This window comes from Telmatherina bonti, assembly GCF_933228915.1.
Source record: "Telmatherina bonti genome assembly, chromosome: 15".
Lineage (NCBI taxonomy): Eukaryota > Metazoa > Chordata > Actinopteri > Atheriniformes > Telmatherinidae > Telmatherina > Telmatherina bonti.
Genome location: NC_136613.1, coordinates 20,693,716 through 20,765,804, shown reverse-complemented (window position 1 = coordinate 20,765,804; position 72,089 = coordinate 20,693,716). Strand labels below are relative to the sequence as shown.

The 72,089-nt window shown below is 37.2% G+C and overlaps 2 protein-coding genes across 2 annotated transcripts; both read right to left on the bottom strand.

The window, feature by feature from the left end:
* Positions 1 to 22,460: 22,460 nt before the first annotated feature.
* grb14 (growth factor receptor-bound protein 14) lies at positions 22,461 to 46,481 on the bottom strand (the record flags this gene model as incomplete). Its single annotated transcript, XM_079254414.1, has 14 exons — positions 22,461 to 23,497; positions 24,407 to 24,500; positions 24,820 to 24,907; positions 24,984 to 25,053; positions 25,454 to 25,570; positions 28,664 to 28,726; positions 29,076 to 29,171; positions 29,314 to 29,424; positions 30,569 to 30,706; positions 30,799 to 30,873; positions 30,984 to 31,105; positions 32,455 to 32,611; positions 45,097 to 45,226; positions 46,303 to 46,481. 14 exons carry the CDS (start codon positions 46,479 to 46,481, stop codon positions 23,351 to 23,353), a joined length of 1,587 nt encoding a protein of 528 aa, XP_079110540.1. The 3' UTR covers positions 22,461 to 23,350.
* Positions 46,482 to 48,430: 1,949 nt separating this feature from the next.
* Positions 48,431 to 71,468, bottom strand: cobll1b (cordon-bleu WH2 repeat protein-like 1b). Its single transcript, XM_079254631.1, has 14 exons — positions 71,287 to 71,468; positions 70,999 to 71,073; positions 57,365 to 57,553; positions 55,635 to 55,839; positions 55,328 to 55,553; positions 54,972 to 55,016; positions 54,789 to 54,883; positions 54,375 to 54,608; positions 54,108 to 54,237; positions 51,610 to 51,835; positions 51,408 to 51,493; positions 49,837 to 51,281; positions 48,884 to 48,991; positions 48,431 to 48,802 (listed from the first exon to the last, which is right to left on the bottom strand). Exons 1-13 carry the CDS (start codon positions 71,325 to 71,327, stop codon positions 48,905 to 48,907), a joined length of 3,084 nt encoding a protein of 1,027 aa, XP_079110757.1. The 5' UTR covers positions 71,328 to 71,468; the 3' UTR covers positions 48,431 to 48,802; positions 48,884 to 48,904.
* Between the last annotated feature and the right edge of the window lie 621 nt (positions 71,469 to 72,089).

Genomic DNA, 72,089 nt, shown 5'->3' with positions numbered 1-72,089 from the left:
TTGCACAAGGAGCAAACCACAAATGACTAATAACAGTGTTTATAAACACAACACAGTTTCATGACAGCTGCCTTTTTAATGGCTTCAGTTGGAGAGGGTAAATCTACAACTGTCATATTTTGGCAAGGGTTGGCTAATATGGTGCCAAATACACTGTAGAGGCACTTGTAATGCAAATATCTTAATTTTAAGAATGCTGGCAAAACTATTGCACAATTCTGCTACCCAATAACTCCCAGTAAAATGGAGAATAAGATACAAATTTCTTATTATCAAATTCAAAGCCACCAAAGGCCAAACTTTACCTTTATCTTAAAAATGTAGAGCACCCAAAAATGTGTTTCTTGCCATGTCCCTACCATGCAGGCATGGCAACCATGCCCATGGATGCATATGTACAGATGATAACTAATCTAACATAGATTCACTAGTTTTAGACTATGGCTGTGTCCGAATGTCCACACTATTCCCTACAGAGTGCTCTATATAGTGATTATGTCATTTTCTAGGGATGTCCAAACGTCCAGAGAGAAAAAAGTAGTAGACTCGAAATTACCCACAATGGATCTTGAAAAGTAGTGAGCATCGATGATCACTACACGGGTCAATTAGACCAAAATGCTTTTGAGGCAGGATCTCAAAGTGGTGTAAGTGATATGAATGTCAAAGCAGGTAAAATAAACAAAAACCAAATAATAGATTTTTCACTTTTTTAAATTCTTATTTGTTGAATAAATATGCAACAAAAAAGGAATGAAATACAACAAAGGGAAATATTTTCCCACGTGTTTAGATTGCAACAACGAGTTGGATTGGAACGTGTTGGTTGCTTTGGTTACAGTCGGTATTCTAGGGATATGTGGCAAAGAGAAAATAGCCAGTTTCATGTCCGATTTGCCACCAGAATGAGTTCACTAAACAGTCTGCTATATAGTGTAGCCCTATATAGTAAATGAGGGGATAAGGAATAGTGTGGACATTCAGACACAGCATCTGTGTCTCTGTTCTAACACAGCTGAATAAAATCAAATCCAACAGCCTATCAAGTTGTGCATGGTGACTCATTAATTTAACTCAGGTGTTAGAGCAGGGACAAATAGAAAGGGGGTTTGGACTTTTGAATAATAAATTTACAAAATATAGTTAGCTCAAACCATTTTTACAGGATCTCCTATTCAACGTACTGGCCAGAGGAGATGAATGCTGATGACACGTTGTCACACTGTCATATAATCCCATCCCATCAAGACACAAAGGTGGTGTCTACAGAAGTGATTTCTGCTTTTTAGCAAGGAGACCAAGTGACTGAAAAACAGGTCACACCCTTGGTTGCAGCATTGGTTTCTACCGCAAGACTGGAAGAGCCAACATCTTGTACAATGCCAGTTTTCAGTTCAGAAGACATCCAAAAAGCACAACAAAGTGACAAAGTCATCAATGAGATCATGACACTGAAGAGAGAAGATTGGTGTCCAAATGACAAGGAAAGGAGGCAGATGTCTTCTGAAACTCAGACTAATTTATGAATGAAGTCAAGTTGAACTAGACCAAGGAGCTTTGTATAGGTGTACTAATCAGATGAAGTACTTAGTCCCCTCTTCTGAGGTAAAACAATTACACCATGCATATTGCACTGTTCCAGCACTTCCAACAGCTGGCTGGCATGTCTCACTCCTGAAACCACACCATGCTACCTACAGCGATCCTGTTGGACAAACAAAGATGAGGTGTAATGAAAGTGAAGGATCAGAGTAATGCTATTATGAATTAGATGGAGAAGAGGATTCTAGTGACTTCAGACCCAAGGAACTTACTTAATACAGTATGGGCAAACTCTGTTAACATCCTATCATGCCGGGGATCAATTTTGTGGTTCCATATACACTATCTGATACCAAGTACTAAGTCTGTTTTTGCCAAACTATTTTCCAGAGCCAGTGACCTGGACTTGTTGGACCACAAAATCCCAAGTAGGACTAGTAGCTAACAAAGAGACATTATTACCTACTAAATTCAGACAATGAAGTGGGCTCATTATGTTGGCACTAGATGTTAGGAAACATCTTTATATATGGGGAAAACAGCTCTCCCTCAAATGTAAATACTGACACCCACACTCAATCTAATTTTTTTTTTTTTTTTTTTTTTTATTTGGTTGACTTAAGAAAAGATCCTGTTTAAATGCCATCTTGTAATTTGGTTCCTGTGAGTGAAGTGTGTGACATTAATGCTGCGGTTGCATTCTTCCACCAGTAAGTGTGACACCAGGTTCAGCCCATCACAGAGGGATGAAAAATAAACAATATGCTTGAGCTGGACACAAAACTACAAACCTGTCTTCTTTTTATTTCTCCGCGGCTTCCATAACCTGTGTCGCTACCTGCTACTGGCCCAAGTACCCCAAGGCTTGCAGTAGGTAACATAACCAGCCTCATTGCTACTTTATTGACTTGATTTCACACAGATTATGGAAAATAGAATGCTTGTATTTCACTTTAAAAGAAACAGCAGACATTAATTTTGCCTCATCAGGAAAGAAAAAGAATATTATGCACAAAATACTTTCAGGCAAAATCAATCGTGTTTTACCAGCATGTAGTGTTTTCAGAATTAAGTTTATGGATGGATGGATGGATGGATAATCACACAGAAAAACACTAATGTTTTTACAACTATTCCATTTTGTCAGTAAAAAACATTTTTTGTTAAATTGATTCATATTTGTAATAAAAATTAAATGAACAAACAGACAGTAAAAAGAGGGACATAGAGTCTTTGATTTCTCTGTAATGACCAAATAAAATGCCAAGTGATCCCTGAGTAGGAGCAAAACAACACAGCTCATGTGCTGTTTCCCATAGCAACTGCACAAGCAAGACTTAGGTATTGTCATATCAATTAACCCCTTTCATCTTATATTTAGAATATTTATTGTCATATAATCAAGTACTATTTTTTGGTTAAAATCACCATGGTCTGCTTTGGTAGATGAAAATACAGGCATGTCTCAAAGTAAACATAGTACATATTAAGTTTAAATCTTTTGACTGAATCTGGGGATTTCAAGTAATTATTCACAAACAGCTTGACTGTCTATCTATCTATCTATCTATCTATCTATCTATCTATCTATCTATCTATCTATCTATCTATCTATCTATCTATCTATCTATCTACTATAATCTATCTATCTATCTATCTATCTATCTATCTATCTATCTATCTATCTATCTATCTATCTACTATAATCTATCTATCTATCTATCTATCTATCTATCTATCTATCTATCTATCTACTATAATCTATCTATCTATCTATCTATCTATCTACTATAATCTATCTATCTATCTATCTATCTATCTATCTACTATAATCTATCTATCTATCTATCTATCTATCTATCTATCTATCTATCTATCTATCTATCTATCTATCTATCTATCTATCTATCAGTCTGTCTGTCTCTCTCTATATATAAAGTCAAATATAAGACTGGTATTACAATAAACAAGTAAAAAAAAAAAATTATCTTTATCACATGACTTTGTTGAACATGGCTTAACATTTTTACTCCCACATCTCTCCGATAAGAATGTTTTGTATATTTGCAATCCACATGTGAAGCAAACTCATCATTTTTTATTTTCTAGAGAACATACAATCCAAAGCCTTCCGATACAAAAAACTCCCAACTCCCCCCTGCTTAAAGAAATTTTACCGTTTTTCCCATCATACGCTACCTATTGACGGCTCATTCAGCATCCCTTTTGCATCCTACCTGACCTATTTGCTCTCTCAAGCCAGCAATAGAAGATATTATAATGACTCTTATTTTGTCCCTTTCTCTTCTTGTGTTTCTTTGCTGAATCAGCAATGTTGCATGTTCAAAACAGCCAGTTCCTTAATATACCGCAAAGTGAAACGTCACATCATGTCCCGGATGTGAAAGTTCTGAGCCTCAGGATGCTGCTGGGTGGCAGCGGCTCTAGAAATGCACCAGATAGATGTCACTGTGTCATCGAACAAGTCCGGGACGTGGAGTTTTAAGGTAAAAAAATTATGTAATGCATCTTTAAATTAGGAGTAGTCTCAGAAGATGTGCCCATGTCTGAAAGATAACAAAGATAACAACATGCCAGTTAGAGCTGTTTTGTCTCACATCTAACAGTTTATGTTTACTACATAAAGTTCACTACACAGTAACTTCCACAGAGAAGAAAAAAAACTTTAATTACAATTAAACAATTAATCATGCTACTCATAAAAAAGCGCTAGACTTGGCCTTGTCTGACCGTTTTCGTATTTTGTTTGATTTACCGATCACACAGAATCTTCTAGCAATCTGCTTGTTGGTAAGAAAAAGGTAGATAAATGAGAGAACAAGTGCTCACTTTATTAATGCCATCATTATTTTACTAGCAACGAGTACAGTGCCAGCTGATTGCCTCCTGGTTCATTTCTATTTAAAACTGTTGAATGTAATTGATGCTGTTGCGCTGAAATGAAGTATGAGCACCTTAAGCAAACACAAGACACCTTGCTCAAACACAAATGTGGACACAAATCTATCAAAAAAATGTAGCAAAGCTGAAAATCAGTGGAGAAAAACAAAACCTCAAAATCACTATGAGCTGTACAAACAAAATAATTATAACAATGAGCTTTGCAAAGCCAGACAGCTGCATTTCAACAATCGATCAACAATTATCTTATTTTGTTTTCTATGACTAACAAACCTTACGAACCCTTCTAAACAGTCATCCCAGAGCTCCTTTCTAGTGAGTAATTCAACAAAGTTGACAACTTTATTTAGCAAAAAAATGTTAACATTTAAGTAAAATGTTAATGCCAAACAGTTATAAAAAAAAACTGGTATGTGTCTACTGTGGTAACACAGCTATTTAATACTGATGTAGAAAAAACTTTTTTTTTTTATTTGGCATCCATCTTGCATCCTCCCTGTGTACTCTCTCCATCCAGTACAATCAAGTCTAATGTTAGCTCTTCTTTTCTCTCATGCTCTGTTTCTTTCTTTGTTTCTTTTCCTCTCTTCTGATAATGTCTTCTTGCATTTCTATCATGACTTAGCTCCGGTGTACATTTACGATATCCAAGTGTAAAGTGAAATTTGACTGCAATGTCACACAGTGTTCAGGAAGTTGAAGTTGTGAAGTGCTATTTTTTTGTTGGACAGCAGAATTGTGGCTCCATTTATGTACATAATATATGTCAGTGTGGCATCAGACAAGCCAGGAACACAGAGTTTTAAGGTCAATAAGGAATGCTGTACAACTTTGAATGTCACATTTTTAATTATGTGTTTTATATGATTTTGGGCCTCAAAAAGACTCTTCATTAGGAAACAACTAATAAATAACTTATAGCATGAATTCTAATAACATACCATATACTAAAATATTCTAACATTAATCTTTTCAAATTACAATATGAAGTTGAGTGTTTGTATGTCGTGACTGATGCTGGTTCTTAAGCACCTGTCCAAATAAAATTATTCTGACAACTATTGTCAGCTGCATATTACGTCAATCTAAAGGTTTTCTTAAAAAAGGTCTAAATGTTTTCTTAAGAAAGGTCAATGTTATTTTCATTTTTTTTCTTCGAAACGTAAAATTTGGGTGGGTATCATAAATTGACAAGTTGTAGGCAAAGTAGTCAAATAAAAATCACGGAGAAGATTATAATGATACAAGTGGCCATGGAGTAAGGCCATCTACAGACAGAGCTTTGATTCTTGACTCAAGCATAAGACTGAGAAAGGCAAGAATTTAAGCTCTTTGATGTCACTATTCATTGCAGGATGACGACACATTAAACACAGTAAAGCCTCAGTGTTCTTGCTAATGATGACAGAGGGGGCCAGAGTGGCAACACGATCCAAGGGAATTTAACAAAATCCTCATTACAAGGTCTAATAATTAAAATATTGATTAATTAGTCTTACATTGATTTACAGTCACACTGTATCAAACCATGAGTCCTTAATTACTGCGCCATTATGCCACGGCCCGACCTATTCATTTTTGTCACGTGTAATGAAAAAGAACATTTTTTTAACTGCCTTTTAAATTTTTGACCTGTAAAATTTTAATGGGGACTACAGTAGTTGTCGAATCTGGATTGGCAGTAAAGTCATGGGTGGCTAATGTCTTTGAGTCTGGTTAAGTGGCTGTACACACCAGAAACTAAAACACCTCTCCAAAGGGATTGGTCGGGGTTACTTTATATTCACCAGGCACAACGAATAATTACAAAAAACTTGACTTTTCTAGTGTTCCAGCGCACTTTCTACAAAGCATTAAAACCTCTGTGAAATACTTGTAGAAACATTTTCAGGAGGCAATGAAATGTAGTTATCAAAGTTCTTTGATGCAAGCTCTTTTTGTGGTTGGCATTTGGTTGGTTAGTTAATGAAGAGGCGTTGAACAAGATTTGAATCCTATTTTCCACTCCAAAGACTCAGGAAATGGTACTTTAAACACTTAGGAATCCCTCTTTTTATACTGAAATTGGAAATGTGTAGACATGAGAGTGAAGTACAAATCATTAATGAAGGTTTTGGCTGACCAGTGGCATGGTGCAGTGTTATTTAACTGTCCACAGCTCCAATTCTACATGAAGGTTTTACAAGTCAAGTTAAATGTACTTTTTTGCAGTGTGTCTTAAGTAAAACTGTTGTATGGTGTGTATATTTTGGTTGTTACCTCTGGTGTATCTGTCTTTTATAACTCTAAAAGTTTTGGTTGGATTTTATGACATAGTCAGGCCATTTTCAAAAATGCAATTAGAGATAAGTGATTACATTTTGGAGATGATCAGGTCATCAGGAATTTTGACAAGTTTTTTTTTTTTTTTTTTTTTTTTTTGTCATTAGAGCTTCTAATTCAAGAATAAATGTCCACATTCATTTGCAAAAACAACAAAAACACAAAAAACAAAGGTTTAGTGGAGGTCTGCCCATTCTGAGCAGCTTCTAGTTTTAAAATGTTTATAAAATTATTGGACTTAAAATAAGTTTTCTTTATTTTTGTTTCTTCCTTTGTAAAACAACACAACAAGCTGTTTTACTCACCACATTATTTTGTTTGGCAAATTCCAACAACTTGACCATTTGCACATTAAAGTGAGAAATCAAGGCTTTTATTTTTACATTCAGCTGCATGTCTCCTGTGTGCTAGTTTCAGTAGTGGGACATTGCCAAGTCCGCCATTTTCCATATGCATTCTTTATTGTCTGCTAAATTAGTTAAGTGTTTTGATATATAATACCTAAGTAAACATAGTGAGGCACTGTTCCTTTATGTGGTAAAATTTTGTTTTCAATTGCATATAAAACCAGTAAAAACTACAGGCAATTGACTTTTTTTCTTATTTTAGTTTGCTGTTAGACTGAAGAAATTGAATCCCAGAACAAACCAAAGATTTAGAACCCTTCATTCTAGTATCAGGATTAGGGGATTATTGTAAAACATAAGGTTGATTTTATTCACCTTAATGTGACCTGTAAATATGTGCTCATGCTTGAAAATGACAAGCAATAACTAATTGATGCACTGCATCAGTCGGGCACTTTTCATTATCTGCCACCTAATTTCAAACAACACAGTTGCACATTTATTTAAATCTACCATAATACAAGCCATGTTTAACTTTAATGTTGTGTATCACAAAGACAAAAACATTAAAACAGAGTGAAACAACATTTTCTAATGTTAACTATTACTTTGAGAAGCTTCTCCAGCTTAATTGATGGAAATTTAAAACCCAAATGTCAAATCTCATCTCAAACCCCTATAAAACAGAGCAACTCGATTTAAAAAAAGGTTGAGGGAACATAGCTGATGTCTTTCATATTTTAATGAGTTATGAACAGTAATACACCTCGATGATTCTGCTGCATCAGAACCTATATTCACCCCACCTTTGTTTGCACCCTGTATTTGCATTTCAAAGAGAGTCCCGGGAAGCTGTTTTGCATATTTATATCTGATTAACAACTTTTAAATGAACATGTCAAAATCTAAAAATTGTTCTTCACTGACATACAAAGGACCATGCTGACTCTGTCTGTACCTGTAATGTATTGTAGCCAAACACTGAACACACACGTTGATTACAATGACATCTATTGGCAAATGCTGTAGAGAGTTATAACAAATTAAAAACAGCATTTTCTCAGTTTTATTCCTTCTGGGTTTTGATTGTTTGTTTGTGGGTTTTTTTTTTTTTCTGTTGAGGTTTTTTTAATTTATTTTTTTATCCATTTATCAGTTACAATTGTATATTTTGACATTGATGAACACATTTACAGAATTATTTAAGCAGCCAGAGAATATATATGAAGCCCAAAGGCTAAATAAAAATACCACCCTTTACTAAACTCTCAATTTTATCTACAAACTAAAATATTCCCTATTTGGAGAGGGCTTAATTGGTCCATAACTGGCAATACTTTCTTTTTTAGCTATGTGTTTTATTTCATGGTACATCCCTCCCCGACTCATTGAAATTTCATGACCATCCCTTAGTGATCCCATTATTATGTATTTTTTACACATCTGTCCATAATGGTGGATTGAAAGGAGGGTGCAAGAATGGTCAAGCTACCACATCATTAAAAATATCCCAAATACTAAATTCTGTGGAAAAGAAAACACAAAGTTCATGGTGTTAAGGTAAAGCTTGGTCACAGTTTGGAAAACAGAGGGTATTAATTTCTGATGGATGCTTTGTTAATCTGAATTCTCTATGAGATATAAAATATGAACTAACTATGTGATTATTAATTGGGCCCATTGTAATTTGAGGATTCTGGGCTGCATATTGTTGGCAGCTCTCCACGGGGTCTGTCTGTGCAGGAACGTGTCGAGGGGGTACCAGCCAGGATGCCTCAGCCATTTAGAGAGCAGCTTGCCACTCGCACATCGGCATACAAATGAGCGGGGTTAAAAAGGCACGGCTCCTCTCAGAGACAGCCCTCCTTCTCCAGCTCAGCTCCAAAGGGTCTCCATGGACTAATTTCCAAAACCACCTCTTAATGTGGGCTTGTGTCAATCACCTGAACAGACAGCTTCATCCCCTGATATGGAGTCGTCACAGAGAAGAACTGAATAGACCAAAGGAAATACAGTGATGCTGTACAGTAGCGAGAAAAAGGTAAAAGTCTTTAACACCAAATTAATGGCGAAAGCTTAGGAACATAGAAATGATATTGGTAGAAATTGTAGATTAAAATTGTTATATATTGATGTAAATTTTATGGTTTCATTACAGAACTGGCTGCTGTAGACAAAATTGGTCTTTTTTTTTTTTTTTTTAATCAGTTTTGCCCTAATGTGGATGCAATAATGTTGACTGGGCTTCACAATGAAAACATTATAAATAATAAATATACACGATAGAAGAAATCAAAGTGAAAAAAAAGTTTTAATCTTCAGCTGTAGTAGGCTTGTGCGGTATACCGCCACCTTAGCTTCACCACCTTAGCCGAAAACATGTTTTAGAGTACCAAGAATTTCTTAAGGTAAGATCTGCACCATCCACATCCACAGCTAAACCTGCAGCTAGCAGTCAGACGTTCATTCAAGACACATTTGCTAAAGCGACTGCATGTGGAAAAAAGCAAGCGATGGTTCGAGACAACTAACGCAGTCACATTCCACATCGTGACGCATATGGTTCCTATAAATACCGTAGAGAAAGACGGCTTCAAGACGATGGAGAAAAACTGCATCCCAGTTATGTCCAGCCAGACCGCAGACATTTCTGCAACACCACCATACCAGCCATGTACTCGGAACACAGGGGAAAATTACAGACCAAGCTGGCTACCGTCCCTGACAGTAATCAAGATCAGTAATTCTTTTCATAATATAATACAAAGAGGGTAAGCACATTCTTGTATGAAAAAAAAAAATACTGTAAAATACCGTAAAACTGATAGGACTTTTAATAAAACCGTGATATGAAAACTTTGCCATACCGCTCAGCCCTAAGCTGTAGTCAACTCAAAAGCAACTTATGTCACACTTTGTCTGAAACCTTTTCACACTTTGACTTCTCTGAGCATTGAACAGCTGAGAGACTGTCTCTCATACAGAGTTTAACTTTGCTGCGTTACAATGCAACACAACATACAACACAAGAAATGATGAGAAAACTATGGGGAGGCTTACAGTAAATTGATTCTCCCTTTGCTTCATTCTTCTAGTTAGCCTTTTATTGGTTACCGAGGTACAGTTGTGAAGCTGAGTGAAAGAGGAGTGAACCATTTTGCCCTGTTTAATCCACAGGGCATTGAAAGAGGGTGATCATTTCTTAAGAGCGTAAAAGCCTACAAGGAAATCAGTGCCGTCTATGAGGTCCCAAAGCTGATTTAAAAGAACGATGTCCCAGCTCCGGCTCCGGGCCTTCAACAGAAATAAGGCCATCCTGTACAATAACAAACCAAAGCTCCAGAGGGAGGCACTACTTATGGTCAAATAAGATCTCAGGTTTGAATAAAAACCCTGTATCCCTTAAAGAAATGAAGATGTTTGCCTTTTGTACAAAAAGTAATGTGTGAATAATGCAGTTATTTGTTACATATTGTAATATATGATCTAGGGAAATTGACTGAATGAATACAGTTAGATGAAATAGATAAACTGTCTATACATTTACAATAAGATTAATGCTCAGGCATGAAGAAAATCCTTGTGAAGTCTTTTGTCTTTATTCTCTAACAGGCAAACAAATCCACCTCTACCCTGAACCTTAATCAAAAGAGAACAGCATCAAAATGAAAACTCATATCTTCAATTTATTTTCAAAGTGGGAACAGATGATAAGGATATCATTATTTCACTGTATTTTTCAGGGAAATACATACGATGTGAAGAGATTAGCAACACAACAGTTTGGCGGACAGCCAGTGGCAACGTAGAGAGATAATGAGGGTTCTAGGTGTTCTTGCAGCTTTGTCACTTTGGTTTGAAATGCTCACTTATGAACAGTAATGTACCAGATACTGTGCATTCATTCACATACTGCTAACAGCATCCCAACCAGGTAGTTTATTAAATCTCATCAAAACAGCGCACATTGACAGAACCAGCTTTAGGGCAGATGTAGCGTTAAGAGCAGAAATTGGGCGACTTGTTTCAAAATTTTTAAAGGGAATTCTAAAATTTTATTCAATTTAAAAATATCATTGTTAGTTTTACTCATCTCTAGTTCACTTTTTATTGAATAGATTTTTCACCCTGAAAGTGTCTATTTCCTCAGGATAAAGGTATCCTGAGTGCTGGTGGAGGTATGCAAGAGATGCTTTTTGTAAAAAAAATAAATAAATAAAAAAAGGCATCTCAAGACATTACCGATTAATTTAACTCTGATGCATCTTAAGTTTGATTTCACTAGTGACATCATTTCCTGTCAAAACAATCCAGATTTATTTACTCTGCAAAGCAAATGCATGGCAGAAGTTTGGTGTAAATTAAATTAGCGTCTAAATGAAAAAACTATGTTTCTTTTACGCCTCAGTCTAGAATACTTAATTTATGAAAAGTAATTGAGATCATTATAATAAAATTTTCATAGTTGTCAATATTGCTTGAAGCTTATTAATGAGCACCAGTATTCAACTTTCATTATGTGAACAACATAAATAAAACATGTAAAACTATGCATGATGTCACATCAAGATCATTTCCACAAAGTTATCAATGTTATATAACTTCCTCTGCCGATGGAACGAGATGACCTCTGCATTGCTGCACTGCTTTGCCCTAATCAGCTTAACTTGATTTAGACTTTCCAACTTTGCACACATTTAAAAGTAAAATTCTTTATGTCATTAGTCAGGTGGCTCTTGCATAACATTCATAACCTGGGGCATTTTGGGTGGGGTAGGCCCCCTCTTCTCCATTTTTCTCTCCGAGTTGAAATACATGTTTGTAGTATATTAGTGTGTTCCTCATTACCTGTCCTGCAATTTACAGTCCGGGATTTGCCTCTTGCCAGTCAATCAGCTGGTACGAGCTACAGTTCACAGGACTGTGCACAGGATAAAGTAGGGAGAATGGATGGATCTAGAAGACACACATTAAAAGAATCAAGAGGAGATGTGGCAGCCTTTCACTGGAATTAAAAACGGATCATCAGAAAAAGTGCAAGGGAGAAAAAAAAAAGTGAGGATCAATATTTATCAAATTGACTAGATTAGAAAAAAAAACAAATATTTTGAACTACTGACAGGATTATTTTCTAGTGGCTGGAAAAAACTAAAATGAATACAAACATACAGTGAACCTTACAAAAACATGAACTGAGTAATATATAACATGTCTGCATTTCAGTTCACATCTCATTATGCAGCTGCTTGTAAATATTTGAAGTACTTATATGTGAATGTGTGAAAATAATTATAACAATACAAACATGGGTCCATGTTGCCAAGTCTGCAGCATGCCAACACAAGACTCTACCAAAGCAGTTATTTATCAAAAGCAACTCGTAAGAACTTGTAAAAACTCAGAAGCACTTGTAAGTGTGGTTATGCAAAAGGCATGTATGCAAGTTTTGAGAATCAAATGAGAAATTATATACTAATATAATAGGTTATACTAAATATTAATTTAATAGGTTAATTAAATTCCATTTGCACCAGGCTAAAAAAAAAAAAAGAGGTAGTAAAATAAATAAATAAAATAAAAAAAACTGCCTTACACTTTTTAACACCTCATTCTTTTGGATGCTATGGTTTTAAAATGACTTATTACCACAAAGAGCAATTGGCCAAAGGTACGACGGAGTTGGATATGCTTTGACTAATTGTGATCAAGGGTGGAAATGAATGTGTACATAAAGGACTGACAAAACCATCACTTAGTAGTTGTATTTGAATCACCGAGGCCTGCACAATCACCTAGCTTTACAACAGCCACAAGTCTGCAATTCCATCACTGGTAGTGAAACACTTCGTTTTACTCTGCAGAAATAACCCTCTGCTGATGCACTGGTGCCACTACCCTTGCCTTAAGTACTGTGTTACTCATCAGACGGAACATGATTTGCAACAGTTGTCTCTCCAAACCAATAAAAAAGGTTTGTTTGTTTAGATTGTAATGCCTTTGTAATAACAGTATTAACCTGTTTTAGGAGTAGGTAAATGCAACAACATCAGTCCTCATTACATATTGTATCCTACTGATACCAGATCATCTGCAAAATAATCTCAATCACAGTGCAATGAAAAGCAAGAAGGTTGAATTTAAGACCACACTGTAGGGTAGTATAGTATACAATAAATATATCAACTGAACAGCCATACATAATTCTCAGCACAACAGCAGAGTATAACTTATTTATTGAGATGAACATCTGTATGAGTAGCACAGTCACAGCAAACAAAAAAAGGGAAGAAGAAAATAGAAGTATTGAATCTACAATTTGTTATTTTTTTTATTATAAGTACATTCTGTTTAATCGCGTAATGCAATGTTTATTAACTACAGGTATATTTGAAGAGCATAGAGGCATGCAGAATAATCATGCAACCTCTCCAAGTGGCAGTTACACATTCACAGATTCCTCCCAATGTTTATCTTTTATTTAGAGTAAAATAATTTTGCTGTGACTTTTTACCGATTGCTTTCTGATCCATTTTCCTCTTTCAGTTAATAGTGACGCATCTTTACTTTGAGGACCAAACACAATAATCATTTTTTTCATTGTTTACAGTGGAACACACAAAAATGTACCCTAAAAGATTGCAGATAGTAAATTCTTATTGCCGTGCTTCAGTGTTTTTTAAGAAATATGACAGCAATTACTCCACCACCATGGTAGCTTGCCACCCCTGCAAACCATTTCACATAACTATGGTGTGATCCCTGTGTTCAACAGCTTGTTGTGCACAGAGATGCTTTCCTCTCCTTATAGTGTAAAGGCATGACTGAGGTCATGGTCATTTTGTCCATATCCCATTTCTTGGTGTATCTTTAGCAAACCAAGTAAAACATGTGCTGCAACTCTTACTGAAGTCTTTCTCTGTTGTTGGTATATGTGGGTCAAAGAGGAATCTTTTGAAAACAGGAAGATAGGAAAACTGCCCAGCAGTAATGAAAGGGGTCTACAAAGCTGGAGCTATTCTCTTAAATGTCTGACCAGAGCGAGCAGATAGTCAGTGGAAACACTCTAAGTACAAATACTGCTACACCTGCTCCATCACTTTTGTGCCTTTATACACACAGAAGCATCTGGAAAGCAGTTCTAGACTGAGATTCAATTAACTTGTGCTATAATAAGGGGCAAAGACTGGGAGTTAACAGTACAGAACCGAGGTCCGGAGGTATGATTGACGTTAGCCTGCATTCAACCTCAGCTTGAAAGGAAGCGTTCAGTAAACAAATAGTATGCTCTCAAAACATTTTCTGTGTATTAAGTTGTCGAAGAAAATCCTCATATTTTTTTTTTTTTTTGGTAACACAGAATGATGTGTGATTATAAGATACAGCTGCTGTCTACAAGATCAATGCTGGAATGTGTGTGCATTGTGGCTTGTTGATGAATTGAATAAGTCTGTGAGCCGCGCTGTAAATCTCTGAGTTGAAGGACGAGCTGTATCTCATGCTGGCCTCTATCTGAGGGAAGAGAAAGCCTTGCGGCAATGATAGAGAGGTAGAGGGGGCAGTGGGGGGACAGCTTGTAATTTCAACAGTTTCTTATTTAGAATATTTTCCTTTTATGAGAATAAACATATTGTCCTTTCCATCCTTTTGTTTGGACTTGTGGTTTCATTTTTGTAAGTAAAATATCTTGCTGAATGTTGGCTGATCCTTCCAGGCTTGCCTGGTTAATCTACTGCACTGCTCCACAATTCCTTAAAACAAAACAGTAAATGTTCTGTGTGTCCAGCTATTTGTCTAGCCAAGCATGTTGTAATTCTAATAAAACCAAACGTCAATAATCAAAAACTTCAGACTTTGCATTGCAGGCTTTTTGCCGAATCTGCTCACGTTGAAGCTGCGGGTACTTACAGTACAATAGATGCCCCTTGCATACATGATTGACAGTGTCAAATCCAGTCTTGAACCTTTTATGTTTCACTTCACTGCACATTTCACAGTTATCTCCTCTGATAGCCACAGAGTATTTTAGTTTTGTTCTGGTACTTGGTCATGTTTGCTAAATGTACTGTAAACTGCACACTTAATTAAAGTGCCAAACCCTGATGTTAAAAAGCATGTCACCTGCAACACTTTCACACATTAATGCAAACTTTTGACACACCAGTTTAAAATCATGTGATTAAAATTGAAATCACTTGTTTATTCTTGTGTTTTAGTAGCAGAGTGTAAATAATAATCAGCACGATACATGTAAACTGGATGACTTCATGATCATAATTGTAACAGCCTATCAGTCTGCGTTGTTGCTGTGTGGGTCTATGAATAACAAATCTGTGGTGTTGTGTAATGTATGTCTGTGCTTATAGTTGAACTCATGGGACAGTATCTGCCCCTACAAGCATCTTTTAGTTTACAGTGACTGATTATTCAGCAGCGTCTCAGCTCTGCACTGTGAAGGCATAATTGTGCATCTCAGTTTGATCACTTTTATATTTTTTTCTTTCTGTTTTAAATGTTGATTTGATTTTTAACACTTTTTATTAGCTCAGTCCTAGATCTGAAGAAAAATTCACTGATTAGTTTTTCTCATTCTCTAAAAATAGATTTATATATACATACATACATATATACATACATATATATATATATATGTATATATACACATATATATATATGTATATATATATATATATATATATATATATATATATATATATACATATATATATATATATATATATATATATATATATATATATATATATATATATATATATATATATATAGATTACAAAAATCACTTACAATATTTTATGGTCTCTGCTAATGCCTTATGATGAATAGGTCATTTTATTTAGTTTTTTTAACAAAGATTTTATCTTTCGATTCCTTATCTAAGTGTAAATCTACATGCAATACAAACACATCTTGTGCATTTTTTTTTTTCAAATAAAATCATATTGTTAACCTTACTTGAAGGTTTAAATTTTTTAGTTAACACTAATTTGAGAAATATAATCTTGTGAGATCTTGTAAATTTGTATTTTTTATACATTTTACATATCATTTATCATTGAATTACTATTAATAAAGATTGAATCCATCTTCTGTATTTTTGCATAAAGATACATATTTTCTACACAATGCTGGAAATGTATTGATTAAAATGACAGAAACATGCTGTAGGCATGTAGTCAGATGGATTGTGCGTGTTTGAACACTTTCTGCCCTCTTGTGGTGCACGTTTGTAACTTAAAAACATTTCAGATTTATTCATTTGTAAGACAAATCCAAAGACAAAAAAAAGATAATAACTGTAATAACTGAAGATATGATACAAAGACATAAGGATTATAAATATTCCAAAACATCATTAAAACCTTGTTTTATACAATATATACCTTATAGATAAAAGAAAACTGATAGCTTTTTATCATATGCCGTATTATTTTCATAATATTTTTTAAATTCTGGAGGCAATTTAGTTTCACAGTATGCAAAATTTCATTCACCAATATCTATGTTCATATTTTGGTAATTATGTAGAGCACCAACCAGACACTTAAATGTACTGTGAAACAAAAGATTTCAATAAAGACATCAAAGTGCAAGTGCAGAATAGATTAACATAATTTAGAATAAACAACATGATACAATAACACCAATTCTTCCTGACTCTGAGCCAGATTAGACGGAGAGTGATTCTGTTCACAAGTGCCCGGCAAAAGGTCAGCGCTGTATTGGATTTTTTTCAAATATTTCTCAAAATACCCCCTGGCATTGCAAATATTTTTGACCACTGCATAATACTTTGGGGAAGGATGAATCCCCACTCCTCCATGCCCCCATCTCTCTCGCTCCTTCTCTTACACACACACACACACAGATACAACTGCACAATGCCTGCCAATCTGCAGAGAAAAACCGCTCTGGGTTATTCATCGATTGACCATTCAAATCCCAACATATGCAGCTCTGCCGCTATTCCACTGTGTTCTCAGAAATGGACCATTTCCTAATTCTTCCACAACGCTTCCTACCCTGTTCAGGAGTCACTCGCACACCATGTAAATGAGGGGGAAAAAAGTAGGAGATAACTCAGATTGATCCTAAAACGTGTGAAACATGTACTTGTGCACGTGCATGCATCTGTGTGTACCGCTGTGAATGTTTTGACCTATTTTGCAGAAAAATGCAAGGACAATATATCATCTTAACTTGTGCTCTGTAACCTTGAAATAAATTACTCCCTGTTACATATCATGCTGCAGTGAAGTTTCTTTGCACAACTACATGTTGAGGAGTGAAATGTAACAAACACTGAACTCGAATGAAACTGGGAGTTTGGGTCTACTTTCGCATAGCATGGAGCGCGCTGTCAAACATCTTGGCTTTACTTTGCTTTTCATGTCTTTCTACCTTTCGTCCAAAATGTTTTCCTCCACAAGACCTCCTCTTACTTCTATACTCCTGTCGCTTTCCTTCTCTTATCCATCCTTTTGATTACCTAAAACATCAGTCCATCACTACCAGAAGCTGTGGTTTATGTCCCCCTGCTGTCCATGACTTGCTTCCTGCCTTCAAGAGAGAGCACTTCCCCGCTGAGCAGCTGCCCGACTGCCAAACTCCAGAGTTTGTGGGAGAAGTGAGCAGGTTTTACATGGAGGGCTGCCTTAATGTTGTTCAGTTGGTGGGCAGCCACACAGGGTGCTGCACTTCAGATTCACTGCGTACTTATTTGCACAAGGCCAAACTCATCGCTCCATCTCTCTCCGTCTCACTCCCTCAGAAAACACACCATCAAAACCTACAGCTGTCACAGAGAAAAATGTGTTGGCTTTAAGTAATCTGAATGAAATGAAATGCTTTATGTCTTATTATATGTGTGGAAGTATCGTCTGCTATCATGTCGAGAGGGTAATATTTTTTCTGGGCTGTAGTGGTATGCCTTTCAGCTAGGGATTAGGAGGGGACACGGCCTCTAAAGAACTCCCTTGGAGCAAAGCAAGTCCTCCCATGTTAATTTCTCAAGGTGAAGAAGAACCTTTGTGGTATTTCAGTTTTTAAAGTGAACTCGAGATACAATAACAGGAGCCCTGCTGTATAGGACACTATGATATAGTAGTGCTACTTGTTTGCAAAGATCAATGATTCAAGAATCTACGATGCTCCTGAGGTGCAAGATATGAGAGCAATAGAATGGAATTTGAGAAAATGCAACCATATCCTAACAATTTTATTCATAATACAAGGGCTGTGCATCAGTAGTAAATAGTGTAAAAAATAAAGGCATAAAACATATCATATAAAAATGTATTACAGCTACAACAGAAGTAAAGAAAGAAGTCTAGATAAGTAAAATGAATGTCTCTTATTGAGTAAAAAACAAATGAGCAACAGCAAAACACCTAAAAAAAAAAAAAAAAGAAGAACATTTTACCACATGCAGTGACAAAACAGAAAACACATTAGATTTAACAAAGCACAATTAAAAACAACAATGTTAATTGTATATTAATACAATACAAATATGTTTTCTATTTCATTGTGACTTTTTGTCCTTGGATTTTCTGAAGATTTGTTTGTTGTTTCTTTGTAAAAGGCTGCAGTGTCATAGCTCTTGTTGTTATGTTTGGTCCTCAGGGCCACCATAAGATATAGAAGTGTTTCAGGATGAAGACAGATGTGTGTGAGTTCATCCAGGTCTTGTTGTTAAATGAAACTTTTAGCTTCACCATAACAAAAAAAAAAAAAAAGTAACTTGTGTAAAATGAAAAAAGGAAAGACACTCCAAATGTAGTCCCAGTTCCTATAGAATAACCTAAAATATGGCCATTCATCAGTCACTGTCTTAAACTCTTGTTGCATGAGTTACTCTAGATGGCAACAAGGCAACATAACACACTGAATTGAAACGTTTCCCCTATGTATTTTAAAAAGGGGCTTAGAAAAAACCGTGTGACCAGCCTGTTGAGATTTAATGACTATGCTGTGACTCCACCGAGGAAAACTGTCAGTAATTGATTATTAAAACTTGAAATTGCAAAGCATATCCATTATTTGACAAGTGCTTGTGTTATCCTTGTAATTAACAAAGCTTGGCACTTACCGTTTGCCACTTCCAAGACCCCCCCTGAAAATACATCAGAGGTTAGGAAGGCAACTTACGGAGCAAGCAGAGTCTGGGCAGTTATCAGAGATGTAATGTGTTCCCCAAGATGCTCGATACATTGAGAAATTCAATATATTCACAACACATTGCAACTAAATCATTTCATGTCGTGTGTAAAAATATACCAAATGATTCCATAAATAGTGCTGTCTATTTAAGAAAGTTTAAATGAGCATTTATGTCTTTTTTTCATACCTTCCGGGGAATTAATGTGTAGAATTTAAGGAAAGTATCCTTATCTGCCTTTTTCAGATCCATCTTTTCTCTCTTTCCCCTTCATGTTTATTCTTTGTTTTATACCATGTGTAATAGACAGACTTTATGATCTTTAGACCAAGATGAGAGCAGTTTGGAACTGACAATTTAAAGCTTTTGTTTCAGAAAAAGAAAATGGGTAAAATTAAGAGTCATTGTTTATCACTTGTGCTGTTTTTAAATGTAAGAAACACAAACCATTTTATATTTACTCAAATAAATTATCTCAATGAAGCATGTGAAATCTATGATCTGTTAAATGTCACTCATTTTGTTCTGCGTTATAAAATGATAATGAAACAAAATGATGTTCTGTCTACAAAATGATAAATGTATGAATTAATCAATTATCTTTGGGCAGTTTGATGTGTAGTCACTTCATGTATTATGTGAACTGTTTTAGATATAATGGAAAACTGAAAACAATTGTTTGTTTTTTTGTTTTTTTTGTTTTTTTTAACTGATCCATGATTATACTAACTCAAGTTCGCTGTGACTTTGTTTTTGTACAGGAACCGTAAAAGCCTCCAACCTTCACTAAACAGATCTATTCTTATTTAGTCATAGACCATAACCAAAAGTCCAGATAATGCCCTTTTGTGATTCAAGAGCAGAGCAAACAGCAAGGTCTTCACTTCATTGAAGATAATCCTTCGATGGCTGAAGACAGCAACGCCAGATAATTGAATACAGAGACGGGGAATGCAACAAGAGGGGCATTTAAGAACAGAGCAAAGTTGACAGCTCTCAAGCACAAAACCTGAAGTCATAAGAGTAAAAGAAGATCAGATGCAGTGTGGTGTAAACTGTTACAAACCGGAGTGATTGTCCATGAGGGCCAACACAGAGCGGAGACAGGCTTTCTTTAGTGGGAGAGATGGTGTATCCACAGGCCGTTTGGGCTGGATGGAGCTGGATGAATTCATTAAAGGAAGCGCAGTCTCTCCCAGCTGCCATCTCTCCCCCTGCAGCCAGACTCCGATCAATGGCAGGAATACATCCAAAACAACATTTAGCACAAAACCTCTCAAGCAGGGGTGCATTTAAGACTTCTCTGTGTGCGCACATCTCCTCTGGATGTGAATAACGTTTTGAAATATGCAGCTGAAGCATAGGGGAGGTATAGGGGGAGTGTATTTGTTTCACACAAGAGTGGATTGGCAAGATATTCTGCTCATTTTCTCTTGTGTAAATAAGTATAACTCTTTTGTTTTTGTTTTTGTTGTTGTTGTTGTTGTTTAATTTAATGGAGCCTTGACTGTCAGTGGTAAAGGACAGTCCTATTTAATTCATTATTATACTCACACCTAGAGCTGTTTTTCTTGTTGTCAATGTTAAAGCTGGCGCAATAAAATAATTTATGTTAAGCAGGTCTATTCATTTCCCTTCATTTCCCTTGCACTTATCAGTGCAATCTTGGGACATAAAATGTTATTTGTCGAGAATAAATAATGCTTAGAACTTGCAGAGTTGCTCAACTTTTCAACCACTTTTTAACTTTCAAGTAACTGAACAGTAAATTCAATTAGTGTTTTATTTAATTTAAACGACAAAATATGCATGATGATTTCCAACTTAAACACTGACAGATTAAAAGAGAAATACTTCAGGTATCATCTGGTGATTATAAAAGCAACATATGTCAGCACATAGCTGTATATGTGCTCACACACTTCCCACATCATTTGGTAAATTACACTTGACAATGTTTGGTGTTCTGCTCACAAGCCTTCTTGGTGAGACTAAATTTAACTCCATGCTTATGTAGCAGCAATGAAAATCTTACCTAACAGAGCGATGCCAAGCTGTGTGCAGATGTGGCTCAGTTGGAAGTTTTATCTTATTTTGTATCATTAATAATCATTAATAATCAAGTCTTATTGTGTATCATTGCATTCATGAGATAACCGTGCTTTAACAAGTGGATAAAGTAATGTAATTTTAATTACTGGTTTTATTTACTGTTTATTCATTTTGATTTAGATTTTTTTTTTATTGTTTCAATTTCTTATTCCTTTTGTGACCTACTGTCTTTTGTGTCATTTAACTGTTTTATGTTGTTATTTTGGCTGTTTGTGTACGGCACTTTGTTCAACTCTGGTTATTTTAAAAGGCTTTATACATAAAGTTGAGTTGAGTCGTCCTGTTCTTTCTTTTCACAGTAAAGGCTGACTGTATTTCTGTGTGATTATTTACTTTTTCCAGCATAAGTAACACCTTAATGGAAGCTTCGAAACATCATTGAAAGCAGTTGTAATGGGGGTTACAGTGTGTTTACCTTGCAGTTTTTTTCTGACAAATTTTTCAGCAAATAATCATGAATCATACATCAGACAAGGTCGTGTATATGTGTAAAGAATATTCATTATTGTTATTCACTATGTAATGCACTTGTCCAGCTTGAGGAAGAAGAAAAACAGGAGCCATGCCATTTACAAACAGATGCATTATTCACTTAGAAAACACACACTCACACGCTCACAAAATAAAAAATAAAAAAAAAACCTCAATAATGGTTTTTATTAAGGTTTTTAAGTTGTGCCATGGTTTTGTGGCACAACAGTGCCACAAAATCATATCCACACTGTGGATAAAACATCAGTGGCAGTAACCAATCAAATGTAACCATGTTACAGCCTACACCGTAACATGGTTACAGTTGCAGTTACATGTTGCAGACTAAACTCCCAAATCTCAGGAAAATACAAAAATTTAATTTTATTATACAAATAATTCCAATATATTTAAAGTGATTTACAAGTTGTTGTTTTTTTTTTCTCACTAATGTACATGTACAGTTTTTGAAAAATACTCCATTGCTCCTGTTGTAGAGCAAACTCGAATGTAATTGCATGGATACAAACGTTTCATTTAATCACATTCACTTTAAACAAATGCACAGTGCTGGCTGGTGAGACTGTGTGTCACTTCTGCAGCTTTCTTTCCCTCTTTTCTTCTTTTCTCAGTTTGGCTACCGGTCATGCAATGACACTCCCTGAGAGGTCATTTGTCTCTCAAATGGAGAGAAAACATTTTCAATACAGATACCTGATCTTTTAAAAAAAAAAAAAAAAAAAAAAAAAGAACATGACTCAAAATAAACAGTAAAATAGCTTACTTGAATGGAAGTCAAACAGAATGGAGGTGTCATGTGTTGCTGTTTCCAGCATGATGCAATTACAACTAAACCAGGGGAGTCCAGCTTCGGTCCTCAAGGGCCGTAATCCTGCAGGTTTGAGTTGGCTCCCTGATCCAACAGACCTGATTAAATGTCTCTCCTCAACTGTTTGTCGTCAAGTTCTGACCGATCATCCTGACCCATCAATCTGATTCAGGTGTGCTGCAGCAGGAAACATCCAAGAGCTGCAAGACAGCAGCCCTTAAGAACACCCCTGGATACCCCTGTACTAAACAGACATGTTCTTGTTGGATTAAACCATCTTTAGCTTTGACAGATCTAAGTGATATTCATTTGTAATGATTTAGACTTATGAAATTCCACCTGAGATACGTACTGATACAACGATTCTTTGGCTGTCAGCTAAACTGTTTTAAGAACATATCCAGCTTCACAAATGCATGATAAAAATTCAGGTTTTCACTTTGCAAACAGACTTACTGCAATCATGTACAGACCCAGCAGTAGTCAATTATCATAAAGTTTATTGCTCCACATAATGAAATCCACTGTCTGTCAGTTGTTCCTCTTCAAGACATGGGAACACAAGGATGTTGTCCACAAGAACCTGGAGTTAAGATGCACGTAATCCCTCTGGGTCTCTTGGGTTCCAGTTCACAGAGTAATCCGAGTACAGTGGTGCTTCAGCTTGCAGGGAAGAATCCCACGATTTAGTTGGTAAAACTCCACCAATTGGATCAAGTCAGTAAACCGTGTGTGGTCATCATCCAAGCTGTAGAACAACTCGCCTTCATCATCCACCTACAGACCATAGAAACATGCACATACATGTATGCAAACCCACACAAAACAAATATAATCAAACTTTTACTTGAATGTGTTTTTGTATTACTTCAGGATCATGTAGCAGTTTTTACAACATGACAATCTATTATTCCAGACTGCCATGTTTACTTCTGAAAACAGCAGGTTACAGTGAAATGTGGCTACTGCCACTTGTCTGTACCATCACTCGGTTAGAAAAGCATCATTACTCTAACTAAAAACATTCTTTTTACAGATGGTCCATCACCGTCATGTGTGCCTTCACATGTCGCTATTCTCACATTGCCTGCAGGTCACATTTTCTTTAATTATAATCCGTATCTGTCTGCTACAGTGCATTTGCATGTTGTCATGAAGAGACAGACTTGAAAAACATATTAAAACTGTTCAGTTTTGTGCAGAAGTTTTAGTTACTTTAGATTTTTGGCTCATTCAAGGAATTTCATCAGGGGATCTGATCTAATCCATCCCAGATTCACTGTACAGTACATTACAATGACTTCAAACATGCAGCCAGATTTATAAAGACCTGTGCTGAGCAGCAAGAACAAGGAGTCCCACTACCGTTGATGTATATGTCACTGAGTCTGCCTGGGATTAAATGAAAAGACAGCCTAAATCCACATTCAATCTCTGGCAAGTTTTCTGCAAAGTTTGGTAGGAGAAAAAAAAAACTACCTGCAGAGAACTTTTAAAATACTGTAACTTTAGATGAATTTAAAGACAAATAATTGTATCATTTAGGTTATTACTCTTAATATTAAGGTAATTGAATTAAAACAAAGTCTTCATGACTTTATTTCTAAAAGCATCTTCACTTAACTATTAGAGCCTAAAATATTTGGACACTACAGTACAGGATATTCAAAAGTTTAATGTACTTACTGGTAAGATCTGAAAGTGTTTGACTTTCTGTAAATGGCACAGGGACAGAACAAACGTCTTGGGATTGCTTTGGCTGTCCCTCAGAAGAAACACTCTAAAACAGAAGAAAAAGTCTTCATTCCTTCTTGCAGTTTAAATATGTGTAAAAACATTTTTTCACAAATATGTAGAGAGTGAAATAATATAATTTCTCTGTTTTATTTGTTTTTTTTGTTTTGTTTTGTTTTGTTTTTTGTTTTTTTTAATTATATCTAGTAAATATCAATTCATTTTAAGGTTTTATTTACCAAAAATGTGCAAAATAAACATCATACAGGTGCTACTAGGTTTGTCTTTCTTATGGAAGACACAGGACCTTCTATAAATGCTTGCAGCCAAGTGGTCCTTATAGTTCAGAAAAGAATAGAACCTACCCATCAATGAGACCCTGCTGAGCAATAAGTCGCTGAGCTTCCTCTCGAGACAGTTTACCGTGAAACCACGACTGGGCCGTGTGAATTGCTAAAGCACACAGACAGTGTGTTATGAATTCTCTTATAGTTGTGACTTATAGAAACCAAAGTAAAATCTCACAAACCTATGTTTTGTATGGAGCTCTGTGCAGATGTTGTACTCCCATGGCCACTCAAACGATGGCAGCTTTTCTTCTGTGGGAGAAATGAGTTATAACCATAGAGTTAATGGATGTAGTGTTAATACTTAGCTGGGTTTATGGTTTCTTTATTGATCTGAATTGTTGATGCTATGTAGACTGTGTAAAGCAGGTTTTTTTTTTTTTTTTTTTTTTTTTTAAATCTATTTAGGTATTTATTAAAAAATATTTTGTTATGCATTTCTCTTCCCCTGGTTATGCCTTGTAGCATGTTAACTTTCAAGATATTTTCCGAAGCAATTTAATGATTTCAAAGGATGGAACAGCAGAGTTGTTGTTACTAAAAGACATGACTTCTTTTAAGCCTTAATTTGATCCTGTTTTGCTTATTTATAGCATATAAATAAGTTTGTAACTGGTAAATAAAATGGTTTGTGAGAAAACCCTTGACTTACTCGCCATGACAGGCCTTCCTCTACAGCCACAGACAGTGCCTCAGACGGGTTCTCAATCACTCGAGTCTTTTGGCCAGAAAAATCCATGGCCACAAGTGAGTTTTCTGAGATGCTTCTCTGAAACGGGAAAATTATCACACACTGTTAACAGAGGCTGGTCTATATGTCAGAAAAAAGCAAAAAAACAAAAATTTTACTCTGAGATGTCCTTGTTTATAGGGGAAAAAAAAAAAGATTAACATATTTATCATCCTGTGAAATGGTTAAGATTCATCTATGTTTTTGTTCACTTTCCTTTGTAGACTGAAAGGGAAGGAGACTGACTTTTGCTGCACTATATTGCCATCTAGTGTCTGCATGATGTGACTCTGTCTTTGTCATTTCTAGACGATTCCAGACAGAAAACTCCATTGAAAAGGGATTAAACTGGCTTTGGAAAGAATGACACACAGGCACATTTTAGCCCGTTAAGCTGTCATAGTGTGAGTGGCGCTGAATAAGTGCACGCACGCTCAAGAAAATTCTTCTTATCAGGATTACCTCAAAGCTTTTAAATGACCACACTCATTGCTCTACCAGCTATCATTCCTACAACTGAAACAAGTGCTTGATTCATTGATATACTTGTTTAATGACAAATCTCATTATATGAAGTTTGTCCATTTCTAATGATTTGAATATTCACATTTTAGTTTAAATACATTGATCAACCTTGATTATGGCCTTTGTTTTTATTGAGATTAATGAGGCAAATTTCCTCTCATATTAGCTTACAGTATTTGGCAAATTATGCCACATTTACCAGAGTATCCAGGCCCTTCATCTGGCTGACTTATGGGCTCTTATATCTTTGCCCCTAAGCCTCCTGGCAAGGCTGTCGGTCACATATGACTCTCTCAGAGTAGAGGTGATGAGCTGTTAAATGTGAGAGCAGCTGATCACTGTGTATTTTTAGAAAGCAAGCAGTTCATGAACATGTCCATAACCCATAAATAGATTGCATTTGCTCCCTCAGTAGAGTCTGAGGCTATTCTGGGACATGAAATCTACATCACCATGCTGAAGGTGTCTCATTTGTCCTATGCAGTGATATCACTTCACCGCTATGTTCTGGCTTGTCTTATTTTAAACAAACAGAAATGGCCTTTTAAAGATACCATGATTCAATTTGTTTTGATGGAAGGCAGTACACATATTACCAGCTCATAAAGGTGTAATGATACATTGAACAAATAACACATTTAGCAAGCATGCACTTAAATTTCCATGTGAAACAAAGCTGCATATACATTTATTATAAAGTTTATTTATGTCCAGTTTGGTCCACTTCACTCTTGTTTTAATTTGATCTGCTCCCTTTTTTAGCTAAATGTTCAATCATGTTTAATAATTAAGTCTTATAACTAATTATCAGTTCATCACTCTTTAGTTTGGTGTATTTTTTTCCTGCTTTTGATTCATCTTTTTCTTTTTTTTTTTTTTTTCTTTTTTTTTTTGCCTAATAGCTGGATTCATCTGAATTCATTAAAAAAAAAAAAAAGTTGATGAATGAAAGAACTGGGGAGAAAGGAAGGGCAAAAAAAGAAAGAAATTTATTCATTTTAAAAAGGCTTCATCATATGCTGTGTTGTTTAAAAATAGAAATAGGCTCTTGCCATTAAAAGTAAGGCCAATGTAAAGCTCCCTTAAAGAGTTATACCACTTATGACTGCAATGGACTTCAATCAGAACTGTCTCTGATTTTAGTACATTGTCATTAAAAAAATTCCGATGTCCCTAGTTAAGGTTTTCTTAAATCAAACTTTCCCCCCCTGTCCTTGTGGTGTCTTTCCCTTGATCATCGCCCCCTTCATTCTGTGTGTTGGGGGTCAATTTTAAAATTCTCCTCAGATCAAACAGATATTTTGCCTCCAAAATACTCATGTATTTCTATGTAATATGTAAATGAAAACAGAATTCTATGATTTATAAATCTTATAAACCAGTATTTTATTTACAACAGAACACAGAAAACATCCAAATGAAGACATATGACAAATGCATTAGCTTCATCTGAATATGATGACAACAAAACGTCTCAAAAAGGTGGGGATAAGTGGATTAAAAGCGGGAAAAGTCTGTGATACTAAAAAGGAACGAATGAAGAAACTAAGACTTTTTGTTTTACAACAAAACTACAAATTGTAAAACTGTTTCAAAAAATGTTTCTCAATGTTAAATTGCTAAGACTGACTATTCTATCCTCTACTACATCATATCATCAAAAGAGTCAAAGAATGAGGAGGTATCTTTGTGCACAAGTGACACAGTTTGAAAAAAAAATGGTATTGAATATCCCTTCTCTTCAGGCCCTTACATGGCACTGCATTTAAAACAGACTGAATTCTGTCGTGGAAATTCCTGCATGGGCTTAGGAACACTTCCAGAAATTAATGTCCATAAACAGAGTTCACTGTGCCGTCCATGAAAATACTATCATACAATGAAAAAGCCATATTTGAGTACGATCCAGAAACATGCCTGCCCTCTATCGGCCAAAGCTCTATTAAAATGGACTAAGGCAGAGTGGAAAACTGTTTTATTTCTAATAAATTGTTATTCCATCTTCATGACTAAAGAGGACTATTTGTCTTGTTATCAGAGCTCTTTTCAAAAGTCAGTTTTTCTGATTGAATGAGGCGAATTAGTATGTATGTAAGATGCAGCTTGCACATTTGGAGAGATAACATCACTTCTGAGCGATATGTAAACAGTTGATAGCAAAATATGCTCCCGTTTATGAGATGAGTCTTTCAGAGAAGATGTTGCATATTTTGGTTACAGTTATAAACCACCTTCTGCAGTTCACAGTGTGGCTTCATACTAGTTAATGTGCTTGACTGGCCTGTCACATTTCGTTCTGTCACAGCTTCTTTCAACATGTTGCACAGAGCCGAAGATCAAGGGTTTAAGAAAAGATAAAAATATGTTATTATAATGGGTTCATTACTTCAAAGTGTTTAACTCATAGTTGGCTTATGGACATTATTTGAATCAATGTTAAATTCATTCTTGCCAAATTCACTGACACAGTGGTGATAAAGCAAATAAGAGCTTGGTTAATGTTCCATACTGAATCTTGATTTTGTGTGTGTGTGTGTATGTGTGTTTGTAGTTTCAAATTTCCATAAATAGTGGCATAGTTACATAACAGCAACAGCTTCTGCTTACCATTGGTGAGGCTTTCTGCTTCTGATGTGGCTGAATGAAATTTTTGTAAAGCTGCATTCCAAACTGAAACATAAAATGAGGTCAACATAAATCTTTTTTATTCACTACTTGTTAAACGTAACATCCTTTCAAAGTAGCAGTGTTACGAACCAAAAAGGGGCAGACAAAAAAATAGACATTTGTGGTGCACAGTATTTTTATTTATGGGCTAGCATCAGTGACTAATGCTTTGACTGTTTCATCTGATATCCAGACAATGAACACATGCTGCCTCCATCAAGAGTGGGAGGGCTAATCCAGCATCACTCAATAGTTTCCCTTGACCTCCTCACAAAAGCTAAATCTGATTCTAGCACTGACTCAGCATTCCTCCTCTCAGATATCACCCAGAGTTATTCATCAGCAAGCCAACCTTTAACAAGCGCATGGCTGTGATCCAGCAGGTCTTGGTCTGCTCATCATCCGCACACAGCAGCTTCAAGTCTCGAGCTGAACTGCTCTTTGTAGACTGGGACAGGAAGTTACAAGCAGACAAAACAGTTCCAATGTTGTAAGTCATCATCTAAGTTCTGCTTCTTCTGCACAGTTTAAACAACCATCTTTTATAGTAACAATTCCTGTGAGCACTACTTAAAGAAAACCAAAAGTACCTTGACACAGAAGGCAAACTCTGTGGGCGCTCCATGTAGTTTTTTGGCCGATAACACACTATAGACATCACTGTAACTAAATTCAGCAAAGAACTGGAGATGCCTTGGGTCCTGTGGAACAAAGAGAGGTGATAATATAACACAAGATTGAGCTAAATCTATAAAACAAATAAATTCAATGATTTAAAAACTGGTGTGCAATGCGGGAGCTGCCATTGTGACACAAACATGTCAGATCACAAGATGTATATGTTGGTAAGTGAGGTCCTCATTTTAATTTATGGTATCTTGACTAAGTAAGAAAGGCAGAACTGATGGCATAAGGCAGAAAAAATTAATTTTCTTTTATAAAACTGATGATAACCATTCTTATATATATATATATATATATATATATATATATATATATATATATATATATATATATATATATATATATATATATATATATATATATATATAGTACATTCCATATCAATTTGTATTTAATTAAAATTGATGATGGTGCAACAAATATCAAAGGCAGCAAATTTAAATGAAGCTGTTCATTTTTATTCTAAAATAGCTTTTTTTTTTTTTTTTTTTAGTCATTCTAGCTCTAGTTAGCTAAGAAATCCAATAAAAGATTTACAGATAAATTCACACATCAATAACCATATTGTGCCAAAGATAACTCCAAGAAAATAAAAAGCTCAAAGACTCCCATTGTTCTTCTCTCATGTGACACACTGTGTCTACTTCCTTATTTAAAGTAATGCCTCAGCTATTAGTGACTGTGCTGCTGACTGACTACCAATGTGTTTGACCAAGACACCAGATGAATAGTAAATATGTTGGACTAAAAGCAGGCGCCATTCCAGAGCCTACCTTTGCTCCACTGCACAACAAAAGCTCTACTGTTTCTGGAAATGAAAGCAGTTGAAATGTGGTTGTGCTGGCATGGCCGGTGCCCAGGTATAAGCTTCACTTGACAGCAGCGTTGAGAGTACTGTTTCTGCCTGGCTGCTGTGCCAGCTGACCTGAGGAAAATCAAGCCCAACCCATTCCATTGCCCTTTCACAACATGCCTGTGATGTATGCACATGATGAATCTGAAAGGACTGGAAGAACTTTCATGTTTTATGTTTTTTTTTTGTTTTTTTTGTTTTTTATTCAACATATTAATCATGTAATCTAAGAGATCCACATTCCAGTAAATTACTAGAGGCAAAAATAAATACAATATTCTGTAGAAAATCTTCTGTGTTTTTCTAACCTTGGAAGTCCCCTTGCTGGAGAAATAAAGCCCCGATCTGCGCAAGACAAAATAAAACTTCTTCCAAGACTTCCTGCTTTGCTCTTTGGCATGGAGGTACCCATGGATCTCTGGACAAGTGCTGGATTTTAGAAAGGTCTGTTTGGAGAAAATAAATTTTGGACTGGCTCAGGAAACTATTGCTTCTCAAATACACACAGAACTTAGGGTCAACAGACATAACTATATACCTCTATAAGTTCAGATTGATCCACCATGCCGTTGGTTTCACTGCATATAGAGACCATGTGATCTGGGAAAAAGTCCTATGAAAATGAAGATAACATCTGTTCTCACACCACACTTTAACTTTCGTAAACAGCACAATTTAGGACTACAAGTGGATATGTTTAAAAAGGGTTAATCATCATCTCACCAGGGGTTTCCTGAAGAATTCATATTTAGCATAATTCTTCCTGAAATATAGCCGGTTGTCTGTGTCCATGCCCCCACCTGATAGCACCTCCATGACAGACTCATGATCCTCAATGGTTCTCTCTACAAAGAGCATGGACAAAGAAGGTAAATAAAAGGTTAAGCTCTGTTGCAGTGCTCTAAAACTAATCACAAAGAATCAGAGGTGTATAAAGTAGAAGTAATAATGAAGTAGAAGTCCTGCCATTGTTTTGGATCTACCGATGCATTTAGAACAAGTGTTTTTCCTAACAGACTCATCAACCTTGCTGTGGAGCTGAGCTCATATAATTCACCTGCTTTAGTGACTGGTTGAAAAGAGCTGCCAGACAGGACTTCCACTTTCTACTTCTACTTTATACACCTCTGCTAAGAATCGTGTTTATTGCAAAAATTGAAGTCAAAGATTTAGATGTCCTTGCAATGAGTGACCTCAACAAAATATTTCCTGGCAAAAGTTGGATTGCTTAACTTCAAGGCAAAGAGTTTAATCATTAACCTTTCATTACAGTGCATGGATGGAGATATGGTGTCAACTTCCCATGTCTCCCTACTTCAACTGGCCAAAATAACTAATAAAGATATGGGAGGTGATGATGGAAGCTGTAAATCAGAGGTCTTTTAATACAATGGATCCCTTGTCGAGAGTAATCTCTAAGACTCTCAGTGAAAACATTTTTTTATATGTTTTCAACCATTAACATTTATAAATTAAAAGTACAGACAAAACCGAATAAAAATATTGTGCATGGAGTCACTGTGAATTAAAAGAGGAAAGAAATCCAATACTTCACCAGTTATTTATTTAGACAAATGGATTTTTTTTTTAAAAACACACACACACACACAATACTATATATTGCAATATATTCAAATCTATTCTACTCAATTTCATTTAATAAGTGGTCCCATATATTCACTTTGCCTCTTCCTCTCCTGCATGCAGCCTGTCAGGGTGTGTGCAACATGCTGTCTGCGTGTGACCATATGACTGCCACTTTCATTCATAGTGGACAAAATATCTTTCACTTTAAAAGCTCCAATCTAGTAGCACATTATCTTCGAAGCATTAAAACAACAATTTCATATCTGAAGTTTCTACATATTCCATAGGTGCATTTGTGACAGAGGAAAAACTGGCCATCTATGAGGGAAAAACTCAGTTTATTTCGAAAACACCATCTTTGCAAAGGCCATGTTGAAGTGTGGTAAATCTGACAGAAAGAAAAAACGTAACAGTAACACCCACACTACAGTTTTTATCAAACAGCATGTACAAGGAACCATTTAACTCTGAGCCTTTGCAACGTTATACTGGAGTCTACTAATAAGACCCCTTCAGGTACTAAAGCTGACCTTAGGCTTTGGTTACTTTCTCATTTCACAGACTACAGAATGTACAACAAGCTACGGAGAAAAAAAAAACTTCTTACCTATTCCCAGATGTGTGAGGTGCTCAAAAAGAGTCCAGCTATGATCATCATTGCAATGATTCTTCAATATAAACAGCTGGCATATATCCCGGGCAGTGACATCAGTTGGAACCTCTACAGCTTTGCTGGTATTATCGTCATTATAAACTTTAATGACCTAAAACAGAAACAACTAATGAACAACAATGCAGCATGGCAGGACACCCTTATAACTGAACAGTCTGACACATATAACAGCCAAGAAGCAATTCTTTGTTGCAATAGTAAAATAACATTTGAAACTTTTGGTTGTTAAGAATTAAAAATATGAATATATGTATATTTATTATACAGTATATTCATATATATATATATATATATATATATATATATATATATATATATATATATATATATATATATATATATATATATATATATATATATTCACAGATGTCGTCCACTAATGTGGCTGTACCAAACTTTCAAACACCTTTCAGCTGATAAAATTACCCCCAGACATGTCTGAGTACATTGCATTGCAAAGAAGAGCCATTGTGAGGTACATTACATAATGCCCCCAACATCCCCATCCCCCAGAGAGTACAGTAATTATCACCCAGAGAGACCTCTGAATCTAAAGCTGAAAGGAGGTGTATGAGAAAACTGTTTCTTTGCACCATTTTATCCTCACCACACATATCACATATTCCACATCATTAGGACTTTCTATCAAATCGCCTGCTTCCTTTCCCTGCTGCTAAGAGTCCAGATGCCACAGATCATAATGCTCATTCACAATTTAGTGAAGGGAGAGTGTTGCATGACTCCAGCCCCCCTCTATTCAGATTCCTACACTTATACCAAGCAGATATCTTACATAATACCTTGCAAGAGCTTAAAGGTGCTGGCCACATGTAATTTTAGCTGAGTTAACTCAGTCTAAAGTTGGCACAAATGGGTATAAAGGAAAGGGGGGAGCAGCTCAGACCAATTTGCTGCTGCTGTTATGGCTAGACTAGAAAAGCTTGATTTTATCTGGAGACAGGTTAGAACTCTTCAACAGGGCTAAGGTTTGAGCCCCCAAGGAGCTTTCAGAAAATAGATACCTCCAAAGATGACATCACCTTTTAGTGCAAAGCATTTAGTGTTAAATCAATCTGCATGTAGCCTCACAAAAGCCGCAGATATCTAGCAAATGCGAGCGCTTGCATTTAACAGGCACCTTCCAGTGTGTAACTTAGTCAGCATCGCACCTCAAAATTGATCAAATAAAGAATGATAACAGCAAATGAAAGCATGCATAAACCAGGTAAAATATTGTAATCTCCCATGAAAGATCGGTATTTGCTGTACTAATGATGATGACTTCATCGTGGGCTTAAGCTGAGCTTCTTAAGCAGATGTGGCTTCCTCAGAATTGATCTAATTAAATAATTTGGGCATCGTATTTCACCTGCTGCAGAGTCAGATTATAAGCGGGAAAGCAACCCTTTGTGAAACATTAACATGACTGTTGCATATAATCATTGCTTTGCTTGACAAATCCAACTAACTATTTACTTTTGATGTTATAATGATACATATTGTCATATAATAGAGGGACTGCAGCATAAGAACAGCGCGGTTTAATTTATGTGACTGTGTATGGAAAGATTGGCAATTCTGAAGAGGCTCTATGTTCAGAGGAACTGGCAAAAAGACATTGAGAAAAATCCAAATTTGTCATGAACATGTACATTCAAAGACCTGTGGCGTTCATTATTAATATAAAACATTCTCAGAAATCCACCATCCAAAGATCATTCTCTGTTGTAGCATATCAGGGCAACACAAGCTAAATTAGGCTCCACAGAGTTTAGTGCCACAAAAATAATTTGAACATTAAGCATAGTATTTTCGTTTTTATTTGTTGACCTTTCCAGTGAATGGTCAAAAGGATAACATGGTCTCACCCGTCCATCATAGATTGAAACTACTATTTAAATAATAATTAGAACACTGGTCATATTAGTTTGAGTTAAAAGATGAGTTTACAACCAAAAACATAATGATAAATTTGCTATGTGAATTTTTTAGAAAAATGGAGGCTAAAACAAGGTGAACCAATTATTATTACATTCATTCATTCATTCATTTTCCGAACCGCTTATTCCAATTCAGGGTCGCGGGGAAGCTGGAGCCTATCCCAGCTGGCTTTGGGTGACAGGCAGGGTACACCCTGGACAGCTCGCCAGTCCATCGCAGATTATTATTACATTGAGTTATAAAATAAAAAAGTATACATTACTTTTTTGTTGTTGTTTTTAGGTGTGTATATATAATTAAATATATATAAAAGTTTGAAATATAAACTGTTCTGGAAATCTACCTAAATTATACAAATCATGTTTAAATAACATTAAATATGATTTATATTATAACCCTAATTATGTTGAATGTATATTTGCTGTTTACCTACTTACTCATATCAAACTGTTATTAACCAGTAAAGATTCTGTAAAAGTTTCTGTGGAAACAGCATCTAAACCAAGCCACATAAAATTTTATACTAACCAAAGTGCTTATCTGAAGAGCTGTACCACAGAGGTGAGGGGTGAAACAGGGGGCTGAGCAACAGAACATTACGTGCTGTAAAGCTAGTCTTGACATGGCAGAGTAAATCCAAATACTTTCTATTCAGCACTAAATATAGTCTCATTGAACATAAACTCTTCTATTGGACCTTCTTATCTCAAGGACAGGACAGTGTGTGCCATTTTACCAATTAGCTTCTTAAGGTTAAACCTTGAAGTGCACCTCCACAGCTGTGACTGTCACCGGGTAGTGACGAGAAGCTGGTTTTCAGCCTTGAATAAGAAAACCAGAGATGTTTTCCTATTTCTCCACTGTCGTGCTACTAGAAAGCATACAGTTTCAGATTTAATTCAGGCTTCCTATCTAATGGTTCTACCAGCTGCCGCACCATCCATAAACACTTGCCATTACTTGTAGTTCTAACTGGAAAGTAATCGCAAGAATTATCACCAGTACTGGATCACAATGATCTCCATCGCTAACGACCATTCCTGCCAGCAGCCGTCACCCTTCGGAGCAAAGCATTACCATCTTCTCACTTTTATTGCTTTTAATGGGGAAAAAACAAACACTACAAATTTGCTAGTTCCTTCTTGCATCAATAAATTATTTTTTCATTCATTTCATTTAATTAATTCAAATCGGAATAGTTATAACGCCATACCAGGAGAGGACTTACAACAACAAACAAATGTTGTCAGTCAACAACAATAAGACAACTGGGAAATTAAGTACTGCTTTACAAATTATTGTCTGATGTGGAGAGTTTTGTAGTAATCACAATAAGCTAGCACTTTTTGACATTTGTTGGTTGAGAATATATGAAATTATTTAAACTTTGCAGTTACATTTTCCATAGTAAAGTAATTGCACGATGGGGTGTCTGCGGGAAGTAAAAATGTATTTACCCTTTAAATTGATTAACTGTTTTGAATAGAAAAGTCAGAAATTAAATGACTTTTTCATATTTCATATTTGTGTACACTAGACATCACACAATGCACCACAAGAAAATGGAGCACAAGAACAAACCTTTTACATTTGTCACTTTCATGCAATAGTAAGAGGATGACGTGTTTTTTTAAATAACTACCTCATAGTCTTCCAAATACTATTGTTGCTAGCATGTAGATAATCAATTACAGTTACTCTATGTGTCTAATAAGCTAAGATTTTCAAGTAAACCGAGTAAATTTAAAGGTTCTCTCAAACAAATACAAAAATATCCCTGGAAAAGTACTCTAAAAGCAACAAGAACATATTCATTATTCATGCACATGCGTTTGGACCTCATCTGGCGACATTTACAGCACAGTCTAAAATTAGAACATTGGCAGAAGCCAGCAATTTACCAATGAAATATTACAGAATAAATTTCATGTTAGATTCCTACCCGCTTCTGCAGACAAAGAGGTGTGATGGCAGGTAAGGTGACTCTTCTCGCATGGAAATTCATGCTGTTGCTTCATACACACAACTAACAGTCAGATGAACATCCATGCATAATAACTGAAGGAAAGAAAAATGTACAGACTAAAGCTATAATGATATCAATAACTAATTATTACAATATAATTCCATTAAGACTAAATGTCTGTGTAATAACCCCACTGTATTCTATAGAAATCCTTTCCAGTGTGCTCCCTCAGAGTGCAAGTGTGAGAAACTCAGTCATGTTTCCTCCCCACAACACAAACTCCTCCTTTGTCCTTGAAAATGTAAAACCTTTTTTCCTTTTCTATCCCTTCAGAAAGGGAGCTCCTACAAACACAATGGAGAAAAAGGTTTTTCTCATGGTGAACAGAGTTGAAATATACAGTACAAGGTCGGAGAAAGCTCCGATACTGGTTATAAAAGTCACAAAGCAATCATGTAAAACAAAAAGAAAAGAAATATTTCAACAAAGGAGGTAAAGGTTTTTAATGTATCATTTTGTTTTTGGGGATTTTGAATCTAGACACTACAGAGTTATTTTTAGTTACACACACACACACACACACACACACACACACACACACACACACACACACACACACACGCACAAACATTTCAGAAAACACAAAAAACAAAAGGCCTTTTTAAATCCAGCACAGTTTATGAAACTTTATTTAAACATTTTCTCTGAAACCACACAAAATTACACAACATTTCAGTTTTACTGACTTATTCTTTTTATACAACTTTTATGCACCAGAGTTGCATTTATTCATTCATTAACTGACTGGTGGTAATGATTGTAGCATTCATAGTGGCTGCAGAAAGTCTTGTCCATTCAACATGACAATCCATACGCAACCCCACCGCAAAATCCACACAAACCTGCACATGTAAACCTATACGTTTAAACTGCTGTTAAATTTGTATCTAAAAAGCTATTATTTCTTGATTATACCCACAATTGTTTCGCCAAGAATGAGTGTTTAATTCACGTACGAACCATGTAAGTCAGTTACTTTTTAACCTGCGAGAGCTGCTGTTTGTGTTCATGCAATGAAATGTTGGGTTCTTTTTTTTTGTGCAGCTCTATACTGTAAATGTGTGCCTAACAGAATCTGTTAGTATATTAATCTGCATGCCAGTAACTTTTTGTTAAAACTGTCCTGTGAGAAGACTGTATATTAATATAGAAAGAATTACAAAAACAACAAGAGTGAGAACGAGAGAGAGAGAGATGGAGCTAGGAGGAGGAGAGTATTAATGGTCCTAAACTGGTTCCACTACCATAGACAGAACTTGCAACCCATATCGGATATCTGTTTTGTTGTGAGACAAGAAATAAAAACCCTGATATACAGCAATGCATCATAAAATCCACACACGTTTTCAGGTCTCAGTCTTCATCACTGCAGCATAAAAGAAGAGGCATTGCTTGTCAGACCACATGGGAAACTCATTACAGTGAAACTTGTAAGAATGAAAAGTTTGTAGCAATAAAACACAAACTTGTCAAACCTGCTAAGTTAATTGTGATATACTTGGTTTTATTTAGAATAGGCTTCTGGTTTTTCCAGTCAGTTCCAGACTTTATTGCATTCAGGTAAATAATTTCTATATTCACTTTATCTTTTTCAGGGTCATGGGAGGGGCTGGGACCTATCCCAGCTGCTGATTGGTGAGATGCAGAATACAGATTGTTGGTCCATAACAAGGGCTAAATAGGTCCAGTAATTATATTTCAATAAATTGTTATGCACTTAAATATTTTTTTTTCAAAACCAGTCCAATTAATTATTTGTTTGCCATTTAAGAAATAGTAATGTAGCTAAAGCTAAATTATTCAACATATCACGTCAAATCATCACATTGATTCAGTTCAATACTGAATATGCACAAGATGCCAGATATGAGTGCAGAAAATTCCCTGGATGAAAAGGCCAGCATCTTCATGGTGATCACTCTCATGGCCGTCAGCCAAATCTTAACACAGTGTGAAGGGTTCCGATGAGTCCTGGCAAAGAAAACTAATGGCCAAAAGATATTAAAGAATTTGGTACCACAACGTTTGCAAAAGATCATTGGTGTTGTAGTTTCTGTGGACTGTACATTTTTCCCACAGATACAATCACATTGCTGGGGAGTTAAGAGGCTGCCCTTTGGGCTGTTCCTGTGACATTTTTTCTGGACCCACTGCTCTCATTTCAGTAATTTTATCTGTCATATCTTTCTCAGATGTAGTTGGCGTTATCCAGAATATATATTTAGAAATTACTTTGATTTTTCAAAACAGAAATCTTCAGATGACATTGGAATGTTTTTCCCCTCTTTTCACTTCTTTCATTTGTTTCAAGTCATTATTACAGTGCTTCTAACTATGGAACTACATGTGAAGATTGCAGCCATGTGAACTTACAGTGTGCAGAAATGTTTGTGAAATACAAATTAAATGCTAGATGCACTGCAGAATGTGCAGCCACAAAAAGATGGAGATTATCTCAACATTTAAAACCACAAAGACACGCTCATTTTACCACACTCTGGCACAGGTAAATTTCTGGTTAATCTTAAAATAATCTGTTAGTTGATTTCTTTACATGCAGTATTGCCTAAGACATGGACTATAGCTATAGTAATTGGAGGCATGGCCCACAGAGATAAGGAAGCTATATTGCAAAACTTCTCAAATCTTTAAAAGATACTGTCAACAGTCAGCTTTTTTATTAACTCTTTTATAAACATGCATGAATCCATAGTTCATCTCCTTCAGTTTGTACTTGTGAATATATTTACTTTCACAGAATTTAATTTAGAGAACAATCGTGCTCTCATTAGACTCATGAGAACAGACAAGGAAAGAAGAGCCTCCCACAACAGGCTTCATCTTTATCTGGAAACACAGCACAATAACTTGTGAGAGCGCAGACATGTAGACGCTGCTAGTTATCACAAAACTAAAATGAATTGGAATAAATGGAGCCAGAATGATAACAGAGTCTCCACAAGTCCCATAACAAAGCTAGCTCTAGACACATTGTCCTTGACCATAGATGATTCAATCAAGACCCCCCTGCAGGCTCTGACAGTGTAAGACAGCAGCCAGAGGTCCACTGGCTTGCACAGATGGGTAGCAAATTAAAGGAAAAACTTGAACTTTTGACCCCAACAGTGAGGCCGTCTGGTCTGGTTTTCAGTTCCCTTTAAAGGAAACGTCAGTTTAGATCTATAAGATGTTGTGAGTTTTTCCCAAATATTTTTTTAAAATTTAGGTCAGGATGATCTAATTTGATCATTACAGTACCTCCTTCTGGATAAAACCAATCAATAGATTATTTGAAGTGCATTAATATTGTCTAATCTTCAACTATGACTTTGGCAGTCATCAGATGTTAACCTAGCTGACAGCATTCTCCACTATCAACATCCCTACTGTTACTGAAACATTAAACATCTGCTTCCAGCAGACTTTCAGCAGCAAGGCACTGTGAAAGCCCACATCTTTATGACACTAGATTTTCCTTTAATTTGTCTCATATTACACATGTAATTGTTATATACCTCTTCTTTTAACTATTTTGTAGATAATTTTAATTTAATACTGTTCTGTTTGTTATAAAAGCACAAATGTACATGGATGCTGCAACAACTACATTTCTAATTTAGTATTAATAAAGTCCTTTTATCTATCTATCTATCTATCTATCTATCTATCTATCTATCTATCTATCTATCTATCTATCTATCTATCTATCTATCTATCTATCTATCTATCTATCTATCTATCTATCTATCTATCCAATTACGCTACATTCTGAACCTAGTGGATATCTGGAACTGGGAATTAAGTTGTCACCTGTTTTAGAGATCCAGCAATACTAATCAGTCCAATAATGGGCTGAGTTGTTGTTTCTGCTTTGGAAAAGAAACACCATTTGGCGTGTCCCTCCGAAGGGGTTGCCACAGTGGAATTGGTACAAGTTTCACACCAGATGCTCTTCCTGATGCAACCCTTTGCATTTATCTGGGTTTGGGAACAGCCCTCAGAGAACAATCATGTCCCACTTGGGGTTGCAGCAGTGTAGGAGGTTAAGACTTGAACTGCAGAGTATCAGGTCAGAGAATTCAGGTCCAAAATTTTTAGATGGCTTATGTTTGAAAAGGTCATATCAGTGTTATGTAATGTGGTTATGGCTCAACCACACCATAGTTTGATGTTTTATGATGTCCTAAAACATCTTTATTCAGTTACTTTTTTGTTCCATTGGCCAGTCAAGCAAACTAATGTCAGATGTCCCATCAAGGATACCAGTAAGTCAGCTAATGTATCTGTAAAATCCTGGATACATTCAGAGACCTGTAGTGGTTAAATTTCTTATGCTTTAACTGCTTCTGATCTTTCCTAAGTCAGTTGGGAAAAATATCCAATATGAAAGAGGCAAAAGAAGCATAAAATCATTGATTTATGATGCTACAAAGCTGGGTGTCACAACACTTGTACTTGCCAAAGTCACAAAATATCAAGCTCAAAGCAAATTTTTAGTCTTACTAGTCTCTGGAGAAAACCCTGAGAAAAGCCTGCTTACAATGAGCACTGACTTTAGTACTTATAATGCATCAGCTGGATGCAACGTGCATCACGTGCATATAAAAAACCCTAAGCACTTAGCCTGTAAAGAGACAACTTCCAGGACCAACAGGGCTTTCGGCATTACTGTCACTGATGCTTTGGTAACCATTGCTGCAGAAATGAAAAAAGAGGCAATCTGAAATAACTGTGTGAGTTTGGATTTAATTTCCCATAGACCAGTTGAGCAAGAAAGCATTTTTGTGGAACTTTGCTCCTCATGTGGTTTCATGTAAAAGGAGAAATGTCCTTCAGTGGGGCTTCAGTGACTGACTGGACATGAATGCTTTCTCAATGTGTTATGAATATGTACTCAGAGCTATCCACCTTTGGCTAGAATAAACCAGGAAACATGTTTTTACCGGGCCTGATCAGAGGCTTTGTAGTTATTCACCACTTCCAGTGATAAGAGACATCTTATCAGTTCCTAGTGCAACAAAGATATGTGTTTTTTTTCAGTGAGAGAAACAATTATAATCCACCAGAAAGGTAGAAAAACTGCAGTTTGATTCATTTGACAACCATTTAGAAGTTAGTGTAACAACAAAGTGCATTGTTTACCTAAATCATTGTGCAGTTTTTATTTTCATGGCATTTTAGTTTAATTTTTTATTCATAAATGTACTGTATTTATTCTGTATAGTGTCATATGAGAACTGTTAAAATTGATCATTTTCTTTTCCACCACATGATTACAGTGACTTGCTGCATTACACAGCAGAATGTGTGGAATTTGCTTCATCCCACTAATTTGGTCCTGTTAAGATGTTTCCATATTAAAATAAATGCACCTGGAAATACATTTTTAAAAGTATCATGGTTTTTTTCTGGGTTTTTTTTTCCTTCTTTCTTTTTCATATGACCATTGCATGACCCAACAAATTAAAGATGTTTTTGGAAAAGTTAAAGTTTGAACCATTTCACCACTTTGCACTGTGGTGTCATTTCAACACACAATAAAACACATAATTCAATCAAATTACTTAAAATCTTTTTTTAACACCATGTACAGCAAAGTACTGAAGAAACCTAATTATTTTCAGACCATTTTGGTGAATAAAAACATACTTTTTTAGAGAGATAAAGCAGACTGTATGAGACTGCTGTCTGTAAAGAGTTAACATTTCAAACCAAGCCCTGAAAAAATGACTTATCATGATCAAATGCACATACAAGCGCATTTAGAAATTTACTTTCTTGGCATCTGCAACCAACAGCAAATCTTGTTCATTTAATGCAATACTCATTGCTTGGTGGTTGTTTTATTAGAGTACTGTGGTATGACACTACAAACGTGATGCAATCAAGAAAAAGAGATGATAGATTCTTAAAATGCAAAATAACTTTAAGAATCTTTTGAGATAACATGTTGTTGCCTATTCATTTTGTAAACTAAGTTTCTCCAGCAGAAGATCACTGTTATCAGATAATGACGACTGATGAAAAGATTACATGCAGTCAAAATAGCTGGCTTGGAAGCTTGGTGAGCAACTTTCCATTATAGAAACAAGGGAATGGGATGCGGTAGAGGCCAAGAGGGGATGGTGGGTGAGGGGCTGAGTGCTGCACATTTGGAACAATGATGTCATTGGTTTCTTGAGTGCCTCTGAACGAGGTCATAACCCTGTGCCACAAGGATTGTGACATGAAAACAGCTGTTAAGCCTGAGATATTCCCTTTGTCTAGAACACTGAGGAATGGACTGAGAGGTTGTCAAGCCCATGAGGCTCCGGCCTCATCAGCAAGATCACTCTAAGATTTGCTTACAGGGAAACCACATTGTTTCAGACTGAGGTCAGCTGGGTATCCTTTTTCCTCTTCACCGAAGAACTTGAAGACTATACCCATACTTATCAGAGGATATGCCAAATCCATGCAAATCCTTAATCTGTCTTTGCATTAGGACAGAGGGTACAGGGAATCGTTAATCACCCTAATTTTCTGATGTATGTGCTTGAGTCAAGAGTGAATACAGTACAAGGGCTTGTTCCAGACTTTGTGCATCAAGTGGAGACACTTGACAGACAGATAATCAAGCAATAATAGCACAAAGCCCGCAAAGGAACAAATACCAATTTGACCAATTTTATTTTTATTACTGAGAGCACTAAAAGCTTAAAAAGTGTAACCTTCCTGATTTCTTTTTTTCCCCTCCAACAACACATAAGCACAGAGAAATCCGACATTGCTCTTAGTTGCCGGTAATTGCAGGGCTCTGTAATTTTAAGCTTTCCAATGAGTCATTGGTTTGTGTTGTCCCCTGCTGCTACAAACACACACTCAAATACACAACACACGCACACACCACAAAGATACTTAAAAAACATCAAATCAGCTCAAGCTTAGAGTATGGGAACACACATCCAGGAAATGTCACAGGGTTGGCAAGCCAAACTAATTTGACATCCCTGGAAAATGTATGGACAAAATCCGCTCACAAAACCCCTGCACATCTCAAGCAGACTCATAATTGTTAGCTTTCCAAAATAATGACTGTGCTCCAACAGTCAGCTGTGGATCGCCTGTGATATATGATTTGAGGATGTTGTTTGCAGGCTTGTCATCTGCCAAAACGGTGAGGTCATCTCTAATCAACAATTCTTGCAACACTTTACCATTTCACTCCCCGATGCAAAATGCAGGGGGATAAGTGCAGTTGAGCATCCGTCACTCTGCATTTCTGTGCCTTTAAATAAGTTGCAAATGTGAGCCGTTAGCATGTCTAGATACTGTAGCTGTCATACCCTGTCTCTTCACAAGGTAACAACGTTTATACCCTTTTAGCACTCTTATTGGTGTATTTTTTTTAGCCAAGCTATGATTTTTTTCAAAACTCTGACCAAGCAGGTTTTGCTTTTTTGCATCTGTGCGTAAGTCTAACAAAACATCACCATTCTTGAAGGCTCCTGATGTTCAGTCATATTGCAGTCTTAGCTCCCTGTGTCAAATAGCCCTAGCTGTGTGTCACAGCTCTGGTGCCAAAGAAATCTTCACTTTAGAGTTTTAGAAACATTTTCAGCTTTGACAAAGCAGCACCATTCAACAAGCTAAGAGTTACTGTAATAGGCCACATATACTGCTGTCTAAAATAGTCATTTGTGTCAAGGAGGAAAATGTTAACATAGTATATACAGTAAGCTGATAGATTAAATTAATTTGTTTGTGAAAAAAAAGTTTTAGACAGTTGATTTTTAGCTAGTCAACTAAAAACTATACAGGAAGTTCACCATTTTAACTTTTTAGAGCTCTTCTCTCAAGTCCAAATTGTTTCAAGGCTGCAAACATCACATGACAGCTGTTTAAGCAGGTACCGGATCAGCTGGTTGACTATCACCTAGTTTTTGTTTAGTCATAATTTTTTGTTCACGGTTAAAGTTAAAAAGAAAGTCTGGGTGGTGATTTTCAAAACTGTGATGCAAAATTCAATGACCAGTAGGGGTTAACAAACAGCAGATTGCAAAAGTGAATAAATAATTCATGCAATGAAAAAGTCAGACGCTTAGAATGAAGGCTTGTTAAGCAGCATCTGGTAGACCAACTTCCCATTTTCAGTGCAGGATAATCACACACCCTGTGCTAAAACAAACAAAAGAGCTGTGGGCATGATGCCAGGTATTTCCTGGGTAAACCATGAAGTTAACATAGTTTCAGATATAACATCTACAAGTGTTATAACTCCTCACTTGTAATTTCCATTTTCATCTTGTTTAGTAACCACTGTGTGCAAGTTCTAACCTGACATTTCACAGGCATTAACATGCAGATTATCTCAGCAGGCTGACATAGCATTTTTATCTCCTTGCTGCATCTAATTTCCATACTCACACAACTGGTTCAACCATCAACATGTTCTGACATTAAAGACAAATCATAAGTCAAACAGTGTGTGTCTATTCTTTCATACACTTTAAGAATCTCCTGAAGCGACTTTCTGGCCTTTGTTCAACTTAGTCAGTGAATTTGCTCCCTGGAGAAATAGGTTTATTTTGTCAAATCTGCACCATATGCAATACAAACAGGACACTCACCTGAGTTGTGCTACTTTTGGCCCATGGTAATAAACATTCAGAGACGAAGGGAGACAAGGTCGATGGGAGAAGTTCAGGAAAGGGGTTTGGAACAGAGGAAGACAAGGACTTCTCTCCCTCTTTAATGCTCCTACATGACAACAGCACAGAAACAAGAGAGAGCCCCTGAATAACTGTATTAAAAGGAAGCTCGGCAATCTTATAATATTCTGAAAATTAGATGCTTTGGTTTAAAAAAACTACCAAACATGTTTAGCAGGATGTGCAATCTTCAAAAATGGATACAATCGTCATACAACGCCTCAGCAAAGTTACCAGTCAAGCAGAAAATGTATGTCACTTTGGACAACAAAATCAGTCCATACTTTGACATTTTGAGGATTCTGCTGCAGCCTTTGTGCTCCAAAGGAGTGGAACAGGTGGTAAACTGACATGCACACAGTGCTGTCTTTGCATGGATCCATCCTGCTCTGATGTAACTGATGACACACCCACTCGCCAACAGACTTGAGATTAAACAACAGATAATGCGTATGGGAGCAGCCCTGATTTCACTACTACAGAGCTGTATATGAGGAGTTATTAGACAGAGAACAGACAGAGGAATTTGTTCTTTTGCAATAAAACAAAACCAAGTGAACAAATTCCTTTGTGTCATAAACTGAAATACAATAAATACCACATGCCTGAAGTCAGTACCACAGCTTAAGAAAACATACTGCTTATAATAAAATGTTTGCCAGGATAAATGTTTACTCTCCATTTAAGACGTGAAATGTATTAAATATGGAGTTTTGTAACTGAAAGGTTAAACCATCTTGTATTGATTCTGTTTGATGAAAACAAGATAAACTTTTCCCACTTGCAGATTAGAGACACTTTTCTGTGGAAATTTCTTCACTTTTCATTACTAATCCATTCACATCAACAAGTGCTTGATTTTCAGGTGTTTAAATGCTCCCAACAGAATCAAGTATTGCTCTTTAATCCCAACTGAATCCAGGCTGTTGCCAAACACCACAGCTGTCTAATAGTCACTTTTAACTGCTGCCTGCAAAAGCAAACACTGCTATTCAACTGCAGGGCGGTCCATACTGTAGAATGTAGAGTACAAAACATTTATTTCTGTCTGGTACTTGTATCATGTTTGTAGCTCAAGAGTATGTGTCTGCTGTACTAGTATACATAAAGGGAAAAAAGCCTTACCTGTTCCCCTTGCACAGCTTAGTTCTGGTCTTCTGAGCATTTGGTGTTAGTAAAGGATCCTGCAACGGGATGAGGGAAGGGCTGGTAAAGTCACTCTCATTCCCTCTTTCACTCTTAAATAGCTCTGCTTTCTGTCCAAGGCTTCCAGAAGAATGTATTTTCTCCAGTGTCTTATTCATATCAATCACATGGGTTGGTTAAATCCAAGGCATCATCTGAAGCAGACAGGAGAGAGGAGCTGTTGGACTAGAGTGTCTGCAGAGCAGAGTTGGAGCAGGCTGGTTGGCGGGGCTCCTCTGCTTACAGCGCAGCAGAGTGCACACATGCATATGTACACACACACACACACACACACTCTTGCGGGTCTCTCTGGCTCATCTGTTGCCCACAGGGCTGGCCCAGCAAAATGATCCCTCTTACCCAAACACAATCCACCACAATAAAGATATTTTTAACACAATGACTCCCAAATCAGTCATCCTTGCTCTGCAATGTTTGATATAAAAAAAAAAAAAAACATTAGATATTAGTTCCTTTTGTTGAGCTAATTTTGGTTTTTGATACATTTGCAGTTCCTATGTGAAAGTCAGACAATGTGCACACAACAATAAGTTACAAAGGTCAGAAATGACTCTTAAAGTACAATGATTTCAATTGTTCTTTTCTCGTGGACTTCACACCGGGATTGCACTTTAAACTTAGTAGGCTGTACAAGCCCTGTGGTTGTAAAGAATAGCCAGCTCAGTAGTGTTGCTGGCTGTGTCATTCAGTGACAGGCTCCATGTGGGGGATGGTGAGGAAGATAACATCGTTCTGAAAGGTAATATGTAACAGACCAGAAACAGGGAAGACAGAAAGCAATGGACTCTTAAGAGTTAAAGAAAAAAATTAAATGAATGGCTGACAAGGTGAAGGTTATTTCATTATGGTATGCCAGTAAATGCGATAAGCTGCAGCAATGGCTAAACAGCCTCAACAGCTAAAGAAAACACTTGTTTATAAATGGAAATCTGAATTCTCTCTTTGGTACAGTCAAGTTTTTTTTTTTAAACTATTAATGACCTCAATCACCAGATCCCACAGCCTGACAAAAGGACCACTATGAGACCACTGAGACTTTTCTCTTGGGTAAAATATTTTGTTAACATATCTGCTGTGCTTTGATCACTTTCTAGCCTTGGGTTACCTCTGCTGTATAAATGTATTTATTTTTCTAAGTCGTTTTGAGGTTGTGTCTACAGTTCCTGAGTACACTCCAGAGTCCCTGAATATATCAATATACAATTTCAGCTACTGTAGGAAAACCCATTGGCCACTATAAAAAAAAAAAAAGAAATACAGTAAGAGTCCTTGTGGTTAAAAGCAAATCAAAGTAAAATCCACAAAATAAAATACTGTCAAAGCGGTTACTTAGCATCATATCAGTACAAGTAATGATGCTAAACCTGTTTCACTAAGAATATAAGTTTCATCAAAATGGCTTGTTGCATTTTTTTTTAATTTTACACACACAATATTATATATACATTATATATATATATATATATATATATATATATATATATATATACATACACACACACACACACACATATACACTTTTTTTTTCTCCATTTAAAAGTTCAGGAGCAGTTCCACATTAGATCCCAAACTTTTGAGTAGTGGTGTTTAGTATTTAACAACTAGCTGCTTTATAACAGCAATGTAATTTTTCCAGGTTTGGTGCATATTAGGCATGATGCGAAGTGAGTCTGTTGTCCATGTCAAGATGCAAAAGAAAAAAAAAAAGTTTCCCATGTTCCTCTTGAAGTGGACCTCAAGACCAACATTCTGGGTTCAGGAGCAGGACTCTGGGTTTACTGTAATCTTAAATGTTCTTGAGTTACAAATCAGAGTGCCAATGGGAATGACAGCCTGTTGTCTGCAGGATATAAGGGCAAAAAAAAAATAAAACCAGGGAATAATTCCTAATGCATATATGAAAGCAATAAAGACACCAAATTTGACAGCATAAAAGCTTTATTCATAACATTACTCACTGATGAGAACCAGTGTTCTGTACACATCAGTTTATTCCTGCATACCTTTAATCAGAACTTTGTGATACTTAAATATAGATCTGAAATATAATCTAATATTTATCATATTTCAGACCTGCCTTCTCATAAACCTCCAGTATAATTCAGATATCACACTTTTTAATAAACCCAATAATATTACAGCTCTGGGAAAGATTCAAATAATTTATAGAACTGTTCTCATTGTAGATTGCTCACAAAACCTTGCATTAAATGCACAACACTGTATCAAATAAAAGAGAGGCAATAAAATACATAAGAATAATGATCCAAAAGAGAAAGTATAAAAAAAGAAAGGCAGAAAGAAAATATGTTCGCTGGTGAAGACCACTAAAAGGAGGGACCACAAAAGAGTTTCTTCTTCTGTGCGATGAAATAGAAAAAGGTTCTGGAGAGGTCCAAGTGGACAGGGTGAGCACCTTCTGCAAGTCAAAAAGAAAAGATTAAAAATTTAGATACAGTATCACAAGTTGTTGCATTTTGCTTGACTGTGGGTGATTTACCACCAAAGGATTGAGGCGACACTACGGGCTGCCATCTCCGATCTTCTGAACAACCTCCTCGCTGTGGACTGTGGAAGCATCACTCTCCACCTCTCTACTGTCACAGTCCTGTAATGTTAAACAAAAACAAACGAGAAAGAAAAAGAACGAAAGTATAAAATCACTGGATCTCTCACTATGTCACACACTAAGAGAAACACAATGCTGGACAGTTCCCAGTATTTATTTCAGCTACTTTCTTATATGTGTAAATAAAACCAAAAAAAATCTAAAAAAAAAAAAAAAAAAAAAAAAAAATCTAAAACCCCAAAAGAAAAAGTAATGCTCATGTCCTCATAAACAAACAGTAAGACATTGACATAATCTTCCTTCTGCATGTATTGTAGATAATCTACATCCGCATTCATGTGAAACAAGCATTTTCATTTAAGGACGTGTATTGTATTACACTGTTTATATTTACACTAAAAACAGCTTCTGCTTATCCTGCTGATTTGAAAAGTGTATGAAAAGACATTTTCAGCAATTATGAAGAATAGTCTTCATAACTGCATAAAAAATGCGTTCTGCTTTGGTCTATGGCTAAAACTGTCATTTGTGAAGCTGACAGAAAGCCCTGGGAAAGGCTTGAGAGTTGAATCAGCGTAAAATCCTAAAACGTTGACGTTGCAAGCAGTTGCCATTCTTCTATGCAGAATACAAAATATTAATCTACTTCTATGAAGTGCATAATGTTCATAGAAATCTCCACCGTTCAGTGTGCCTACTAAAAAAAAAACCAAAAAAAAAAACCTAAAACATCACAGCACATACAAAATAGAAGACAAAAACAGATTGCTTTTCTATTTAAGCATTGTGTCTGTCAGCTGAAATATGATAAACTGCCATCTGTGGTTTTACTGTAGTTAATGTCATATGTTAATGTCAGTATGTGACACTGTATCAGAACTAACCTTGAGTTTAGATAATTCTTTCGACTCTATGACTGATGAGTGACTTGTAATTGGAGAGACAGGTGATGGCACAGTGAACGGAGGTGACTTTGGGCCATGGGAGAGCGACTGGCTCTGTTTCACAGCAGAGGACACCGCCTGTGCAAAGCGGGATGGAGTTGTAGGAGAATAAGGTCTGGGAGCTGCAAAGCTCCTTAATTTCACCAAGCTTAACCCTACGTTTGGCTCCCTTGCTGGCAGACTGCTTTGCCTTGTCATTTGCTTGAAGGTTACATTCTTGTCATTCTGTTTGGTGCTCAGCTGGACTTTAGTGGCCCCTGCTGTCTCCTCTTGACACTGCAGGGGAGGTGGTGGAGGAGGGGGTGGCAACGCTGCTCTTTCTACATTCGCTTCAGTCTCCCTCAGAGGAGAGCCAGGAGTGGAATTAAGACTTTTCTCTGCTGCTGAAGTCACATAATACCCAGGTGTTTTTTTGTGCTGTGCCAAGCAGAAGGGAGCAGGCTTAGGTTTTGTTGCAGGTGGAATTTTCATCTCCTTGATCTCTGCTGGTGAGCCCGCTTGAGACGCCCCATTAACCGAGGAGGGGAGCTTTTCTGTGCCATGTAAACTTGCTGGTAATGAGGAATGAGTAGGTTTGGGTGTACTTCCATTTACAGTGTGTTTCATAGACATAGTAGAAGAAGAAGAAGTAGTAGTAGTGCTAGTCAATAAATCTTCCCTGGGTGAATCACAATTCAGCTCACTTTTCTCTTCGGAGACTTCTGCCTGTACCCTTTGTCCCACTTTCTCATCTAAATCAAGAGAACAAATATTCAGTCCCTCTGCTGAAGCTTCAGGAGGTGTTTCCAGTGTCAGTGCAACTTCAAAATATCTTAGTTTCTCAAGAGATCTCTGTGGCACAACAGTGTATGTTGTCATCCCCACTTTGGGGATGTAGTCCCGCGTGAGCTCGTTGGAAGGCTTGGGTTTTGGCTCAGAGTCTGTAGCAAACATCGATGGCACTTTTGTTACGACAGGGGCACTTGGTGCTGAGTCTTGGCATGATGAGGTCTCTGAGGTGGGGGATGAGGCATGTCTGAGGTCAGGGGGTTCCAGCTCCTCTGTCAAAGTGGCCATATCTTTTTTCTCCACTGCTTCACAGAGAGGCGAATCTGCAGATGAAAGAATTTGGTCCATAAATTCTGGTGGCGGCGAAGGGAACCGGGGGAAATCCGTTTGGACTTGAGCGTCCTCTCCAGGGGGACATGACGTGCTGGTGGTCACAGAACTCTCCAACCCGCCTGTCAGCTCCCGCAGGGTTTCAGTGTTTGCTTGAACAGAGGCCCGCACCTCTGTTACAGGCCGATCGGGACCGCTGCCACAGCGGTCACCTTCAGCGTTGTCAGCGATAGACTCTTCATAAACAGGATGCGGTATGACATCTTCAAATGGAATTTGACCATTTTCTGTAGACAAAATTAATTTTTAATGGGAGACAGATGATGTCTTTAAGAACAAGATATGTATTATTGTTGCAGAATATTTTAAAACCAGTATGAAGAATCTTCCTTTAATTTAAGGGAAAAACTCACCAGTAACTCTTTGTTCTGAAGGGTCTGTGCCATCAGTTTCTCCCACAACCACAGGTGCAGAATCATTCAGTGTGCTCTGTAGCTTACTGCAGAATAAAGAAAACAAGTGAAGACTTAACAGAACTACTCTTACTGATAAAAGGAAAATTAAAAAAAAAAAGAGACAAAGCTCCTTCCTCAGCGGCATTACTTAAGTTCGTACTTGCCATCTGAGGACAGATCAACTGACTGATCTTCCCCACTGCCATCCACTGACATTGTGCTCTCTGTCTCGATATCTGGGGAAGTGGAATGTAATGAGGCTTCAAGCGACAGGTTGAGGCTGTTGTCCTCTCCCTGGGTGCTACTAGCTGCTGCAGACCTTACAGACACGGTTGTTGTCTCCTCCTGCTCCATTATCTCCTCTAGTGTGCTGGCAGCTGCAGTTGCTATAAAACATCACAGATGATGGAATCAGAAGGGTTAAATGTGCCATTGTGCTTTATATAACCAAGGAAAAGTGTTGGCAGTATGTCATATTACACACACACACACACACACACACACACACACACACACACACACACACACACACACACGCACACACACACACGGGATGTTCAGGGCCTCAGATGTTCAATTGACTTTTACGAGTAACAATTTTGTCCAACTGTTAATTTCCAATACCTGAAATAATTTTGGTTTCTTTCCTCCCCCCCCTCCTCCACCCATGAAAAAAAAACCGGGAAAAAAAAAAACGAAAGAAACCAAAAACATTTCAGGTATCTCAGACGTCAGTGGTTGGGCATCTTGGTTCTTGCTCACATAATCTCAGCTTTACAGTCATTGCAAATGGAAAATTTAATGTCAGAAGAAACTTGAAAATAATTTCAAATCTAAGACGTGTGGATAAGTTCACATATGAGCTTGTTGTGCTGCAAGTGATGACACAGCTTAATGATGATCATGTGTGCGGCGATAGACGTCAAACTCAGCATTTAAGGTTGGCTCAGAAATGTGAGAGCAACGCTGCGAGTGGTGCCAAACAAATAAAAATATCCTGAAAACTATACCTGACATCTCTCATATTTTGACATTTTGCGTGAGAGGAGATGAAGCTGAAGAGTTTGATGTATAATGTTTGCACGTTATGTAAAGGTTGTGTCATACCAGTAATTCTTTCATGACTACATTCCAATGACTAGCAGCTAAAGGAAGAACATCACAAAGAAGCAGAAGGCAAGAGGCATTTCAAGGCTACTTAAACAAAACTGGCTGTTTCCGGCTTCTGATCTTGATACATACGGAGTCAGAAGGGGTAGTCAAGGAAAAAGCAGTGGAGGTGAGTCAGCTTTGTGAAAATGGTTAGAAATGCATAACAGGATGTTAAATACATACAGACTGTTGTAAAACTGTGGGATTCCATCAGAGAGATATGTTGGCAGTGAAAAGATGATGGGTCAGAGACATAGGTCGGAGAAGAGCCGTGACATTACATAACAGCAAAATAAGAAACAAGAATGACACAAGTTAGGAAAAAGCAATTAAACAGAGTCAGCAAGAAAAAAGAAAAAAAAAAAAGAGTGCATTGTATGAAAATATTGGATATTTTAGATTAAATCCATTATTATTGAAGTGTACATTTTCAGCAGGAAAGAATTTAAAACATAAAAATAAAAAATATTTGACATGATATTGACTGAATACATGCAGAGGTACTATTCTAATCTCAACCTGTAGAAAGATTGAAGAATTTCCTGATAGAAAAAGTTGAATAAATTAAAATAAGCAGGGTCTCTGGATTCATTGCACAAAGGTAGCCGTAGTATCTGGATTTAACTTTCAGCACCGAGCAATGAAAACTAAACGTCACTGTAGATATAATAACTAATTTGTCAATATACAACAGTACATGACTGAATACCATTAATAGATGTGAACTGGACAATGTTCTCCAACCTTCTTCTTATCTTCAGAGCTCTAGTGAATAAGGCAGCATAAACCAAGTGTTTAACCAAAACTCAGTTAAAATATTTTGACATATTTTAGGTTTTATCTTTTAATTATTGTGTATACAGGATTGGTGGAGTTTCCCCTAACAGGACAAAAGGGTCCAATGTGTGTACACAATCACAGGAAAGAATGTGAAAACAAGGTGATTCAATTGGGGGGGAGAAAAAAACCAAGGACTTTCTAACCAATGCAAATTTAAAATAAAACAAAAATAAGTTTTTAAAAAAAAATTGTTCTAAACATCTTATTGCTGTAAGGAAACGAGCAGGAAAACTAAAGGCAGTTGAAAAAGTTAAAGCAGGCAGGACAACAAGCTTCAAAGCTGAATGTATTAAGGAGCAGTATTAATAACTTCCACACACAACCAACGCACTGCCTTTTTCTTATTTGCAAAATAAAAAATAAATTACTTAGATCAATAATGGCAATATTTAAAAAAGACCCATACGTCCCAATATTGGTGTCTTCCAACAGTGATAAAAAGGTTTGAAGTAAAGCATTTCCCAAGAACCACCACTAGGAGGTGCAAGACTCAAAGAAAATAACTACAGACAAGCTGTTAAACCTTCACAGGTCAAAGTACATTTTGGATCAAATTTTACTTTACATATTGAGTGCTAAATATATAAATCTGACAACCAATTAAACTTTGTGATTGGTCTGGAAAATGGATAGGAACTTGTGATAAACATAATTAAAAAAGCACACCTTGCAAATTCTCATCTGGACAAACTGGTTCTTGGACAACAGCACTTGGAGATGTTGGGGGTGGAGGAGCCTTGCGTTTGATTCTCTTTAGCGAGGATTCTGCTGAGGATCCTCGACTAACACCAATGATCTATATGACAAGTTTAACACATAATCAATGCATAACAACAAAGAAATCATGTGAATTGTCTTTCTATCGTTTCAACCAACAGTTTAAACCCAAGGTGAGACATCCCAGCCTGACTCTTATCTCACCACTCCACTCACCTGATCATCCAGTTGGGGATTAGGTTCAGAATTGATTCTCCGACGGGTGCTGAGGTCCGTGTGGCAGCTCTGAGACACAACGATTGGGGGTTGGGGTGCACGCCTCTTCTTCGGCACATCAGCAGAGATAGTGGGAGAACCAAGTGGAGGCGAGTTTGAGCAAGGCAGTGCCATACTGAGGGGTCGAGGCTTGCTCACGAGTACGGGAGAAGCTGGGGCACTGGCTGTCGTTGGCTTTAAAAGAACAAACATCCAATGAGATGGTGATAAAGAGCCAGTTTCCAAATAGCACAGTGAACATTAACTAATGGCAAACAAAAGCAAAGCAAACTTCAAGCGAACATTTACTTTGTGACCGAACAACAACTTTGCAATATGAGCGAATGTAATCGACAGTGACTGGAGAACATTTACCTGCTCTGACTTTTTCTTGCTTTTTCGAAACATGCTGAAAAGGCCTTTATCCTCATTTTCTTTCTGGTTTTTATCTTTGCCTGGTGTGACTGCTCCTGGAAAAAAGAAAATTACTGTAATTACTGAAAATAAGAAATATGGCAGCTCTGCTGAACACAGTCATAGCATGCACCAGCGAAATACCTGCAGATGCTGGTGAGCTGGGGCACGCTGGAGAAGCACATTGTCCTAAAAGACAATAAGCTTGAGATTTAGTGCACAATGCAAGGCAAAGCAAGTTTATTTGTACAAAGTGCTTTACATAGAACATTAAAAGCATTACAGGTGGTGCAAAGAAGGTATTCAGCAACAAATAGCAAAAATCACAATCAAAATCATAAATATAAATGATTAAAAGCAATATAAATGAAAAAAAAAGTGGCATACACACACACACACATGAACTGAAAGTTGAAGAGGTTCAGACTTAGAGTTGTAAACAAACAGACATTAAAACGTTAAATCGTAAGGTAACAGGGTATGATCATATTGTAACTTACCTTTTGTGTCCCTTGCATAAACCTCCCGTATTGCATTGTCATTAAGTGAACTGGACAGGTCGAGAGGGACCAGTGACTGGACATCTTTCAGCAGAACGGTAGTCTCTGTGTTAAATTCACATTTCTCACAGATTGCTGGTAAGAGTTCAGCGAGTGGGACTCGGGGATTTACTCGTAATATTGTTTTCTGGGTTTTTTTGTAGTTGATCACCATGCGAACAGTTGCCTGGAACACACATGAGGAAAAGCTTTTATAAGTCTTTCTGTGTAATTAAAAGAGTCGTGTTTATCAGTCTTGACAACATACTTCTGGCATCTGAGGGCCTGTCTTCTTATTCTTATCTTCTCCTTTTGGTTTCAGAAGGATCTTTTCTGCATCCAAGGTTCCAATGAGAGCATTGGGTTTGAGCTTGATGTTGTTCCTGTTGGCAGTGACCAGCTCTAAGGTGTGGCTTGACGGGTTCAGGTGATACCTTGCACAAAGGGTCACCAATAGATCCATTACAGGTTTGCTACAAAAAGGTCACAGGACAAAAAAGGGAAATGTTTAGAATAAGAAAATAAATGAAAGAAATCTAATTGTGAAACCCTTTAAAATTTTGATTAAAAACTCAAATCTTCTAAAAAACACCTTTCAACTGTTACTTAAGTAACAATAAAAGCCTTCAGAGTGGCATCCTTTTGTAACTATGGCCCACAATGTTAAAATTAATTGCATAACTCACATAATGGTTGATAAAATTAATTTGACCATACTTTTATCCAGATTTTTTAACTGCTTTTTAGGGTCCGAGTTATACGTAGTGTAGCTCATAAATATTCATTTCTTTCACCATTAAGATATTTATTAATTTTCATTCATATTCTAATTGTGCTCCTTTATGCACAAAAATTTATATCACCCATTAATTTAGATACTTTATCTCCCTCTAACAATTTCTCACACAAATATCAGATTTTTATTCCAAATAGACAAAGATTTCCTCAGTTCTTTCTCAGCTCTTGTATTGCCGCTTGTTCAAGGTATAAACTTCTCGTGCATTTGAGCTGGGATGGAACAGGGTAGGACAAGGTGGGATGTGTTACTCTGAACATTGTTTTGAAATTGGTTTAGTTTTTTTGGGTTTTTTTTTTTTTTTGCATGTGCATGCAAAATTTGTATGAAAAATGCATCACATATAAAGTCTGAGTGATGACTAACGTACAGTAAGTAGAGTAAAACAGCTTAAAGAGTAAAAAAAAAAAAAAAGTCTAATTGCTTTTTCTTTAAGGATGAACTAGTAAATCAGAGTAGATTTAACTACTTTGTAAAATAGAAACGTATTTAAAATTCTGGCACATTCATTCAAATAAAGTCTGCAAGACGGTGTGCAAACAACACAAAGCAGTTAATTGTTGCTCGGGATTTCCCGACACATGCAGCTGAGGGATTCGTTGTTGAAAACTTCACAATCTAAGCAGGTTAAGAAGGAAGAAAAGAAGATAAATTTAATCTGTTCAAACCAGGCAAATCTCAGTCAGAGGTGATACTGTGTGTATGACAGAGCGATAGCAATATCTTTAGCAAAGTCCTTTAATGTCAATTTTACTCTGGAAACCTTGGACATGGAGGTAACTTCATGCTGACACATGCTGATCTGATTAGATGGTACAGTCCACGTTTAAGTACTTAACTGGGTCATTACAGCAATGTGGCGTGCAAAAATGAGATGAGTCACTGAGTTTGAGAAACATGTTTCATCAGGTCAAAGACTAAAATAATGAAGAAAAATGCAATTAATGTTGCTCAAGCACACATATTAACTCAAACCACAACATTGGGCCACCCCACCCATCTGACTCAGTCTGATAAAAAAAACAAAAAAAAACTAGACGTCATGTGATGACCTAATATGTCATCAGTCTCATGATGTGGAGCTTAAATGTACAAAAGCAATGTGGTGTATTTGCTGAAACTGCAGACATATGGAGATGTGCGCGATCATAAATACATCATGATTTTGAAATGGTGATGCAGATAAAGTGGCGTACTGGTACCTTCCATGAACCACAGTCATCTTTTCCACTCCGTCAGGCAGAACCACGGTCAGTGAGAGCTCTTTATCAATCATGTTCTCCTTCTGGTCCATGTTTAAATGAAGGTTTCCAGTGTACCACTGGGAGAAACCTGGACAATCCTGCTTCTTCAGTCCTGGTGGGGATGGGGCTTTGCTTTTGGTTGACACCCTGCAGTTGAACAAAAAAAAAAAAAAAAAAAGTGTCAAGCATTCTCACATTTGCTTTGCTATTTGATTTAGGTATTTTTTTCCTACTTGTGCATAGGCGTGCATTAAAAAAAAAGATGCAACGTGAAAAGATTTGTGCCACCTCTGACAAATATTCTGCCAGAAATTTGTTGTTTCCTTTACATACTGCAGAAAATTTGAGAGTTCAAGTCCACTTTACACACAAGTCACATGACAAACAAGTGGACAGATTTACTCAGTGAGCCTGAGGGGAAAAAAAAAAAAAAAGGCAGAGAATGGACAAACATGCAAGAGGCAGTAAAAACACAAGGTTTGGTCCTTCATTTCAGTCACTGCTGAATCTTTACGTGGGGTCTTTACATGGCATGTCCGCCTGAAACAGGCCTTTGTGTAAATCTCTGGTTACAGCTTGGACTTTATCAGTTCAAAGCATGACAAGAACATTTTAGGTTTGTTTGGTTTTGCAGGAGTTACTTGTAATTTGTTTTCCTGAAAACTATTGGGAATGGAGGTGTGGGATAAACCAGCAACAGGTATCAAACTGTACGGACTCCTGCAAACACACACACACACACAAAATATACATCTACGTCACATCCTGGCATTTTCTAAGACTGGTTTGTAAGCTGGCCATCTGTTGCACACATGCATGAGAAATCTGTGACACCAAGTATATGAGATAACCACACCATGTCCTAAATGCAGTGCTTGGAACTATTAACAAGAAAATGTTTTCCTTTGAGCAGGGTCATCATTATAGGGTGTACGGATTAACTGAGACACGTATTTGTTTTGCATCACCATTTGTCTGACACGGAAAACAGCAGATGTTGTGACAAGAAACCAGTGTAAATAACAGATCCCATCTTCAGTGAGCACTGGGACCACAAACACTGGAAACATTCATGTGTCATTTCATTCAGTCAATGTGCTCTCACACACACACACACACACACACACACACACACACACACACGAAAGGTTTCTGCAGAGGCAGTGTTCTGAATTACGGCCTGCAAAGTCTCACGTGGGGGGACTGCTTTTTCACACAGAGGAATCCAAGCAATGCAAGGTCACAGGCTCCACTGAGGCACATCCACCAAGGACTATTAGTATCGCTATGGGGCGGATGCCCTTAAACACTTTGAAAATTACATAAATAAAGATACAAACACAGCAAGATAAACAGTTGATCTAAATCAAATTATGACAGTCAATATATTCATTATATAACAATGTATTATATAAACGGAAAATCCTGATGAACTAACAGAGATTATGAATATATTTAAACAAACAACAGAATAATGACTGACTATAATGGCAAACTAAAATGAACCACTAATTCAGGAGCACTGTTGACCATAACGCTAAGGCTAAGACGGGCAAATAGTTTAATAATGCCACTGCGGTATCAACCACCAAGTCCTCTCACACTCAGATCTGAAAAATGTTTGCAATAAACAGTATTGTTACCGTATTTTAGGACTTGTGTTCTAAGGCAAAATACAACAATAAAAGAAATAAATAACTGATTTTATGATGATTACATTGTTTATAGAGTTTGTTTATTTTACATGTCTTTTAGTAAATATGAAACATTAATGTCATATTCTACTATAGCAACTGCAGCAGTCTATAAAATCCATGTGCACTGCTTTAGCTCAGCATATGATCATTTGTCAGTCAGACTACAGGCGGAACAGTAGCAGAGGAAGTTACATACAGTCAAAGTATTTCAGGTAGGGCGTCTGCAGAAGCTGAGGCAAATAAGCAGAAAGCAGTGAGAACGCTTGAGCCAAGAGCAGCAAGAGATAGCACAGAAATATCATCCAGCAAGTCCATTTCATCTACGGTCAGGAGTTGTCTAACACAAAGATTTTGCATTGTCTCTTCTGATGCAGTACAAGTTACCAAAAAAAGAAAAAACCTGAATAGAAAAAGAAAAACTTTAGAGATGTACTTATATAATAATTCCAGCAAAAAGCTTGCTTACCTCACTTAAATCTTTGGATTACACCAACTATCCCCAAATCCATAAACAATCAGTTTGTGTACAAAGTCCTTCCACACTGCTGCAGCACAAGCTGCTAAACTTTTACATGCTACGCAGAGTAGAGTGCAAACCAGACCGATGTCATCTGGTAATTCAAACGCGCCATGAGAGACATGGCGCTTAAAAACAATAAAATATTCCGACAATCTTTTTTCTACATTACTTTTAGGACAGGTTAGATACTGTAGCCTTCAGTTTATTCACTAAATAAGCACATGCACACTTATCTTAGCTCAGTCTGGTAGACATTTGTTTGATTTATTGTCAAAACAGTGTCAAGAAATTCATTTTAGAAGTTTGCCACATTAAAGTCATCCGTACCACATAATGAGGATCCTTTTCAAATGCAGTTTCATAAACACTTTAATGCTGCAGATTACTGTAAACATTTTTATCTGTCATAATTTCCACTGAATGAATCTGGTTTAACCTGTTCTAATGTCAAATTTCCAAAGAGGGAAAGAAACTGACTCACCCTAATTACCCCTGACTGAGCTCTGATCTACTCAAATGTAAAGTTTCAAGGTTTGATGAAGCTTAACCAAGAGATTAATCAATTAAGTCATTTAACCTTTAACCCAAATAAATTCTTGTAATTCTGAACTGGTGAGGCAAGTCAACTTGTTACAAGAGTGATTGATTTAAAAATTCAAGCCTTCAATCTGACTATGTCAGTGTGTAGATTTTAAAAAACAAAAAACAGCAGCAGATTTTTTTTCTTTCAAAGAAACAAAATAAAAAATATGAAGAAAACATCCTTCAGTACAGTAAGTATCATTCTACCATTCCGTCCTACATGAATGCTGAGCACGTTCCATGTTTCCACAGTGTGTGTGAGTGTGTCTCACAGTTGAGACAAACTTTGACCCAATCTGCTTCACTTGAAGCAAACATAGATTTCTCTTTTTATACAGTTTATGTGTTGCCTCTATCTGACAGTGCTAAAACCCAGAGCTGGGTTTTGCAGGATCCAGAAGGGAGCGTCAGATGAAAAACTTCTCCCAAACAACAAACTGTTTATGTGAAACCATCACAAACAGTTTCACTTTGAACGATGTGCAAATGACAACAGAAAAAACAAGTTGAGCAGAATTTCATACTGTGACCTGCAGTGGGTGCAAAGTCCTGATTACATCAGCTTCTCTAAGTATCTAAACTTCCCATTTTCCCACACATTGTTCTGAAAAGTAGCTCTGTATTGTTTAAGGTGGTTTTTAGATCCAAAACATCATTTTAGAGACAAAAACAAAACCTGAAACTCATGTCAGGACAAAAAGAAAGACATAACGTTGAAAACATTTCAGAATGAAAAATCTTTTTCTGTTGTGAAATTTGTTGTAATTAACTAAAATGGTGCAATTCTTTTTAGCTCTCCGTTCTCCGTTTCATTGTAGTTTTTTTTTTTTTTTTTTGTTTTTTTTTTTTTTTTAAAAACAGGGCTTGTCGTGTTCCTCCTGTACTCCCAGATTGCCGGCTTTAGCTTTTGTGCTTGCTCCTCACCGCCTCTGTATATTTAACTTTGAATTCTCCAAACAGAAGGTATTTAATAAATTAGTGTGGAAAAATAAACAGCGGCTATGTGTCAAGTTCAGGGTCGGCCCAGTTTATACAGCTGCTTCATCACGGAAGACTTCCTAAATCAAGACTCATCGAGCAGTTGACAGACACAGAGGGTTCCACCCAGGCATGCGTTTGTGTTGCTAAATGAGAGGGAGACATGCTGCAGCTTGACTGTGCTGCTGCCTCATTCGCAAGCTTTCCCTGGGAGGTCTGACACTCACAAACAAGTCCATTCAATACTGCAGAGCATGCTTGATCATAGACTGCCAGGAAATAATAGGCCTGTTGTCAGTTCTTACACTTTGTCATAGGATGATCTTGTGATCTTTACTAGAAGAAACAAATGTGCCATGGTAAATAAACAGTGTACGCTAAGCTCCTTTGTTAATCTGATCTTCCTGGTTTCACTGTAATCATCAGTCTGCGATTGGAATATTAGCAAGGCTAAGACATGTATGAAGAATGGATGTAACCTGTGACGCAGATATTTAAAATCTTCTCTACCAAACACATGATAAGTTGCTAAAAGACATGTCTGATACTTATGGAGATAACACATTCAAATCACTGAATTTACCTAATGAGGTTTAAAATAGCTGCTGAAATCCTCCAAAAACCAAGAAAGCGAAAGCATAGTTTTTGCTCATGCAAAAATACCTCAAATACTTCATTGATTAGGTGTGAAAATGACAGAATGACAGACATCAGGAGTGTGTGGAGGGGGGGTGGGAAGTATGCTTTATAGGAAGTTAAAAAAATGACTAAAGCTAAAAATGAACAGAAGTCAGCCAAGTGAACAAACGATGGAAAAAAGTCATTCTTTCATTCCACTTTGCAGGTGGCATTCCTTTCATCAGAAACACCTCTGCATTTCTGGGATGTTTCCTCAGAAATGCAGAATTAAAAGCTAAACTGGATCCTAGTAGTGAAATAGCTACAGCTCTGGGGGAAAAAACCCAGACAAATTCAGAAGTGTTTAGCTCCTCTGAGGGAGAGAGAAGATGAAGGATTAACAAAAATGCCTTCTCTGGTATGCTAGCAGCTGCTGGGTAGCAGGATGGCCCCTTGGGGAATGGTGGGTTCTTGAACAAAGAAACAAACAAGTCACCCCCCCTGCTTTCTATTTTCTAAAATTTCTTCAGTCACACTTTCAGACAACACCCTGATTATTTTAGGAAACAAAAGCCAAAAAAAAATTAATGCTCCACTGACCAAAATACCACAAAACTCCACTAGTAAGAACTCAGCAGCTTTACAGTCACCTATACAGGCCTAAACACGCCACTCTGCAGCAAGTCCAGCACACCCTCCACTTCAAGTCTGAACGCACAGACACTTTGTAGCCTGAGAGCAAAAAAAAAAGTACACAAAAGCATTTGAAGAGCCTCTAACACTTAAAGAGAGCTGTGCTGTGGCCTACAGGAAGGCAGGTGACAGATATGTTCTCCTCTCACTTTCCCAGCATTTCGGTCCATGCTCTTACCGTTCAACCCAACGATGTTCCCACAGCTTCTCACATCATCTGCATTCCTCTGTATTCTCCCATGAGTAGCCAGACAGACTAAACTCTGACAATATAGCTTTGAAATGCCCACCTTAATGCCACGCCCAAAGCTGTGACATCAGAAATCTGTCTCCTCTACCTAAATCCTGCCAGCCCCTCCGCTGTGTCTCCCTTAAAGCTCCAGCATGGTGGATTGGTAGCACTGCCCCCCCTGGTCATGGGCAAGAAGGTAAGCTGCTTTGCCTCCCTTTTGCAGACATGAACCTGAGGGTGGGGCCAGTTAAAGCAGCATGTTCACTGACATACCCTGCAGCATGTGTGCTAACAGCACTGAGACAAAGACTGGAGTTAATCTGCTCAATGATCATGTTGGAGCGTTCTGCTACTCATGCGGCTATGATGTAATTAACACGGTAAACAAACAATGGAAGTCAAGAGTCCTGACTCAGTTGTTGTCTTCTTACATGGTTAAAGCCATCTTGGGAGTCCTCTTCACTCCCTAATTTAATCAGGTGGTACTTTTGTGTTTGCTTTTCATAATGAAAGAAAAAAGAAAAACACTGCCAACGATTCAAAACCACACCTCGCTGGAGTGGAACTGGCTCACTCCAAAACCACCTCAGATGAGTTGTCAGTTAAGAAAAAAATATAATGATAGTGATTATTGTAGAAACAAAGGAATGAAACAAGTATTTCCAAAGAGCGGTTACTACATCTGTGGCAACATGTCCGGGGATCATTAAGTTATTTTACTTCACCTAAAGAAAGTTGGAAAAACTGGAGGAAAAAAAAAAATCAGTCAATGGTCACACATAATTACAGTTTAACTTTAAAGTTTAACTTTAAAACATCAAAACCAGGATCGACTACAAGATTTGCAACCACAAGAAGGAAATTTAATCCTTGCCTTCAAGGAAACATTTTATTTTGAGCTTTGCTTCTATTAAAGCGAAACAAGTGAAACAAAAGTTTCACACAACATGTTAAAGCCGCACCCTCATTCAGGAAACTATACTCTGCCTGGCTCAGAAGCAATAAATCTGACTTTCCATTGTGAAATCGCCAGCTCTTCATCACTCGCTCCACACTTTTACTTAAGAATGTGCAACCCACGCAGCAAACAGCATCAGACGAGAAGGAGGTAAGACACCAACTGGTGTCGGAACGTAAGAGTAAACTCTGAACTCAGCACTGCCCACATAACTATGGCCAGGATCAAAATGAAATCCTCCCCATTTGCGCAGCACATTTACTGCAAGTAAACAATGTAGCAACACATAATTTATAGTCGTGTACATTAGGAATGGAGAAATTCACCGATTTGAATCAGAGGTGCAAGACCAGATTAAAACACATGCAATGGACGCCGGATTAATCATGGATGGATGGATGTTGGGTTAGTGTTGTCACCACTGAGTGAAGTATAAAGTCCAGTATATGATCAAAAACACTGATTCCCTGCCCAATCAAACCAAGCCCCTCCGACCATCCTGTCTGACTGCATAATGGAAAAGATCTCAGCTGAATTTCACCTAAGATCTCACCAAATTTCACACCCTGAAATGAGGTGGGAAGTGAGTAGTTACTGTATGAGCAGGGAGCAGGTGCCAAACAGGAGGGATTTTGTTAGATTACAGGGATGGACTGAGAGAACTCTCTAAAGTAGTCAGTGTTTTGTGTTTGTGGCAAATAAACTGTCAAGCCAAACTTTTCAAATGACCTCTCAAGAAGTGGAACAGACTGAAGATTAAATGTGCCAATCAAACAGCGACGAGCGGGCTGAATATTCTGTCCCGACATTCAGAAACACATGACAGCCGAGCCCTCGGGCCCTTACATCTGTGGTTGAAGGCATGGCAGCACTTTTTCTAATGAACTCCTTCTGTAATGTGACATCTCTTTGCAAAAACAACATGGAGACTGAAAGAAAAGACACAGCTGAGCAACACGTAGACAAAAAAAGAATTAGTTTTTAACAAGTTCTTACCTTCGGGCTGCCCAACACTGACAATGATCTCAGCTTGTTAGTTGCAAAGAGAAGCATGCCTACACATTTAACAGCCCTGCTTTATTACATTGTAGATGTTTCGCAGTTGCTGGTCGGCCGTTCCTGCTCAGTTACGGCTCCGACTGCAAAGACTTTTTTGTCCCAACAAATATTTGACACCCACATACAAGCAAATAAAAGCCAGGCTGAAAAACTGCTAAAGTTTTTTTTTTATGTTTTTGCTGGAGTTTATCTGTCTGTTTATCTATGCAGAACTACTGGACGGATGTTAATTTTTTTTTTTTTTTCAGAGAGTGTGTGTTGGTCTAACTTAGATTCCACTACATTTTGGGAGGGATCTGGATCACAATCTGGATACAGGAGTTGTTTTTTTTTTTTTTTTTTAACAGTTCTTTATCATTGCGAGACTGGGCCATTTTTATTGTATATACAAATAACTTCACAATAAACAGTCAGGGGGCTTGGCAAAGAATGCAGGAGAAGTTGCCAACAGGTTTTACAAGATATCAGAGTTTTAATATTGTGGATACTCTGATCAGAAACAGGTACAAATAGGGGATCTTTAGAATTTCCATCACTGCAAGAGAACAAATTAAGATATAAACACACAACAAAGAATAAAAATATAGCCAAAAAACTGTTCAGAAAAACAGATTTATTATTAATAAATTGAGAAATCTAATAGTGTATACATATAAAATGAATGTAGGACTATTACATGGAGTTGAAATGAGCAACTTGGGGGAGGTCGGCATTCTCTGAGTGCTTTTCTAGTTTAAGAGAAAATACTACAGACAGAACTAAAATTAATTTCATTCTCTTTTCTTTTTCCTTCACACTGATGAATTAAAGCTGTGCGAAATACACTATTAGGCTTATTTACTACAGCAGTTGCTCTATTTATGTGAATACAAAGGAGATATTCCATTTCCATTTTCAATCATCAGAATACTATAATGCAAAATTTAAGAAAAAAAGGTTCCAGCAGAAAAGTTTCTAGTAATTTCTACGTTTACACAGAAAGTTTTTTGTATAACTGTATCGACTTTTTTACTCGATAATTTTGAAATCTTTTTTCTTAAAATGAAGTTTTGGTTTTTTTTTTTTACAAATCTCTGGAAGAAATCTCCACTTTGACAAGATTTACACATAACTTTACTGATTTACTCCTTTAGCTCTGTTCTGAGGGTTATTACAGCAACGTCTGCTCTTGATGTAAATAATCATCTGGTAAAGTTTAATGAAGAAATGTATTTATTCCTTACAAATATTTGTTGATTAACATAACTAATATCTTTTTTATTTCCTTATGCACCTGCAGTCTGTCCTCTTGTTTTGGGTATCACTGTTTATTTATCATTTTCTGAAAACACTCTGTAACTCTTATTCCCTTACTCTCATAATTTCTGTTTACAACAAATATGTTCCAGTATCCAGCTGGAAGTTAGATGTTATTAACATATTTAATAAAGAAAAGGGGAGGGTCGCCTCTACAGTCTCTACTGAGACATGCTTAGGCTATGAGCACCCAGCTAATCACTAGCCAAAACCAGTCTTCTTTCTGGTCTGATGAGAGCAGACACCCCCCTTAAGCCCTGAGACCTGACCAACACTGAACCTCCAGCCAATTTGATAAAGGAGCTGAGGATTTATCTTGGTATACCACCATCTGTTACCCACTACTCATGGACCATTGCAATTTGATAGCCACCCCCTGAACCACCCCACTTTCACCTTTTAGTCCTCCTTAAATCCTAAAACGATTCAACTCTTTACACTTTTATCCTTATGTGCTTTCTCTCTTACACCAGTACCCCCCCCCCACTCACACCGACTCTAATCTAACACACTCTCCTCCGAATCATTTAATCATATGTTTCACTTACAGTTAAGTTTTGTGTCAAAAACAAAAAAAAGAAGGCAAAGAGGTGGGGAGTGAGGGTTCCTGGGGAAAGACAAAACACAGGGCTGGAGGGACAGCTGGTAATCTGCTGAGAGGTCACTCACAGTAAACACAAGCTTTCTAAAGGGGGTCTGGAAAGGCCATTACTTTACAAGCAGAGCGGGGCGGAAAGATTAGCAAGCGAACGAGCACAGGGACCCCATGAGAACTTCCCACCTCCTATGTGTATCGTTTATTAGTGGGGGGGATAAACAAAAACTTTTTTCCCACAGCAGTTGTAGCACAAGCCTGGTTAAACTCTAATAGTAACAGGGTGTCCCAAACATCATCCCAGAGAGAACAGATGGACATTCGAAGAACTGAACTTGAACTTTCACAGCATCATGTCCACTTATCCTAATCTGTCCCATTTCGTTTTACCACTGCGCTGTCCTGCACTGCAGTATATGATGTAGGACGTGTTGCTGTACAGCAAAGGAAGCTAGCACCAAGAATATCTGTCAGCAAGTCAGATAAAGAGATTTGAGATTATCCAATGCAATTTCTCGACATCATTCTGGTAGCTGAGTTGAGGGTCTGTTATGGTACATTACCCCTCACCTTATCTCAGTGCAGCTCAAATATTTCCCCTCTAAACGTTGCACCATAGGAGACCCAGGGCTGTGCTGAGAAAAAACATACACAAACATAAACCAGGGAACACAATGCTTGTTTTTAGTATGTTTGTACATATTTTTATCCAGTTCTCAAGAGAGTGAATGTAAAGAGGTTGTTTAGATCTTCAGGAATTCTTTTCCAGTCACGGTAAGCATAATAACTCCACAGGGTCCGGCTCGAGCTCCACAGATAAGGTCCGGTTGTTCACTCTGGTTTCTGGTGACTTGACTAAATGTGTGCTTTTCAAAGAGAGACAGAGACTTAGATAAAATAACTTTGTGTGAGAGAAAGGCTTCCCTGGAGTCATAATTATCACTATCACACTGTGTCCCTTCATGTGAAACAATGCAGCATTGTCCGGAGCGGGGCATCTTTCAATGGCACAATAGCATGCTGTGCATCTTTTACTGATCACATGAAATGAGGTTTCCAAAGTAAAAATGCACACTGATCCTCCACTAAAGCAGCCCCATTAATTTCATTACTACTTATGTAAAAGAGAATATTCAATGTTGCACAGGCTTTGAGAGCAATAATCCAAAATATTAATGTGACTTCTCATTTACACTGAAAACAAGCACAACAGAACCACCCTATAATGTTTTTCTCCTCAGTTTGAGGAGAAATTTCACAAAACCTTGCCTTGAAAATAGAGACGCGTTCATGAGGTTAATTAGAAGTAGCAATCCTGCTGTTTAACGGAAAGCAGCACCTTAGAGGAGTAAAGAAGCCCAGCTGGACAGACAACTTCTGTGGATCTTGAATACAAACAGCTCTGCTTCTTACTTACTAATGATTGCTGTCAGTGCCAAAGTCCTCACTGAGTCCTCTGCTACGGCTGCCTGTTTGTGTCATGCTCTGGTTCATTAGCCTGCTACACTCTTTGTTAGCAATTGATAGGCTTCACTATATCTGGTCTTTAGCAATCTGATATCATGCAAAATTCAGCTCAGAAACTGGTGCAGCAACACCCAAATACGTGGGTGTTGCTGCACAGGCTTGAGAAAACATCCCAAGTGCATGCAAAGTGACAGTGCCATCTAGAGAATCATGCCATGGTGTGCAGTTTAGCTTTTTTTCTGACTGTAACTTGCATTTTGATTTGGTACTTGTTGAATAATTGCTAGAAATACTTTTCTCAGAGTCAGATTAGTTGAAAACTCAGCAGTGGCAGTCAGGACTGGCTGGCTTCTCGTTCTAAATATCTCATCTCAACAAGACAAACACTGATAATGAAGGTCAAGCAAATGGAGGCAATTTGTTCTTTTGTTGCATAATATGTTTGAATGTTATTGGAGATATGCAAAGTTTCCTATTGAAAGCACACAAAGGACTAATTCAAGGGATGTCATTGTGAATGTTGCGCAGGCTAAGAGTGGGAGGCATTCAACTGTTATGGCCTGGAAAAGTGCAACAACAGAAACAATGAGGGGCCAAGTCTTCCAGTCTATTTAGCCAGCATGCAATCAGGATCTGTGCAACAATTTTAATCAGACACCATCAAAGTTATCTAAATGAATATGCAGAATATCTATGCAAAACATAAAGAGAAAATTGAGGTACAATAGCCAAACTGTGCTTCATAAGATTCATCACTGTCCACATAGAAGTATGAGCTGGTGTTTACGGTCGATGCGTTGGCTTCACAATGACCACAGAGACAAGCCATTATTCCCTCCTCCCTGGATGTCGGCCATTATGTCTTTAGCCTTGTGAAGCAGAAAGCATCACTGAAATAAAACTTTTCACAATTGAAATAGACATTTTGCTCACTGTAGCGTGCGCCGTAATGCTAATTACTTTATTCCATCTGGTGGGAGGATGTTGTTGAATGATCCTCTTTATTTTGCCTGTTGAGCCTGTAAGATCTCAGTGGGCTCTCTGAGGGCAGTGTGCTGTCAACTAAATAATACATCATCCTAAATGAAGACAGCCTTGTTGTCTCTGGAGAGAAGTACGAGGAGAAAACACTGATATGCTCTGTTCTACTCCAGGCCCTGTGATTTCTGCACCTTGACTTTGCTCGACGTGCTTCAACTTCACATGCCCAAATTCTTTAAATATCTTAGTTCGTCTGTCAGTTTTGCCATAATATTCATCTGTACACTCATGCGAACAGCTGTGCCCTTGGATCGCTTGAACGCCTGGAAACAGCTGTGGGGATTCACAATGCCTTAACTAATTCCACATTCTGCCCTGAGGAGAGCCAGCCATGTGAGATCATGGTTTAAGGTGTGTCCAATTAGCAGGGCCAGCTTTGAGCTGTGTGCACTGTTAGAGGACTGCATGAAGATGCTTCTTGCAGCAGTGCAGCTTAAATATAATGTTTCTAATTCTTACTGATTGCAACGCCACTCTGCAAAGCAGTTTACACAGCCTGGAGTTAAATGATATCTGCAATTGCTTGTGTGCCAGCAACATCCCTGCTTTAAGACAGCCCGCCAAGTGTTTCTGGCAGGGTCTGTATTTGGATAGCAAATGAAGCATTGCTTTGAGGCTCGCATAAAATCTTTACATGCGACTGGATTTGAAAAAGAGACAAGCAGCAGGTTCCTTAACCCCAAATAAATGAAGACAGAAATAAGACAGAGAGTGTTTGTATGCCCCCCACACCCAGCAGCATATGGAAGAGTGTGGCGTACTTCTCCAAGTAATACTCAAACCACAGTGATTTAGGTAGTCTGCTACTCCCTACTGCCAAGAAGCGTGGCTGGGCTCTTGAGTTACACAATTCTTTTGAAATGTGAATAGAAGTCACCCAAAAAAAAAAATCTGTTTATAATATGCCTAAATAGTAGTTTAACAAATGGGAAATTGCAGTACTGCAGCGCAAGACTGGAAACTTTCCAGTCATCACGGAGCACTGGCTTAGAAACTATCGTATGCTCAAAGTCTCCATCGTACCTCAAATTTAAATCTCAAAATCTTGGCAGATTGCCTGAAAATGCCAAAAGAGTGAGCAGCGGCTGGTTGAAAAGAAAAAAAAAAAAGCCCTGGAAATTCACTCAACCTTTTTAATGATTCCAACCACTGGAATACAAGCAGCTGACATCATCTCCAACTTTGCAGACCAAAAGTGATGGGAAATTCCATCAAGTCACATCCACTCCCAAAACTTCTTCACTGAAATTGTGAATAACAAAATATCAGTTTCAAGTTCAGCAAATGCATGATTTCCACAAGATTCATCAGCCCCATCGAAGGGACAGTAGGGGGCTGAATGTTTTCCTTGCAAAATAGTTCCCATGACCTCTGCATATGGTTGAAGCAATTTCTCAGTAAAAACTCTGAGAGCAGGAAATGAGGAAAGTTCAGAGGTTGAAACGTCTGCAACAACTGTGACTCTGCTGAGACGTACTGAGTGCAAAGAATGTTAGTTGAATAAGTTAGTTGTGCAGCAGTATTATGTGACAAAAGGTGGCATGTCTACACAGCCGAGGAAACAGGTGGATGCATGGTGTCGCTTGTTGTTCCTATAGATAAGACATTTCCCAGGTGGAGATTTCTGACAAATGTATGCATGGTGTGGGGGAAAAAAAAAACAAAACAAAACAAAAAACTATTTTCTTCCAAAGCAAGGATGCACATAAAATAAAGTTTAGCTCTGTTTAAAAGCAGATTATTAATGCAGCTTGGACCAAAATGGTTCTTCAAGATCCAAGTTATGTTTTTCCCTCATTAAGAAGTACAATCACAGTTATTCCAGTTTTTTCCTTTAAATAGTCTGCTGTACATACCTCTGACCAGAGCTCAGCGGATGGGACTGGGATCCACGATCATCCATGACCAAACTCATCGGCTTAACAAAATCCCTTGGAGCAGTCCAACACAAACAAAAAGAACAATTCATTTCAGTGACAGCTGTAATGTGGTAAAAACCTTCTGACTTCAGTGACAGAAACGAGCAAACAGCGAAATGTGGGCGAATCCCACGTGAGGTTTTCAGTTTCTACATTTTTTTTTAACCGCTTCTTTCTTCTGGACAACGAAGACGCCCTGTTGGCATGATATTATATCGTACTTACAATGAATTCAGTTTATTTCCGAAGCAATTGTCAACTTCCATCAGTCTTCAAGAAGGTGTAGACAGCAACAGACGGCTTCTGTTTGTACCAGTAATGTCACTCTGGAGTGATTTTTACGCCTTTTCCAGTGACCATTCCAGTGTGTTTCATCCTCTTTTGTCCTTCCTTTGAACTTGCTGTGGTCAGATGTGTATTATTTCCCTCCTAACGCCGCAGCCAACGCAAGTCTGCCAACTTTTCATTTGGACATCATCGCCTACATCGCACCGCGTAGCTGTAAAATGGGGCGTTTCTCAGCTTCTCGCCATCAGAGCTCCAGTGAAAACTTTGATCTGATAAAGGTTTACGAGTTGGGGGAGAACATGTAAAGTAACAGCTCTGTGCAGCTATGCTATTTAAGATGACTCAAGTAAATACGTGTATGTCGTGTTAAGAAAAGTTGGAAATCGTCAAAACACGTCGGTGTTTACATTTTGTACTTCCTTTCTGCTTTGTTTGTCCACAGCGACATCACGTGGTTGATGGTGCGAACTACTACTCTCTTCTTCGTTTGTGTTAAAATTTTTAATTATATATCATATCATGTCATGTCATATAGCAAATGTCAAATAAACTTACTGACTTGTTCAGTTACTATTTTCTTAACTTTAAAAAAAAAAAGATTATTGTAAATAAATAATCGAGATGTAATCATTGACCTGTCACTGCTTTTAGGATCGTTCTATGCTGATTCCATTTTTAAACTGAAAATCATGTAATAATATAAAAACTGTCAAACATTATATAATAAGGTTTCCTATGAG

Coding starts and splice junctions, on each gene's coding strand:
- cobll1b (XM_079254631.1), bottom strand. CDS start 71,327: ATGGAAGTTGACAATTGCTTCGGAAATAAACTGAATTCATT. Junction 57,554..70,998: donor CCGCTGAGCTCTGGTCAGAG/GTATGTACAGCA, acceptor GTTCAACTGCAG/GGTGTCAACCAAAAGCAAAG. Junction 54,609..54,788: donor GCAAGAAAAAGTCAGAGCAG/GTAAATGTTCTC, acceptor GTTCTTTTAAAG/CCAACGACAGCCAGTGCCCC.